The 58,207-nt window shown below is 35.3% G+C and overlaps 6 protein-coding genes across 6 annotated transcripts; 1 reads left to right on the top strand and 5 right to left on the bottom strand.

Annotated features, from left to right (window-relative positions):
- Nucleotides 1-6,561: 6,561 nt before the first annotated feature.
- Nucleotides 6,562-7,779, bottom strand: LOC130049594 (uncharacterized). The gene has a single exon (XM_056147430.1). It carries the CDS (start codon nucleotides 7,777-7,779, stop codon nucleotides 6,562-6,564), a length of 1,218 nt encoding a protein of 405 aa, XP_056003405.1.
- Nucleotides 7,780-29,574: 21,795 nt separating this feature from the next.
- On the top strand, nucleotides 29,575-30,927 carry LOC125661099 (uncharacterized). The gene has a single exon (XM_048892989.2). The coding sequence runs from the start codon at nucleotides 29,575-29,577 to the stop codon at nucleotides 30,925-30,927; it is 1,353 nt and encodes a 450-aa protein (XP_048748946.2).
- Nucleotides 30,928-32,616: 1,689 nt separating this feature from the next.
- On the bottom strand, nucleotides 32,617-33,573 carry LOC125662085 (uncharacterized). Its single transcript, XM_056147429.1, has one exon. It carries the CDS (start codon nucleotides 33,571-33,573, stop codon nucleotides 32,617-32,619), a length of 957 nt encoding a protein of 318 aa, XP_056003404.1.
- A 167-nt stretch (nucleotides 33,574-33,740) lies between these two features.
- On the bottom strand, nucleotides 33,741-34,478 carry LOC130049593 (E3 ubiquitin-protein ligase Midline-1-like). The gene has a single exon (XM_056147428.1). The coding sequence runs from the start codon at nucleotides 34,476-34,478 to the stop codon at nucleotides 33,741-33,743; it is 738 nt and encodes a 245-aa protein (XP_056003403.1).
- A 10,944-nt stretch (nucleotides 34,479-45,422) lies between these two features.
- LOC125661054 (tripartite motif-containing protein 45-like) lies at nucleotides 45,423-47,294 on the bottom strand. Its single transcript, XM_056147427.1, has one exon. The coding sequence runs from the start codon at nucleotides 47,292-47,294 to the stop codon at nucleotides 45,423-45,425; it is 1,872 nt and encodes a 623-aa protein (XP_056003402.1).
- An 8,684-nt stretch (nucleotides 47,295-55,978) lies between these two features.
- LOC130049592 (uncharacterized) lies at nucleotides 55,979-57,412 on the bottom strand. The gene has a single exon (XM_056147426.1). The coding sequence runs from the start codon at nucleotides 57,410-57,412 to the stop codon at nucleotides 55,979-55,981; it is 1,434 nt and encodes a 477-aa protein (XP_056003401.1).
- Nucleotides 57,413-58,207: the final 795 nt, after the last annotated feature.

The following is a 58,207-nucleotide window of genomic DNA, read 5'->3' as shown; positions in this document are numbered from 1 at the left end:
AATGACTACATCCAATGTTTTGTGATTATCTCCCCTTTGAAAGGGACAGTGGTGCCTTTTACCAAGTTTGATTGAAATTGGTTCACTAGTTCTGGAGAACATTAAAATTTGAAAGTGCATCTTCATTATCATATCTCCTTGGAAAAGAGTATTTTTCCTCATTTCAACCAACTGGAATCCCCTTCACCCGAGGGTGTTTTGTATGAAATTTAGTTGAAATTGGCCTGGCGGTTTGGAAAAAGATGAAAATGTGAAAAGTTTACAACAGCAGACAATGAAAAGTTTTGATCAGAAAAGCTCACATATCCCTTTGTCTCAGATAAGCTAAAATACCAATTCCGATCAAAATTGATAGAATATACTAAATCAAATTGTTGTTAATGTTATGCCCTTTTCATGAAGATATTTTGATAAATTCATTTCAATTGTCAGTCTTTTTATATCAAGGGCATGTAGTTTTCTGATTACCATATTCTTTATGACAACTTTTAAAATAATTCCTATGGGGATTGGTTTAAATTTGAAAATCGGATTATTTTTAAATTTTGGCTATTTGAAATAAATAATTGACGATGCAACTTGACACAAACCTTAACCTTGGCCACAACTTCTTACCAAATCAAAGTAAGTCCATTATATCGATTTTGAATCCATTTGATTTTTCAGTGGTTTGGAAAATGTGTAACCTTGTCGATGTCCCTCCTAATCAGGGGTGGATCTTGGAGTTCTGGTTGGGGGGGGGGCGTGGAATTTGTTTCCGGAGGCAGGGGATCGAGGGTCGCCCTAAAGCCCCTAGTTGGTCCAAGGCAAAGCTCTGGTGGGGCCCCGGGATCGAATCCCTCTGGAGCTCCTGAATGTTAGTAATTTCAAGAGTAAAATTCAACCATGTAATTAGCCGTCACAGGTAAAGTTACACCCCCTCTTACAAACACACCTTTATCACTACTCAAATGAGGCAAAATTTATCATCCGTTGATTTTTTTGTCTAATCAAACTTATTTGCTCGACATTGAGCTGTGATTTTAGTCCATCTGTTTGTATTTCTTGGAATTGAATCCCCCCTACTCACACCTCATAGGTAGATCCAGGAATTTGTGAAGGTGGCGGGGGATCTAGTACTTGATCGATCTTTTAGCTATTTTTCACAATGTCCAACCCACTCAATTACACCTTTTTTGCTTATGTACATAACATTTTAGGGAGATCTTCGGACAGTTTATACATCTATTTGCTTTCGTTTTACTATTTGTTTCTCGCATTCGAGTCATTTTTATCCATATATTCAGATTTTATATAAAATCTTTAAAAAAAAAAGTGATTCAAAGGTTACTCTCAATAGGCTCTGCGGTAAGTGGTGTAAAATCCTGCATTCTGAGGATTTCCTGGACTTCTTTTTCACTTTTCAATTTTCTGCTTCTTAAGGAGGTTCTCTACATCATCACAATGGCTGACGTCCTTTTAAAACATGGATAAAAATATAAATATCAGCAATATTTGTCTATTCATTTAAAATATTCTTGCCTAACTGAGTAGCTCAGTAGGTTCGCACATCGACTGTTGAATGGTAGATTGCGTGTTCGAGTCCAACAGGGTTTTGAATTTTTCTCAGAGTACTTTCAACTAAAATTGTATTGTTTGACTAAATAAAGTAAATTTGAAAGTTTTCAATTTCAAAATATTGTTGTACATATCCAACACTTTTATCCATATCAAATTTCCCTGGTGAAGCATACCTCCTTGAAGGAAACTTTTATGTCGCATATACTGTTTAAGAATTTTATGGGGTAGATGTACTTGTATCTAACGAAAATATCATAAATGTAAAACTTATACGTTACGAATTTTGATGCAACAGATGTGCACTCGACAAATAATGTCTCTTCAGTGATGCTCAACCCAAATGTTTGAAATCCGAAATAAAAATGAACTTTTAGAGTTATTTTAGGGGGGAATATAAATCTAAATATATAGGAGTATTTCGTATTATTCATCGGGGAATTAAATGATATACTGGTGTTGATAAATTTGAATGCTGCTATCACATGCAAATATCCACCATTCATATCATTTTGACGCGAAGTCTCCTTAAAATTGAATAACTTTACTTTTTTTCCGCAAAGGGGGAGGGGACCCATCGACTGGAGCCCTATCTTCTGGATCCACCCTTACATCTTTTCCTAACATGTTACGTCTCTTGCCTCAAAATATGTTTCTCGTTTTTAAAATAAAAAGTAAATTTGGAAAAAAAATTAATAATAGCCAATAAAAAAATAATGCATTATTTCGGGGAGGGGGGGGGCTGCAAAATATTAAACTATGGTATATATAAACAACTCTCGAGAAACGCATATTAGTATTTCTATTGAAAATATATATATAATCAACTCGGAATCTTTATACAGTTATTCATTTATGTGTGTACATTTCTTCTACTTATGTAAAATATGGATTTATAGACTTTGTGTATTTTGACGTTCACCTTTTAGAATCAATTATTATAGATATGATTTGATTTTACTTCTTTTTATAGTATGCAGTGATTTGTAACATACTTTGAAAATTGTAGGGGGGTCAATAATTCCGCCAGTGCTAATCAGTCCTAGCCTCATGGCAACCTATGTAACTTTACTGGTGCCCCTTCTGGCCTGCCATAGCCTTGTGGCAACCTTTTTGGCTTTTGAACACTTGTCAAACATACAAATCAACCTTCGTAAATGTGAATGTCTTAATATGTACAGGCAAATTTGTCTAGATAAATAAATCTTCTAATCTATTACCGATAAACAGATCACAAACTAGTCCAAATCAAAAATAAAAATAAAATGAAAACAGCATCACAGGTGTTGATATAGATACACTAAAATAACCAATAAGATCCAGGATCACATGTGTTGATATAGATACACTAAAATAACCAATAAAAACCAGCATCACACGTATTGACATAGATACACTAAAATAACCAATAAAAACCAGCATCACACGTATTGACATAGATACACTAAAATAACCAATAAGATCCAGCATCACATGTGTTGATATATACACACTAAAATAACCAATAAGATCCAGCATCACACGTGTTGACATAGATACACTAAAATAACCAATACGATCCAGCATCACATGTGTTGATATAGATAAACTAAAATAACCAATACGATCCAGCATCACATGTGTTGATATATGTACACTATAATAACCATTAAGACAACATATTTATTTTTTTAAGATTTAGAATCGACCGGTAATGTTTGCATTTATAATAAATTGGTAGATTCGCTTTTTCGCATCTATTCACTTCCGTTCCATGTTAATTGTAATTGTAATTGTAATGAAACGATTTATATAGCGCCCTATCAACATTAGTTCTCTTTACAAATGTGAAAGAAAATTTGCACATACATGTGAATAAAATATTCATAGTGTCAGAATTAAAATGCATAATTATTATATTAATATATAGCGCCTAATGTAATGATATGATTACTCTAATAACATATGAAACAATTTAAAACAAGCCATAGTAATAATTAAATACATAGAAAGTACATAAGTGTAATAACAAACGACAAAGGATTTTTGTATGTAAGGGCACTAAGTATATCAAAATAATCACAAATTAAAAGCTAATCTAAAATAGATGCGTTTTGAGGTCCACTTTAAAACTAGACAGCGAAGGACATTGTCTGAGTTTAAAAGACAGCGAGTTCCAGATACTCGATGCAGCCTTGTCTAACCGTCAATTCCCAAATGTTTTCGTACGTGTCCGAGGTACCTCGAAAAGATGCAGAGATTCGGATCTTAGTGATTTTGTGGGATTGTAAACTGCAAGGATATCCTTTATGTAAACTGGAGAAATTTGAAAGTATGAAGAGGTATCTTATATTCAATTCTGTATTCAACTGGGAACCACTAAAGATCTATTAGAACAGGAGTAATATGGTCGAATTATTTTTGAGCGTGTTATTAATATTACAGCTGTTTTTGTGCCCTCTGAAATGTGCTGGTGTGTTGAGAATGAACATCATAATTCAATGCATTTCCGTAATCTAATCTGGATGTAACTAGCGAGTTTACTAGAGTTTTACATGCTTCATCATTGATAAATAAACGCTATTTAAATGAACGAATAATCGACCAGTAATTTTTACATTTATAATCAATTGGTATATTTGCTCTTTCGCATCTATTCACTTCCGTTCCATGTTAATATTCCTACGTAGCTTTCACACAACAAAAACAGTACTACATCAACAATACACAATACAAATAAAGAATATATGGGTGAAATAGCACTGACGACTTCTTCGTTTCATTCATATCAGACAGTGATTGAGATATAAACCTTGTTTCAAACAGTAAACTATTACCATTGCAAAATCCGAACATACAGACTAACAGTTTATATATGAATTTAATGTTTTATCCTGTCTGGGACTACGAGGCAGTACTATGACATTATCTCTTGGGTTTTCTCACTTTGTACATATAACTGTCAATAGTATACATACAAACATTGACATGATGTATGTCACGTTAAATTTTATTCTTATGTTCATTTTTAGTTCACTTTTGTTTTGTCAAACCAAACGTAGCTTTATCCTGCTTGGGGCCTCTTTTAAATTGTAAATACCCCTTTATTAAACCCCAATCTATCGGAGCATAAAACCACCTGTCCGTGCTCTCAGTAGGAATCGAACTGTCATGCAAGATTGATGCATTCATCTGAGCACATTTTCACCAGAATGTTATGACAGCAATTACAAAATAACTATTGCAGACACTTTGACTTTGTTGTAAATGTTGCCCATTTTCAGCTTGTTCGGAGGAGATTTTTATGTAATGATCTTTATATAGTATTTCCTTTGTTAAAAAGGTCCTAAAGCTTCCAACGATCTTTATTTAGTTATGTGTTTTGTGGTTGTTTCGATACCAGTTTTATTTTTCATAAAAGTGTTCGCTACATAGTCCTGTTTGTAAAGTTACGGCGTGTAGTACTGGCCATAATTGTTTCGTTGTAAGAAACGTATCGTGTAACTCATGCATAGAATTGCTAGAGTTTGGTGTATCTTGTTATAATATGAAGTAACTAATATGTATAACGGTGTATGCTGGGATTTATCCATGGATAATGTAAAGTAAGGTTTCAACCTGAATACCTGTGTGTATGTGTACGTTTATATGACTTTATTGTCGTAGATGCTACCTTGTAGTGTGTACTAAGTACACGTGTACCAAGTACAACAGTATGAAAACCAAACAATGGGGAGCATCGATATATGTGTTGTGTCTACGTATGACAGCAGTCATAAGCATAGTGGATCTGAGTTTAAGCCAGACGCCTTTGAGGAAGCGTATGCTCAACGCCATAAAACGGGATCAGAAACTTAAATTTTAGTTGTATGCCAAATAAATATGTAATTTGTTTATGTGATTTTATCATTTATCCCATTCTAGTTATCCGTGAAAACGTAATACATGCAACATTAAATTATTCCTAAGACATTAAAGCAGAAAGAATGACCAATTGTATTGATTTAGAATATTATGTAGAATGAAAATGTCAACAGGTTCTGTCCCACATGAAGAAATATTCAAATTATCATCACACATCCATTCCGGTCAGTATGTTGTCCACGATTAAATACTTACATTTATCAGATGTTTACTCCTGTATCTAATGGATATGCCACTACATAGACTATTATTTCCTACACTGTTTGTGACGTCACAAATAAACGTCAATTTTACATGTCAAGAAGTAAAATTATCAACGCTACAGTAACGTAAATGAATAGCCTTAGGGGTTAACATGTGATAAAAAAAAAACATCTTATGATTTGTGTCTCAGGGATAGAAAACACACAACTCGTTGAATATAAATCGTATCAAATCACGAACCATGTGAGATCCCATATATCTTGCATTGTATCCATAGTTTAAAGCATTGACACAGGAGCAAATCTTCACATTAACTTCAATAACAGAACTAATTGGACAATTAGATAGACCAGACCAAAAATTGTTTATGCTAAAAAAAAAATCCAAAATCTGTGATCCCCTACATATGAAAATAAAGATGGATTATAATTGGGTGCCTACTGTCGTCTGTACCATTATTTTGGATAGCAGTGGTGAAAGAGAAAAATAAAAGTGTAAAAGTTATGAATTAAACCGATGAGTTCCACCCCTTTAAGAAATCGGAGTTTAGGCAAATTTATTTAGACAATTTTTAGTTTATGAATTTTAAGTCTCAAAATTCCACCTTCACTTCTCCGTACCACTCACGGTATTTATTATGTTGAAAGTTAAGAAGGAATTTTCCATTCCTCATCAAGAATTTTAGGCTAGCCTTTGCTTTTATCTGAAAAACGGTGTAATGTGCCTGTAATTTAAGCCAGAAAAAATTACAGCTGATACTCATTAGTATTCTTGTGAGATAACAAAGTTTACTAGAATGAAGGTAATACTAGCAATGTATATGGATAAGACAATTTTCATATAAACATTAATGTTGATTTTTTTCTGAATATTTTATTACGACAAAATTAACAAATTCTACAATTTATACACTTTCATGATTCTACGATTGCTACACACACAACATATACTCCTCTCTTCCATTAGTTTAATAAACATTGGCTGTGGAATATCCTCGATAATCCTAACGAGACAGCCAGCGCCAGACAACACGTGGATATTGTCACTTCCTCTAGCGGCAACAAAGATATTACCGACAAAGTCTACATCAAGTCCACGGGGTACTCTCATTTTGATATGTTTATACTGCCACACGGTGTCTCCCTGGTCCGTGATGGCGGTTACTCTATTCAGGGAACAGTTACTGTACACAATATGTCCATCTTTTGTTGTACTTATGTGAATATTGTAATTGCCTTCGACTTTATATTCTCTAAGTTTTTTACCAGACAGATTGAATTTTATAATCTTATTTCCACATGCTACATAACAAATTCCATTGTGTTGTGTTATTCCATACATTGTTTCGTTGATTTTGATACTTCGCAGTTTCTGTAAATCAGACAAAGAAAAAACTTCTATAGACTTCGTTCCATCACACGTCACCAGTAGTTCTTCTCCAGCTTGTATTGCTTCAAAAGGGTAACTCAGTCCATCAATGACTTCCGTGGGTTTCCAGTCTTTGTTATAAATAAAACAACGTCCATCAGGTATGTAATCTGCAAATACAAAGTTACCATTGGACAGAAAATCCCCAGTCCACACAATCGGATTTTCTCCATCAATGCTGAATTCATTAACTAAAGATAACGCAATGTCATTTACATCGTACGTGATGCGACGATCAGACTCAGCATATTCAACATCTCCAAAAGATTCCATATTTCTCATTTCTTTCAAAACTTGTGACTTTTTTTCAGATATCGTTATCTGTTTCTTCGTGCATTTAAACCGTTTCAGCTGTAAGAGCCTCTCTTTCACTCTGTAATACGTCATCACCATTTCAGCGTCATTCTCCGTCTCTTTAACTCTTTCAATATTCCGGCAGCAGTAATTTGTACACTGTATACCATTAGTAAGTACATTTGTACATTCACTTAACTTCCCCCTTCCTTTCTTCAGCGCATCTGCTACCTCATCTAAATGTTTGTTCTTCAGTATGTCTAGGTGATCAACAAGTTCCTTGAATTCCCTTTCTGTTTTCTCTATGATTTCGTCCACTGAATTCTCTATTTCTGCTACATATATCTCTTGTTCGCTCTTTGCTTTTGTCAGTTTCTTTTCCACGTTCTTCATATCACCTAAAAGAACATCCAGTTGGCGATTTTGTTTTATATTTTTTGCTGCATCTTCAACAGTATCAATACTTTCGCATTTTCTGTGACTTATTCCTATACACACTGAACAACAGGACTGCTGGTGATCATTACAGAAGAATTTGACAGTTTCCCTTTTATGTTTTGGGCAGCTATGGATATTCCCTGATTCGGGAAATATGTTGCCAGATTTCATCTCGTTTAGTTGACATATGGTATGATCTCTTGAGAGCAATTGCCTTTTGTGATATTTGGTACACACCTTGCATAAATATTCAGTACAAGACAAGCAAAACCCGATAGCATTTTCACTTTCGTTTTCTCGTAAACAGGCATCACACAATTTCCCATCAGGTTTCTTAACGATTGTCTCTAAAACTTCATTCAACGGAAATAGCCCCGCCCACGCATCTGGCGTATCGAATGCACCAGGACAGGGTATGTACTCGCGGCATAATGGACAATTAAATCCCAAACGAAACTCTGTAGATTTACACACATTAACAATGTAGGAAGATAAACAACCGTGACAGAAGGAATGTGTACACGGTAAAAACCTCGGGGACTTGAACTTTTCGAAACATATAGAACACAATGTAACATCCTTCATCGAAGACCTGTCTAAGGATGTTGCCATGTTTATAAATGACAAATCAACTTTCGTTTTCATTTCAAATCCGGCGAATCGGCGTCTAAATTTTCGAAAACAAATGGAACACACCGTAATGTCTATAAATGAACTATTGTCAAGCACATACCAAACTAATAATTTCACTGTCCTTCCTGTGGAAAGAGATTATGGGAGAAAACTTTCATTCACACTGTACCACGGGTCACGGGACAAGACTGTGGCGTAGACCCTTAATAGAAAGCATAGTGTCATGAACATGGAAGCCTATGTGAGGCAAGAGTAAATGAAATAAAAACAGTCTCTGCTTCAATCTATCGATACGTGAGTGAAAGTTAAGGTGTTCTTCTTCTGAGATCAGAAATATTAACGTTTGATCAACATGCAGGTTTCGAAATATCGGCGCTTTCTAATAGTAAACGGTGGCGAATGTAGATATAATTTAAATATCCAGGCCTCAACAGTAATTATTGAAGTTTTGCGAGGAGGACTGACTCGTACATTCAACGGCTGACTTGGACATTTAAATCTGCGTATTGTATTGAAGCAGAAAATCGTTAAACATATTCAATGTCGAATGGTTGGTATAGTATTGTGGTAGGCCCGTTACGTTTTAAACCATTTGAAACTATTTGATTTGCCTGAGTTAAAATAAACCCACAAGGCCATTAATTCAGTTGTTTGTTGTTGTTTTTTTGCATGCATACATATATGGAAAATATATCACGATTAATGTTTTAGTTTTCCAACGTCAATGCATTATTATGAATCGAATATAAGTTTATAGTTTAGGGATTTTTTGACAGTAAATGTTGTTGATAAAAAAAACAAAAACAACAGTTGCTGTTTATCTCAAAAAATGAAATGTTGACCATTTCATTTTTTGGTTTGATTACTTATTATTCAAAGTATTTTGTATATTGTTGCAAATGTAAAACGTATATGTTACCAATTTTAATGCACCAGATACGCATTTCGACAAATAATGTCTCTTCAGTGATACTTAACCGAAATGTTTGAAATCCGAAATAACGATAAATTGCTAGAGCTATTTTAGCTATTTTAATGTAGATTCAATCCGCATTTGTTGAAAAACTTTGTTAACACTTGCACAACTGTGTACAACGTAGAAAGGCAGTTAGCATTTAAAAATGATTATGTTGATGTTTTTGAGAAGAAATGGAATGCGTGACATGGATTTATAGTTTTATATGATGTAGGAGATATATGTAATTGTATACATTAGCATTGGTGTATTTAAGGTATTATCAATGTGATAACAGTACATTTGATATACATGTACACTTGACAACCTATCAGATTAACATTAATCTGTACATATCATAAGCCAGAGAAACTTCATTCTTTTCTATCCCTTTTCCTCTTTTTTATCTTTGAATGAATGCACATTAGAGTAGATGTGTGAGTAAATGGTAGATAAAATACCCGTACTGTCGAGTTAGGTGGGTTTGTAAAGGCATGATGATAAACCCTGACTGTCATTATATGAATAAATGTTGTGTGAAGAAATTCTTTGTGGTTTGCTTATTACAAAATGTATAAATTTGTCATACAGCTTTATTCGGTCATCCACACATATACAACACAAAACATTCTAAACGTACAAGAAGTTCGGAATCACATACATGTATATATCTATTTAGCTTCAGATATGTAGCTCTCTGGGAAATAACCCCTTATAAAATCCTTCAATTCACAGCTCGCGATCGAGGCCTTATATCGCTGTATTTTGTCATCGCCATATCATAATATAAAAAAAATATTTCTAACATTTTTCCCACTACACTTGTGTCCAAACATTCACGAATTTTATGTCCAGTGTTTGAGTTTATTATAAATGAACACCGAATATATACATATTGGATACAATGGATAAATACAAAGATCAGTAGAGTTCTAATTGACTGCTGACTAACATGGTAACGTCTACAAACGAAATGCTTTGAAGGTATGGCGTGTGTTCGGTTGACAACATACTTTAATGAATGTTTGGAGGTGAGTTTGGACACAAATTCATCGAGGAAACACGTAAGAAGTTAGTTCTTTGAGACGGCGATGCAAGAATATAGCGATTTTCCCGATTCAACTGTTAGTGTAATTTTCTGTGAAGTGCATGAACGGTTTTTCTGAAAGGTAGCTCTCGTCCGCCTCCGTGTTATGTTGAAGAGCTAAAGATAAGAAGCTACACATATATATTTTGGAAAAAAAATAATTATAATATTCGTGTTACCAGACTTAACAAAACTGGATATGTCAAAGGCGTAACACAGTGAATCCATGTGCATACACTGAGAACTACCCGTCTACCAATTGGAAAAATCATTTACAAAATTCAAAATGTTAACCTAAATTTGAAAAAGGAAAAATAAAGTTTTATGAAATGACTCAATTTCCCTTTTCCTAAAAACTACAATATCAAAGTTATTTTCTATACATTGAACAACACCAGAAAGACACTCGCAAACAAATATCAACTGTAAACCAGACAACTTACAGAGACTAGACGAATGTCACTAAAATGCTGAGGAAAAAACATCGTCAGGCCTTGAGAGTTCGGGGTTATGAGACAGAGTAGCTCGAGCAATAGCAGAGACCGACCTGAAATCCTGAAATCCACCCATCATTTACTACTTAGATATCCGTCGTTATACATAAAATGACTTTCCTAGTGTAATAATCCCCACATATCTAAAACACTTGACACTCATTACACACATTTAGTGCATTTGAAATACCCATCACATTCCGTGTACATTTCAAAATACATTATGGAACGCGCTGATTTACAAAATGTTGTTCACAAAAAGATAATTAGCCTGACGATTCAAAGGCTATCACAGAAAAAGCAGTAGGATATGTAAATACAAATGAATGTGTAGGTATATGCATCGATCACATGGATACAACCCTAGATTAAACGTATAGATGCACGAAATCAGCGTAGTTAAAGCTTGAATGTATACACTCCTACATTCTCCAGCATTTAAAATTGATATTTCATTTGTTCATGATGCATCAGTTACCTAGCTACACTTTATATCTGAGCATGTGCTAAAGGGGCATTAACTTTACAGGACTAATTTTCGCGAGTTTTGTCCTTCAATGTTTCACGATGGTTTGAATGTCGCGGATTAACACCTTCGAATAGTTCGTCTTTACTCCCTAATCAATGTTTACTAGGATTACCTCCCGTGTTTTGTATAAAACATACTACATACGTTTTTACTTTCGGATAAGTTTTCACTATTGCTGGTAATGAGTTTTCGCTTCAGCTATTAAGATAAAAATTGTCACTTGTAATTTGGAGTTTGTTCACTAGTATTTTCGAATCCAAGAGGTCGTTTACATCTGTTCATTGATGTCGCTTCTACATTTGTTAAGAAAGAACAATCCCCAAGGGTTAGTGCTCCCCCATTGTCAATTCTACCTTGTTCCCCGCAAGATAGACGACCCTGAAGATGCAGGAATCACAGACGTGCACAATGACTCTGTGGAAAAAAAGTTTTCAATATTCTGTTGAGAAAACGTAACTAGGGATTATATGATACACATTCACCTGAGACACGTTAAAGAATAACTAAATATGCATTGATAATGAACCATCAAAAGTTACACATCATTTTGCAAATAAATATAAACAAGATTACAGTTAGGAGTATTCTCCCCATCGACGTCCCTTGCATTTGGGGAAATACGATGATTTCAGACATGTGCGTCTGAAAGTGTTGTCAATACAAAATTTTAATGACAGGTGTAGGGGGTTTTATGTATAAAAAATAAGAACATTTTGTCTGAATTACCATTAATAGTGATATAATAAAATCATCACTCTCCAGAATGAGTTTTAGAAAGCGGAAGGCCACCAAAGGCATGAATACGTTGCGAACTGACGTTGAACGAATTTACTCTAAAGCCAAAAACATAACATTTCTGGCTCACTTGTAATTAATTGGAACCAGACTGGTGTCAGCATCATTCCATTTGGGTAATGGACAATAGAGCGAGCAGGTAAAATCTTGTTTCAACAATAACTGCGGAGTTACCGTTTAGCGGTTTTTTTCGCGGGTTTGAAATTTACCGATTACTGGTTCAAAGGTATGCTAATACTAATACTTTTACCATAATAAATTTTGGCGGATAAGGAAGTTCTATCGCTGTTGCAAATACTGAAGTCGCAATTGAGTCCATATTTGACGAGTGAAATTTTGGCGGAAAGCTATTTAACCGCTAAAACAAGCTAAATTTATCACCCCGCGGAAAACCCCCGCTATGCGGTATCTTTTTTTTGTTTTGATTTTATCATTATAACATCTACTAATCAAATAATGTAAGAAATGTTAAATGAGAAATAGTTGTGTACTTTTCTTAAAGTCTTGAATTAGTAAATGACAAATATATTAAAAATTAAAGCATTTTACAGGTTCAAAACAAATCCAGATTAAAGGATATGACGACAAACACCAGATATCAACTTTACTATCAGTTCTTTTTTACCAAGGAACTACTAAAAATAATTTCCTGACTGAATGAAATTGATTTGAGAACGTCCTAAATTGAGTCGATATGTAGAAAAAAATATTTTGCCGAGTGTGACAGCTCCTTGAATAAAATAGCACTTTGCAATTTTGATCTTTTTAAAGGGCGATGGGAGAAAGACTTTTTAAACTTCTTGATGAAAAGGTCATTATAGTTGTTTTGTACCGAAACATGCACTGACCGCCTCCAACCTCTTTATGTACAAATGAATAATTATTTTAATTATTTGCTCAAAACAATTTCAAAATCATTACGCAAGTCAAGTCGAACGAAATCTTATATTGAAGTTGTAGAAATTGACATGCAATTATCTTTGATTAAACCTCTTCAAGCTAAGTGGTCTATGCAGGCTGTCGAAATTCTATCAAAAGAAAATGATCTGATCAAAGGTGCATTTGTATTTGTTGGCATTTAAATCTGTCTGTGTGCTGAGGGTGTAACTACACATACTATTATTGACTCCTAATAGTGATTAAATGCTACTTTGTACATATTTTATAGTTTCGTGTTTGAAAAACGAGATAACAAAATTGTTTCTAAATGTACTTAATATCTGATGAATGCATATGTAAGGTGAAGATAACGAACAGCGACCAATCTCATAATTCCTACAAGCAATACAAAATAGACAATTGGGCAAACACGGACCCCTGGACACACCAGAGGTGGGATCAGGTGCCTAGGAGGAGTAAGCATCCCCTGTTGACCGATCACACCCGCCGTGAACCCCATATCCTGATCAGGTAAACGGAGTTATCCGCAGTGAAGATTAATTTGTCCATACCTCTATAGTTTAAATAATAAACTTCAACAAGTATTTTTATATATTCAATATCATTGTTTATATTTGATTTTTTGTAGAATCGCATTTATTGATATAATTTAAATATTTTCCTTTCGATTTCACTGAGCATATATTTCACTTTCCTGGTAATATAGGTTTTCGGAGATTGCTATCTCTACACATTCTCAACAAGACATGGTGCGTATTGCCACCATAATAAGTTGTTTTAGATAAAAGTTCAAAGGAGTTCGTAATCCTACTGGATTCGTGTCCGAATACTTTAGGTTGATCGGATTAATTAATTCTGACTCGCTGATTAAGAACAACGATATCTAAACACAACATAGACAGACACGTTAAGTATCCAACCCGAGAAAGAAAACACGAAATGCTTCATTTTAAAGAAAACATTCGGGAATGGGAAATACAACAAAGGCAAAGTCTCCTTGCTGCACAGGACTAAATACCTACTTTTATCACGTTTCCTCCTTTATCCAATGGATATCACCCATTACATAAAATATAATTCTTACACTGTTTACATTGTGAACTGAAAACGTTTATGACGACATACCGTACTGCACAGTCAATATGATTAATAGCAAATGTTACTTCCTTTCGAATTGTTGAGTTTCATAATTCAAAAGAATATTGAAGCAGAATGCAATGTCTTCTATTGAGATCTAAATGTGTATTTGTGGAGATTGTATTTGCTAAATTCATATTGCAATTGGTGGAGTGCAACATTGATTTCAAGAATGAATTTATCATTTTTTCGTTTGATGGAGGTATACGAGAAAAAGGACGGAAAAAGTTTTCCGTCTTTCTTTCGTGATATACATCCATCCAACGACAAAATAATCAGTATATTCAAATGGACGTAGTAATTTGTGAATATACAAATTGAAAACCTTTAACTAAAACCGTTAATTTTTAATGGCGGCTTCCACGAACTATTGCTTACTGTTGAGCAAACGGGTTTCTTGTGGAGAGCAGTTTTAAAAGGATGAGTTAGAGATAAGTCCTGTTGAGAGAAAATTGTTGAAATTGTGTTGAGTGGGACTAAAATTAAGGTTCAATGTCTGTACTAACGTGCATGATCATGATTCTCTTGAGGGTTGTCACGGTGAACAAGTGAGTGTTACAGAGTTTTCTCTCTCTCGAGTTTTATCAGTGAATTCCTAAGGCGTCAAAGATCTCGTAACGTCTTACGGACGCCTCGTCTCGATGCCCACTCATCAACATTTTATACCGGAGTTCGAAACAATAGGAGTCAAGGGTTACGGTATTGCAGTATATCTGAGGCAGTGTGCGGTGTATCTGGTATTTGGGTTTGTGACAGTTGTCGCAAGGTAAAAATTAGACATATTTCCTGAAAGTCATGTTGGTAAAACTTTTAAATAGCAAACAAGTTCAACATAACATCGATTTGCACAATCAATGCAATCCTTTACAAACGTTCTCATGCAACTGAAATAACCGATAGGAAAACTATACGGACGTAGCTTTTGTTGGAAAATTTACAAGTCATTCAAATGAACTCGATATATATCCTGTCAAATTTTTGTTTATCTGTTTGCTAGTGGAATAATCAAAATGAAAGTTAGATATGTATTTGATGACTGTAACTTCAAAGAATAGATATGGCGTGTATACATTTGTAAACAATAACATGCTTCCTAAGAGAAGAGCAGGAAAAATGTGTCTTCACGGAATCCTTCTAGAGATCAATAAAAAGTACACGTGTAGTTATTAGTTATCGGATGATTGGTTAAATAATGTGACCGACTTTCATTTTTGAATAGGATAACTGATAAAACAATACCGATCACATTATTTCTCTCGTATCTAGTACATATATTTTCGGAATCGTTATTACACAATCACTAATGAGTGTGGATGGATAAAAGTAAACTAATGGCAAATTGTTAATTTCATACCCATTTACAAAATCTGAATAGGCACTTTTCACATCATTTCACTGTGATAAAGTTTCCTTTCATTATATGGCGGAGGGTAAGTTGTGAGATTCATAATACTCAAGAAAATTGTAGTGAATTATTCTTCATTAACGGCAAACTGACAACTCAACTGTATGACAAACGGGATGATTTCAGCTTCTCCATCGTCAACTTCCCATATTTGTGTAGCAATATTCCATTATTACCTGCATATGGTGTTTATATATCTCAACTGATTCGATATGCAAGAGTCTGTTCTGGGTATAGTCAGTTTTTAAATCGAGGTAAGCTACTGACAAACAAGTTGATGGTACAGGGATTTCAACAGTCGCGATTGAAGTCAGCATTTCGCAAATTCTATGGTCGTTATAACGATCTAGTTCGTCAATACAACCTCGCATTGGGTCAAATGCTGTCTGACGTGTTTCATATCGATTGTTAAGCCGTTCTTGGCACACTGATTTTGACTGCGGATAAATCCGTTAGCATGATCAGGATATAGGGCTCACGGCGTGTGTGACCGTCCAACAGGGGATGCTTATTCCTCCTAGGCACCCGATCCCACCTTTGGTGTGTCCAGGGGTCCGTGTTTGCTCAACTATCTATTTTATATTGCTTATAGGAGTTATGAGATTGATCAGAGTTCGTTATCTTCACCTTGCATTCTGTAGTGCATTGGAGAACAGTCGTCCTAAATTGGATGCCTACTAAACGAGGTTAATTACGTCACATCGTCTCGTGAAAATAAAGACAACCGACTACATACAATCTGATCAAATTTTGCTGAATAAACAAGTGAAGGTTAGAAAATGGACTGATTATGTGAAATATCAATACCTATTAGAGTAAGTGACAAATTGCAAGTCAATGCATCGAAGTCATGCAAACTAAAATGCCGTGGACACAGAATGAATTGCAATCAATATTTGTCAGTATACCGTATACCGTATTCATCAACAACGTAGATATTCTCTATGTATGACTTTGCACTGTATTGTTGATCAAGTATTTTATAATGACACTGCATGACAATGACTATTCAGTGATGTCTAGACTTATTTACAGGACCGTATACACCTTCTGAAACAGACTACTCTGTATGCTATTAATGGATTGTTCTTAGCTCACCTGATCGCCTGTTACCTGTCATTTGTCCGTCTCTGTCTGTCCGTCCGTCTGTAAACTTTTTACATTTTCGACTTCTTCCCCAGAACAACAGGGCCAATTTCAACCAAACTTGGTCAAGAGCATCCTTGGGTGAAGGGCGTTCAAGTTTGTTCAAATGAAGGGCCATGTTCCTTTCAAAGAGGGAGATAATCACCAAAATGCAAAAATAGGGTAGGGTTATTTAATATAAGAATCTGTTTAAGAACCACTGGGCCAGAAAAGCTGAAAAATACAAGAAAGCTTTCTGACATTGTGCAGATTCAAGTTTATTCAAATCATAGTCCCGGAGGTTGGATGGGGTCACAATAGGGGATCAAAGTATTACATACAAATATATAGGAAAAATCTTTAAAAATCTTCTTCTCAAGAACCACTGAACCAGAAAAGCTGATATTTATGTGAAAGCTTTCTGACATAGTGCAGATTCAAGTTTATAAAAATCATGGCCCCCAGGGGTAGGATTGGGCCTGAAGCGGGATCAAAATTTTGCATACAAATATAGGGACAATCTTTAAAAATCTTCTCAAAAACTATTAGGCCAAGAAAGTGGAAATTTACATGAAAGTTTTCTAACATAGTGCAGATTGAAATTTGTTCAAATCATGGCCCCCGGGGATAGGATGGGCCATAATAGTTTTATACAGTTTCATAATAGATCAAAGTTTTACATACAAATATATATGGAAAATCTTCTCAAAAACTACCAGGAAAATTGAAATTTACATGAAAGCTTTCTGACATAGTGTAGATTCAATTTTATGGAAATCATGGCCCCCGGAGGGTAAGATGAGGCGACAATAGGGGATGAAACTTTTACATACAAATGTATAGGGAAAATCATTACAAATCTTGTTCTGAAAAATCACTCGACCAGAAATGTTTACTTTCACATGAAAGCTTCCTGATATACTGTGAAACTTCTCCAAACCGGCCGGCTCTCGGACCGGAAAAAACGGCCGGTTTAGAGGGATGGCCGGTATACCGAGAATTTAGCAATGATAGACGTTTTATCTCAATATTCACAAACTAGGTACTGTTCACTTTGATCTGGTGATCTATGATCAATTATCGGTGGAGATTAAATTAGTCCGCTTGTACTTAAAGGTAATTATGAATTACAAAAAATATTCTCGCTGAAATCATCTTTCAAACTGAAAATTTATAACAGGATACATAAAGAAAACACAGAGACCTATTATTGGAATCCCTCTTACCTATAAAAACTCTGTTTACATTCATCGCTTATGTCATTAACAATTTTGTTTTGACGTTTTTAAAAAGTACAGTAGTAAATATGAAATTGTAATTTGAATATTTATTTGGAATTTTAAGTCTATGGAAACCAAGAAAATTTAATATATCTTTTAATAATTATCATTAACAGTCATGGGTTTGTTCTTTATTAACTACCGCTTATATCCATACGACAGTATGGTGATACAATATGACGTTCGATTCCGTATTCATTTAATATGTTCCTAACTGTTTTTTACATTTTGTACAGAATTTGGAAGGGTCTCTTGGATTAGCTAAGTGTCAATTAACACCCTTGACAGCACAGGTAAACAATAGAAATTAAAGAGGCCACTAGTGTGTTTCACACCTCCGGTCGATAATTTCCCACCTGGCCGGTCAGTCAGTCAATTTGCACACCTGGACGATCAACCTCTGACCAAAATTTTCTTGTCTTCAAAACGTGGCCGGTATGTTAAGGGTAAATTACACATGTTTGTTAACAAATGTACTTTAAAAAAGTGGCCGATGTCCGGTTTTCAGGGGTGGCCGGTTTTGTAAGACTTTCTTTGTAAGGAAATGTTAAGATTTCTGCCGGGACTTTGAAAATCGGCCGATATTCAGGGAGAACCGGTTTTCTGAGGGGCCGGTTTGGAGAAGTTTCACTGTAGTTCACATTCGAATTTTGAAAAAAATCATGACCCCCTGGAGTAGGTCGGGCCACAATAGGGATCTCAGTTCTACATGCAAACATACAGGGGAAATCTTTACATATGAGCCAAGGTGACTCAGGTGAGCGATGTGGCCCACGGGCCTCTTGTTTCGTGTAAATCTACTGGTGATAAATGACAGAAACAGAGAGAGGATAATTTTTTGTATGTATTAGGTTTCATAAATTCATCGTATCTCTCATCACCATTCTTCAGAGCATGGATACGGTTTCAATACAGAGGACCTTAAATAAAATCTCAAGACAGAGGGCCGTAATAAAATCTCAAGACGGAGGACCTTAAATAAAATCTTAAGACAGAGAACCTTATATAAAATCTCAAGACGGAGAACTTATATAACATCTCAGGACATTCAAGGCAGAGGACCTCGAATAAGAGACTTTAGATAAGAGATCAAGATGTAAGACCTTAAATAAAACTCAAGATGGAGGATCATGAACAAGCTATTTTATATATGATGAAAATCCACATTTGTTTTGCGAATATTACTTCCAAACATTCAGTGTACACACACATATCTGTCCACAAAGCATGTACTGCATTTAGTGGGAGTCCCCTCCGTGGAGTGTATATATCTCTTTGTCTACACAGCATGTACAGTATTTAAAGGGAGTCCCCTCCGTGGAGTGTATATATATATATATATATATATATATATATATATATATATATATATATCCATGTCTACACAGCATGTACTGTATTTAGTGGGAGTCTCCTCCGTGGAGTGTATATATATATATATCCCCCTGTCTACACAGCATGTACTGTATTTAGTGGGGGTCCCCTCTGTGGAGTATATATATATATATTCCCCTGTCTACACAGCATGTACTGTATTTAGTGGGGGTCCCCTCTGTGGAGTATATATATATATTCCCCTGTCTACACAGCATGTACTGTATTTAGCAGGAGTTCCCTCCGTGGTGGGTACATATACCCCGTCTGCTGTGCATGCTATGTGTTCTGTGGAGTGATTTGCTTTCATACAGGGCGATGTTTACTAACAGTGTATGCTATGTGTGTTGGTTATCAACAGTTTGGATTTAATATAAAACTTCTTAACAGCTGATATACCTGTAGAAACCCAGTTTAGAAAAGGTCCTTAGTTTCCCTTGCTTGTCATAAGAGGTAACTAAATAGGGTGGTCTTTCCAATGAGATAGCAAAAGCCTAGACCCCGTGTCACAACAGATGTGGCAATATAAAGATCCCTCCTTGCTCAAAAGCTGTAAGTTCAGAGCATAAGTGTAAATTTTGCAGCCTTTCACTGACAATGGTGACGACTCCATATGAGTGAAATGTTTTCAAGCGGAACATCAAACAATATACACCATAGTAGCCATTAACATTGTGTCATTGACAGTTGGCCTAAACTGAATTTGTAGCATGCATTTAAATTCAAGTTAGATTGCCAGCTAATGATATGTTTTTGTCTATCCTTAAACAGCTGTTTAAATAACCAACACTACTTTGTGACAAATCGAAACTTGCTGTTTTAGTGACCACAGTTTCAGGATGCTGGTATTTTAGTCGTTATGTGATGATATGATAGGATTGATTTAGCTAGAATTGTGAGTAAGCTTTCAGATCTAGAAACATGTAGTCATGCAGTATCCATCATTTCCATGACATCATCATGTCAAAAATTCTATGTCTGGAATTATGAAATTATCCAATGCCATTTTGATTTCTTTACTACAAACTTAACATTATTGGTAATCTCTATTCACTGGCAGACTTAATTTCCATGCTCTTCCATGTTAATGATCTCTATTCACTGGCAGCTTTAATTCCCATGCTCTTCCATGTTAATGATTTAGATTTGTTTTCAAATGATCACATATTGTTTACTAGATGTTTTCCATTTTCATTTCAGTTGCGAAAAGCTTACTTTAAACAGTTAGAAGAAATCACTAGCCTAAAAGAGCAGATATCGTTAAAAGACAAACGGATACGGCAGCTAGAGGAAGAAATCTCAATGTTAAAAATCCCGGTCACTCGGGACGACGTCGGACCGGATCACAGTGACTGCTGAAGTGCCAACTCTCAAGTCCCCAATGTGCTAGTCCTTGTTCTCGCATTAACCATTCCAGCCAGTCCAAATGTAGGTGTGCATTTTCTTGACCAGTAGAAGTACAAGTCGACAGAGACCGGTCTTGCGTTCAATACACCTTTGAACTTTTAAACTTTGTTTCCACATTGCATTGCGTCCTGTTTTGGAGGTAATAGAGCTATAGCATGATTTCAAGAGACAATGATCTGGATGCAAAATTGAACATTTGAACTTTGCTTCTGAGTTGTAATGTGTTCCTGTTTTGGAGGTAATAGATCTATAGCAAGATATCATGTGACATTGATCTGGATGTAATCTATTTATAGCAATATATCACGTGACATTGATCAGGATGTAATCTATTTATAGCATGATATCACGTGATAATGATCTGGATGTAATCTATTTATAGCAAGATATCACGTGACATTGATCTGGATGTAATCTATTTATAGCATGATATCACGTGACAATGATCTGGATTTGATCAGCCATGCGATGTGCCAGACAGTGAGTCCCTCTGTAAGTTTATGATTTTAGACACTCTAGAGTCTATTACAGTACAATAATATCAACACACAACATCACAAGACCTTTGCTAGTTTTGTGCTTGTGCTGTCAAAATGAGGGACGTGAATTTGGTGCGACTTTTAAACGGGAGATGAGTGACGAGAGGTTGATGTGACTTTATTGGGATATGGAAGGTGTCTTTTACCTGTATGCATTGTGGTATTATTATCTGAGATGAGTGACATTGTGAATGTATGTATATGGGTTTTTAAAGAATGAGATACATTCCACGTTCACTAATCATCTGACTTTGATCAACCTCGTTTTTAATCGAATGTTTTGTGTAATTTAGAAATGCATTAGCTGTGTATGTACTTATTGTAGGACCTAGATTATGGACAATTGTACCATGTTCATGACCATTTTTATTTTTAGCTCAGACCTACAGAAGAATATAGATACCTATGATGCATGCTTCCATATTAAATCTTATGTATAGTGATTTATTCATCAGTATAGTGTAACACGGTTATAGCAAACCTCCAGGGCTTGTGAAGAGTTGGGTCATTCTCCACTCATAGGCAAATTATCATTCCACAGTAAGTGTAAATTCATTATAACTGTGTTCATTATAAGCTTGTTGCACTGTACATACAGCTTTGTCACAGTTGCAGGAGACTTCCAAAGATCAATTCTATGAGTTACTGTAAAAAAATCACGGTCATGATTTACATTTACTACAAGATTTGATAACTGTTAACAAAGATTGTCGTAACCAATGAGTGATTTTACAAACTGTGTTTTATTTATACAGGTACAGCAGTGTTGTTTTTTTGTGATTTTTATGTGATATTCAATGTGTACAGTAATCTCTATTCTTTGTTTGTTGACGTGTTCAGGGGTGGATCCAGGATATTTCAAGGTGGGGTTATAATTCACGATGTTAGAAACCAATTTTGTACTTGCAATTTTATTTAGTAGTCACAAACTCCTACTGTCAGATAGGATTCACTGTCAGATTGGATTCATTGTCAGATGGGATTTGATGGGATTCACTGTCAGATGCGAACCAATATTAGGGAGGAACCACTGTTAGATAGGAAATCCACTGTCATTATTGGGAAATCTACTGCTGGGGAATGAATTTTCATTACTAAAGAGCTAAGCATCAACATGACTGAAATGGGTACAACACTTGTGGACATCCCTGGTATGTGAATAAAATTTGGTTTTAACATGGAAGTTTTAATATCCCTTTACAATTTTATCATAGAAACATAGAGTTCCCAAGTGCCTGACTTCCTGTAGTATACTTCCTCCCAGATAGATCCGCCTATGCTTACTGGTAATGCTTATTTAACACTGATTCATTATTTAGATTGTTCTAGACTACACTTGTTTCGTAGTTGTGTTTCATCTCAGAAATTGAGGGTTTTTTATTTTTGTATGTTTGTGTGCCAGATAATTAGTACATCTTCAGAGACATGCTTGTGAATGGTGAATCCATAATGTTATTAAAGAGGGAGGAAGTTCTTTGTTTGATATTTGCATGGACAGAGTTTAATAATTTTCGGAAAATTCCATCCTTAGATTTTTGGAGCTTTGGTGGGCGTTTCACAATGTTCTCATTTTTGTAACATTGAAAACACTGTAGACATATGACTTCTGATACTAATGTGACAGGATTAAATTGATCGTAGATAAAACAAATTATTTCTAATACAGTTAAACATACTTATAGTGAAGTGCTAAGGTGAACAATTACAGTAAAACATGCTTATAATAGTGAAGTGCTAGGGCGAACACTTTTATAGTAAAACATACTTGTAATTAATTACTGGGGATGAACAATTTCAATTCATTATAAACGTGATTTGTTATACCTCAGAAATTTATAGCACAATTTAAAAATTACGGGAAATAAAAGTCACTTCGCTGTAAACGTGAATTCATTATAAGAGTGTTTGATGTAATTGTGCTTTACTGTAAGTTTGAAATTATTATAAAGGTGTTTTTATTGTATATTTACATTTTCTAAACTGGAAGGAAATTTTGTTTGATTTTTTAAGGAAGCTACCTACTTGTAGAATATTAAAGTATACCTCTAATTAGACAGAAACTACCAGACACAAATTGATAATTGTTCATATTGGTGATTATATATTGGGCATTAAACTCATTTTGCTCAAATAGAACTGGAATACAGATACACTTAAAGTGTTTGGTAATGTAGACAATGTTCAGTTTGTCGTAATTTGATTTTAGTTAAGTTTTATGTTTTATGATGTAACAACTTGTGTATTCTGATTTCAGAATTACCCCAACCACAAAAAATATGCAACATGTCCAAATGTTCTTGTCAAAAGAAAATTAAATCAAATATTTGACCATGGTCGACATCTTTAATTTTTACAATTGTAGCACCAGCTTCCTAGAATCCCTTCCTGTACGTGTTCTATACAAAACTAAAAACACTGATATTCACATATTTTAACACATTGCATCTACATCACGCTATCATTGACAAGTATAAGTTGTTTTTATACAGAAGAGGACTGCATGTTTTATGAAAATAAGTCGTTATGATTTTATTTATGAAAATAAGTAATTCTGTGTTTTCATCTAAACTTGTAGCTCTGTTTCTTTTTATCAAAGCAGGTGATTCAGATTTTCTTTTAGCAGATAATGATAAGGTTATTTTTAGCAGATAATGATAAGGTTATTTTTAGCAGATAATGATAAGGTTTATTTTTAAAAAGTAGAACTGATTGTTTTTTTAATAAAACAAATGAGTTGGATAATATTTTTATCTTTACGAATAATTTTTATTGTTGGTCACATTTTTGATCACGGCAAGTAGAGCTAAGTTATGGTATAGACAAATTTAACTTATAATGTACATATTAACTTTACATACATTCCGGGAACTTGCTGTACTTTAGATAGGAGCTAGTCTGTATTTCTAGTGCTGTAGGAATATCGGGATACATGGCTTACATTATGAATAGAATATATGTCAGCTATATAATATGATTATCTTAAACATGTACAAGCGATATTGAAGATAAAAGCATGTTAAACGTTGGATTTTTTCGGATGTCCATCCTACTGATTTTAAATTCAGATCTTAACGTTGGACATTATATCACTGTAAGTAGTACAGACAATCTCTTGTTATACAGTAAAAGACAGTTATAGCGAACCTCCAGCGCCATTAAAACAGCACTACAGACAAAGTCTAGTTATACAGTAAAAGACAGTTATAGCGAACCTCCTGCGTCATTAAAACAGCACTACAGACAAAGTCTAGTTATACAATAGAAGACAGTTATAACGAACCTCCTGCGCCATTAAAACAGTACTACAAAGTCTAGTTTTACAGTAGAAGACAGTTATAGCGAACCTCCAGGTCCATCAGAAACAGTTTCTTTTAACCAAACTTCGTTATATCCAATATTGTTAAGGAGAATAAATATGACTTCGCAATAAGCTTGATAAGCTTGAATTTGTTATAAACGTGAATTCGCAAGAAGCGTGAGTTCTCCATGAGAGTGAATTCGTTATAACTGCGAATTCGTTATAACCGTGAATTCGTAATAATATTGCTTTACTATGTTGCTGCTAAATCATTCCAAATAAGTGTCCAAAAATTATGGTATCGAGTTAATTCAGCCATAGCTTAACTTTCATAGAGTAGCAATAATTCAAAGTAAACTAATGTGTAGTTAACAAATGTACCATAGAATCTCTGTTCAAAATAAAATACGTGTGTCTTTCTTTACACAATCACAGATCTGTCTCATTCATCAGGAGATAAAAAACAAACCCAATATCAATCCATATTCTATCAACAATGTTTGTTAAAATGTTATCCATCTATTAAAACTACCACACGGAAGACCGCCAGCGTGTATGTAGGATTAGTATTGTGTGAGCAAAGAAATGAATGACAGCTTTTTATATATTTACTTGTATAATCAAAATGTAATACAGGAAGTATTGCTGCTATTCCGATGAACTGTATTTAGTATATACCGTTTGTCTATAACAGGCATATATTTTTATGTCTTTTGTTTGTCTATAACAGGTATATACTTTTTTAATGTATTTTATTTGTCTATAAGATGTATAGAATTCCATGTCTACACATGTACGCATTATTGTAAATGAAAAGAAATAAAACGTTTTTGTATTTATTTGCATTTTTTATTTTGGACGCTGCAGATCTTCAACACTTTCGCTTGCATTAACTTACAAAGATTTCCTTTGAACAGTTTTGTTAATTGAAAGAATACACATGTTAAATATAGATAAATTAATTCTATACACTCTTTAGAATTTTAGATAATGTTATTATTTCTTATGTAAAATATAAACTTCTTTTTGTTTTGATTGATTGTTTTGATGTTTTCCGCCACACTCAACAATTTTTCAGTTATATGGTGGCGCCCAGTTTTTATTGGTGGAAGAGAGAACCCAGATACAATGTACCTGGGGAGAGACCACCGACCTTTCGAAAGTAAAATGGGAAACTTTCTCGCTTACCGGCACGAGCGGGATTCGAACCCGCGCCGAAAGAGGTGAGAGGCCGTGTGATTTTCAGCGCAATACTGTAACCACTCGGCCACGGAACAAATTCTTTAGTAAATGCAACGTATTTAAAAAAAAAAGCATTGATTAATGTAAAAAAAAAAAAAACCCAACCTTTTTATGTTTCATTGTAATTCTAAATAATGTATGAATGTGTTGGCTCATTACTTGTGATTAAAAATATAGTTCTTGACACACTGATTTTGACTACTGATAAATCCATTAACCTGATCAAGATATAGGGCTTAAGGTGGATGTAAGCGGTCGACAGGGGATACTCTCTCCTCATAGGCACCTAATTCCACCTCTGGCATGTCTAACGGCCTGTGTTTGCCCTGCACTTAATTTCGTATTCTTAGGTTGATCATTGTTTCTTATCTTCACATTTTTAGGATGGGTCAAAGCTGTGTACCCAAGTAACTCCGGATTGCTGTGGCGACACTCTCATAATATCGGCCAAATGTTGAACCAAGTTACACACTTACCCCACTAACTCGGACATATAATCTCGACATTCTCACAATATCGGCCAAATGTTGAACCAAGGTGCACACTTACCCGACTAACTCGGACATATTATCTCGACATTCTCACAATATCGGCTAAATGTCGAGTCAAGTTGCACACTTATCCCACTAACTCGGACATATAATCTCGACATTCTCACAATATCGACTAAATGTTGAGTCAAGTTACATACTAACCCAACTAACTCGGACATATAATCTCGACATTCTCAAAAAACATTGGCCCAATATTTGTCCAGCGTTTTGTTCTCATCTAACCTCGGTGCCCTAGGATGATTATTATAGTGTTGTGACGATACAATCTGATTGAAATCAGATCCTCTCTCACCGATACACTGGAGAGGGATCTAACAACACTAAGTGTGAGCTCATGCCAACTATCTACATTGTATTGCTTATAGGAGTTATGAGATTGATCACTGTTCGTTATATTCACCTTTCTATCAAATGAAGGCTCTCGTCAACGTGAAAGTTTCCTGTTATATCGGAACATACTTGGTATTTATCATGCGCATGTCGATAATTACCGAGAAACACGGGATAATAATCGAAGAAGGTGGTGGCGGCCATGATCGATGTTAGAATACCACAGAAAATATATTTAACGATAATGGATGTATAATATATACGATCGTCATTTGTTCTTCCTTTAACGCTGATATTTGGAGTTCGTTTGAACACTTCATGGATCGATGCCAATTTTTGTGTACACTTCAGTAAAACGATTCCTGATTAGTCCTTCATTATTTGTCAAGTTATTGTTATTGGTCGAATCTTTATTGAATTATTCATGAGACGGTGGTCAATAACACGACCTCAAATGCAATGCTGTCAGATCTGTCTCCAGTGTAACGGTTAGAGAAGACCTGATCTTGATACGCAACTTCCGAGATATCAGCTCTTTTGTGATGGAGGTACGTTCTGTATTCTGTTGAACGCTTTGGTGGGTACAAGATGTATAAATACAGTATAGACTGGCTATCTAAATAAGGATGAAAGTTCTGAAAGCGTAAAGAACAAGGTACAATTGTGTACATAAAAAGGCCCAAAAAATTTCTCTTGATTTAAATGTGTCTTGAATCAAGCTTGATCTGTGTTTTGAATAAGTTAAATACATGCCAAGTAAACAATCTCAACTTAAATCGAAGTTATTTCTAATTTTATAGCATTATTACGTCATGAATAAGAGTTTTTCCCGCCATTTTTCAAAAAGAGTTTGATAACTGTTAAATTTGATCCAGATTATTGCTTAGGAAAAGGTGTCCCCATCCGTCGAGCAAAATGCAATTAATATATATTGTGTATTAAGAGAAGGCGAAAAATGTATTTGAATATGAATTTGCTCGACACATGGGCTGTATGTTTTCTGAAGGGAAAACACCCTGAATTTATGAAATTTTTCATTCATTTTGGCATTTTTGGCAATTTTATGCCAACTTCACGCTCCTGTCACACAACACAAAGTAATTTCGGATCAAATTAAACGTAGTTTTGATTTGCTTATATATTCCTTATTTGAATGTCAGATTTTGGGACCCCTGCTGAATTCATCTATTTCCTGGGCCAGATGACAGTAGAAACTGTACCTACTTCTTTTCTTTTTATCAACCGTTGGTATACATTATACTGACAATATCAAGAATATTTTGTTTGAATTACGCCATTGCATTAAATATGAACTTATTGTTTATTTCCTCTGCTATGCAAGTGATACTTTTATAAAAGAAAGATGGTGATTATCAATTTTTGTTTGAGCTATTTTATTATCAAATACTCATAAACTTACTAAATGTGTGTGTTCCAGCAGTTCGGGTTGCTGCATGACGCCTGATAATCACCCTTTAGACAATATATGAACACAACGATCAGCATTTGTACCCACCGCGTGAGTACAAAAACATTTTGCGCCTCACCGTCCGTAAGAGGTCAAAAAGGGAAATAACTCTTGGGCAGCTCGGTAATTGTGTATTAGATTGCGTCTTGCGTATCATTATATTGTGTGGAATATAAAGTATATGATAATAGATAGCTCCGGAATTTTTAAGACTGCATGTGCGTCTAAATTTAGACTTTTTTTAAATCCTGGAATATCAAGAGATTAATTGTCACATTGAATTTAAACCTTTAATCTCCTATCTAAATTACTTATGTCCGACATAGGCTTCCATGTTCCCGAATACTATACTTCCGGGCAGAGATCTACGTAACATACTTGTTTTATAACTCGTTGCACTTTTATCAGTGTGAATGCACGTTTTGTCCAATGATTCTCATGGGAAGGACGGTGCATTAGACTCTTAATATACAAGGGCAGTGAATTTATGGTTTATTTTCTTGTCAGCAATGACAACGTCTACAATCGATACTTCATTTACAGACATCACGGGGTGTTCCATTTGTTTCGGAAAATTTATAACGCCGAGGCTAAAACGGGTACGCTGAATTCGAACTGAAAGCGAAAGTTGAATTGTGATAGAAAAATGGCAACTTCACTAGACAGCTCTACAACGGAGGATGTTACATTTTGTTCGATATGTATCGAAAAGTTCAAGTCGCCGAGGTTTTTACCGTGTACACATTCCTTCTGTCACAAGTGTTTATCTTCCTACATTGATAATGTGTGTAAATCTACGGAGCCTCGTTTGGGATTTAATTGTCCATTATGCCGTGAGTACATTCCCATTGATAATGCCTTGGGTGAGCCAGAGAAGTGGGCAGAACTTTTCCCTGAAAACGAAGTATTAGGAAAACTTTTACAGGAATCAGAACAAACACAATGCGAGGCTTGCTTACGACAGAGCGAAGTAGAGTATGCAACCGATTTTTGTTTCTTTTGCATGGAATATTTGTGCAAATTGTGTACAAAATATCATAAAAGAAGTCTAACAACACTTGACCATAAGACAGTACCAGTGAATAAAATGAAAGGAATGAATATTACACCGAGAATTGGTAGAGAAAATATGTGTTCAACACATCAGGATAGAAAACTAGAGCTATTTTGCAACGATCACGAAGAGCCATGCTGCGCAATGTGTGTCAGTACGGAACACAGAAAATGTGAAAGTGTTGATGCTATAAAGAAAACTGCTGAGACTCTCAGAGAGATTCTTAGTCATAATTTCGACAGCCTGTCTGAAGACATACATATTCTTGAAAACAAATTAGTAGATGCAAAGAAGGAACAAGAAAGGTTCGTTACAGAAATGGATGATAAAGCAGACCAGATTACAGAGAATACCACGAGAGAATTTCGGGTTGCTATCGATCACTTGCAGCATCTGCAAAATGAGTATCTAACAAAAATGGCTACCGCTGTAAAGAGAAATAAAGAAAAATACGAAAAATGCATAGACACGCTATCAGATGGAATTCAATGCACAGATTACTGTTACAGAAATATTGAGGATTGTAGAAAAAGTCAGGATGACATCGATATGGTTGTGAAGTACTATAAAAGCAGAAAAATATTTGAACAACTCAAAAATTACGAATTTACACAAATACGCATAGGGCTTAAGGAAGGAAAGGATCCTATTTTGGAAGATATCATGGATCTTGAAAGTTTTCCTGATGCAGTATTTTCAGAGTCCCTATTTGATGTCAAGTCTGATCTGAGAAGAGTTGAGTTATCTTTATTAAATCATTTTAGCATTGATGCAGGCTGCGTACGTGATGGTACGTTTTTATCAAATGGAGAGTTCGTTCTATCATGGCTGTCGACAAAAAGGCGGGGTTGTAAAAGGAGCAACAATGGTAAATGCTTCTTTTATAACAAAGTGTTTGCGTGCACAAGATCCATTGACTTGTCTTCAGAACCTTTCGGTCTGTGTGAAAAGGCACGAGAATTATTAGTGGCATGCCACGGTTCAAGATCCATTGAAAGGGTATCACTTTACTCTTATTCCAAATCATCAAATATGATATTCACCAGTCTTCACAAAAACTTTGGAATAGCAAAGAAGGATGCTTACTTATACTGTGCATGCAATGACAAAATCGTGAAGATAAACGAGTATGAAAGATTAATGAAAGAGTACAGTGTAGAGACTGGCGTGAAGCACATCGTCGCCACGAAAAACCACATTATATACAGTAACAGAAAAAAACACGTCGTAACAGCGATTACAGATGGAGGTCAAACCGCGTGGACATACGACAGTCCACATCTTAAATCTCCGTGTGGCCTTGATACGGACTCTGATGGTAATATCTATGTCGCTGGTAAATCCAGTGACAATGTCCATGTGTTGTCCGGTGAAGGCAAATTAATTCGACTTTTTGAGGACATTCCGAGACCAGACTTTATGAAAATAAACAAAGCGAGAAATACATGTTGCGTGTGTAGCAATCGAAAACACATCAAAGTGTACCAATTCAAATAATCCCATCGCTCCTCTCTCAGTGTTGTGATGACAGTGAAGTTTATGCAGAACATTAGAATAGTATTTTTTTTCTATATCTTCAAATGTTGGATATAAAGAACAAATATGAAACTTTGATTCTCTGTAGTATTGTAGTTGTTAATTAATTGTAGTTGTTAATTAATTGTAGTTGTTAATTAATTGTAGTTGTTAATTAAAAAGAATGAACAAATGGAGATAACGAACATCTGATTTACACTTGTATGGCGTGCGTTTTGTTCTGATGTGATATTTCAACTCTAACACGGTATGAACGGACAAGAGTCATGGGCTTGATGGTATTTTTCATAGCAAGCAGTGTCACTTTTCGTCTATATGATTGTTCTATCGTATATTTCCGACTGAGCAAAACTAAGTATATACACGAGTGATAAAACTTGCATTCTTAGTCCGGGCTTAAACATAATGCAGGGACAAATTTCGTAAATGGCTAACTACGAATTGTTAATATTTCGGCGAAAAATAGATACCAAGAAATAGTGACGACTAATTTCATAAAATTACCTTTGAATGTTAAATGACATACAGTCAAGATATACTTTATTCACTTTAATTACATATTTTACAGGTTAGGGAAGGGCCTGATAATCATTCTGAAAAGGTTAAATCGGGAAAAAAGATTAATATCAAATTCACATGTTTTTATTTCTATCAATATCAACTTTGATTCGCTATGTCCTGAGTGTTTTTGATGAGCAACGAATGTTTTAAATAGATTGTTTGACATTTTATATGCTGCAATAATCTAATCCTCTCCTTTTTTATTCAGACGTTTTCAGGATAGGGGTAGAAGTCCACGAGATCTTCGTAATGATGCCAATATTTTTTTAATGAATAACCTTTAATAAAATCCTTGTATTTGTATCCAATGCTGTTGTTTACACACTAAATACTACCGACTTTGTGCTTGGGCATGTTTGAATGATTGATTGATTATTGTTTGAGAAAGGTGTTTTTAATGAAATATATTTACAACATTCAAGATTCTTGGTTTGCTATGCCATTCTTATTATCGCGAGATCTCGTCAGTAAATCTACTGAAAAACCTCAACATTGACAATCAGCGCGAAAATGTAGTTACTTGAGTCATTCCGACAAAAAAGGACAAATCATGTGGTGGCCGAAAAACGTACACTCTGCTGTTGATTTTTAACTTGATATTTTAATACCGACGAAATCGCTTTCACCTCCGTGCTCGTCCATTGATGTAAACACTACCTTATATGGCATATGCAAATAATTTGACAACTGGAAGTTGAAACTTCAGTACATCAAAGATGGCACACAAATATGAATCAAGAAATTGGAATACATCGAAAAGTTGCAGGTTGTAAATTCATATATCGACTAAGAAATAGAGAATATAATTTCAATTACGTAAAGGAAGTCAGCAAATGTTTAAAATGATCAAAAATGTTGCGGGAGTGAATCACTCTCGCATTTGCACCATTACGGAAATCCTAAGGAGTTGTAGCCCCCTCAAAAAGAAAGAAAGAAAGAATCGGAGAGGGCTGCATTAGCGCAGCTAACATTTTATAGGAAAGGTGAAGATAACAAACAGCGATCAATCTCGTAACTCCTATAAGGAATACAATATACAATAGGACTGTTGTTGTTCAGAATCAATGTAATGTCATGTTCCTGGGAAACTTAAACTTCAAACACTCTTATGCGTTTTGATATATCAAAAGCACATATAATGCCCCTCTCTTCAATTAATTTAAAGAAGGTCGGGCTCGGGATGTCTTCGAACACCCTAATAAGTTCCCCGGTTCCAGACAACACGTGGACGTTGTTGCTATCTCTTCCTGTAACGTATATGTTACCGACAGAGTCTTGATCGATTCCAGATGGACATTTCAGGTTACGATTTTTATACTTCCAGACAATGTCTCCCTGATCGGTTATCGCTGTCACTTTTTCTATTTTCCAATCACTGTACACAATAAGTCCAGTGTTTGTTGCAAGTATATTTACATTATTTGCCCCTTCTACATCGTATATTTTCAATATCCTACCCACGCTATCGATTTTAATGATTTTCTTTCCACACGCAACATATATGTCACCCCTCCGGTGTGTTATTCCAGAAACTGATTCAGTCATGGGAATACTTCGAAGTTTCTGTAAATCTGATGAAGAAAATACTTCAATACTTTTTGAGCCGCTACAAGTCACAAGAACTTCTTCATCGTTTTCTATCAAACCAAATGGTTTCTTAAGACTTTCACCAAATATACTGGGGACCCAATGTTTGTCAAAAAACATGCATTTCCCATCATCTCTGTAATCCGCTATCACAAAAGTGCCATTAGACAGAAATATACCATCGCACACGACATCCCCATCAATGCTAAATTCCTTTATCAAAGACATTTCTACAGTTCGAACATCAAAATAAAGTTGACGAGAGGATTCAGTATGGTGAACGTCAGAAAGAGCTGTCATATCCACGATTTCCGTCAAAATAGGATCTTTTTTTGGGGAAATCATGATGCGCTTTCGTGAAAAATTCACGTGTTTTAAATGTTCGTACGTTATTTTTGACGTATGAAACTTCATCATGAAGTCCGTTTCATTTTCACTGATTCTGGCTTGCTCAAACATTTTGCTGCAATACTCTGCACATTGTATTCCGTCCGTTAAGGTGCCTATGCATGTTTACAATTTTTCCTTGCTTTTCTTCAGAGAACTGGATATTTCTTCTATATGTTCCTGTTGCAATTTCTGCAAGTGGTCAAGGAGAGTTTTAAAATCCTCTTCCGATCTTGCTATCATTTCATCAACCGAATTTTCGTTATGTTCTTCTCTTCTTCGTTTTTGGCATTTTCTAATTTACTTTTACACTTGTTTACATCATCCATAATGGAGTCAACCTTGCCGCTTTCCTTAAAAACACGTACAACATTTTCAATAGTATCAAACTGCTCACATTTCCTATGTTCCATGCCACCACACATTGCGCAACAGGACTGTTCGTTATCAAAGCAATATAACCTAACTTTTTCATCCTTATGCGTGGCACAGCTGTTTGAGATATCAACAATGGATCTTCTGTTCGCCGATTTCAGTTCATTCAATGGAGATACTTTGTGGTCTCGTGACGACAAATTCTTCCTGTGGTACTTCGTACACATTTTGCATAAATGTTCTAAACATGAAAAGCAGTAGTCCGAGGCCTCCTCTTCTTCTTTTTCTCTCAAGCATGGCTCACAAAGCAATTGGTCTGATTTGTCTAAAATTTTCCTCAACATTGCATTCACAGGAAAAAGCCCCGCCCACTCGTCTGGCTCATCGAAGGCGCCAGGACTGGGCGTATACTCACGGCATAATGGACAATTAAATCCTAAACGAGTCTCCGTAGATTTACACAAGCTCACGATGTAGGACGATAAACACCCGTGACAGAAAGAATGTGTACACGGTAAAAACCTCGGCGACTTGAACTTTTCGAAACATATAGAACACAATGTAACATCCTCCATCGAAGAGCTGTCTAGTGATGTTGCCATCTTTATATTACAAATCAACTTTCGGTTTCATTTCAAATTCGACGAATTTGTCGTAACCTCGCAGTTCAACTTCTTTTTCGAAACAAATGGAACACATTATGTTTGCATCTGTAAATGAAGAGTCGATGGTCGACGTTGTCATGCCAAAAAGCACATAAATCATAAATTTCACTGTCCGTGTAGATATAGAGAATACAATGTCCGCAACATCGACGTGCAGAAAACACACACTGAAAATGTCTTCAGAAACGGGACAAAACTGTGACGTAGGCAGAATATTCAGAGACATGGAAAGCTATGTGGGACATAAATATGCCTAATCCTTTTTTGGGGCGGGGTGCTGGTTAAGGTTTGGTTTCTATTTATATAAAGAATGATTTAACACGGTGATACGTGGGTGCCAGTTGATTAATGTATTGATACTCCAAAATTAGAAACACTAGATTTATTCGCAAACTATTCAATTTCAATTATGATTTTTTTTTTAGATGGAGGAGTTCGCTTCCTGAAATTGATTTTTACTAGATCCGTGCCTAAATGCTTTAAGTTTATAAAATTATCTGACTGTGACCCTGTGGTTAAGGAGAAACATACATGTACATAACAGGCACACATAGATTAGATAAGTGTTCGGCTGAATAAGAACTCATCTCGAACCGGAGAACGAAATGACAAATTCCTTCATTTTAAAGACAGAATGTGGGTGTACAAAATTGCATTGAGGTGGAGCTTCCCTATTGCACAAAAACAAATACTTCCACTTCTAACATTAACCCAGGAGCAAATATTCATATTGATTTAAATAGCAAGATCAATTAGACTGATTGATTGATTAAATATTGTTTAACGTCCTCTCGAGAATATTTCACTCATATGGAGACGTCACCACTGCCGGTGAAGTGTTGCAAAATTTAGGTTTATGCTCGGCGATTACAGTTTTTGCGCAGGGAGGGATCTTTATTGTGCCATACCTGCTGTGACACGGCGCCTCGGTTTTTGCGGTCTCATCCGAAGGACCGCCCCATTTAGTCGCCTCTTACGACAAGCAAGGGATAATGGGGATCTATTCTACAGTTAGAAAGAGCACAATCAAAATTGTTTATTTTTAAAGTATAAATTGAAATTTCAAATCTTATTCCCCTACATAGGAAATAAAGATGTATTGGGACTGCTACCTCTAGTCTCCAAATTCCATATTTTGATGGCAGTAGTGAATGATAATATGTGCTGGAAAGTTATGAATTTAACCCATGTAGCGAAGTCTGAGTACCCCCAACCCCTTCGCCACTGATTTGAGGATTTGAAGTTTATATAATAACGTTTATTCTCTTGTTATGATATTTATGAATTTTCTGTATTCTGGGTATTCTTTATAATTAGAGGGTCTTAGGTCAGTGGAATTAATACAAGTTCAGTCTCCCTTTATGGATTATAAACTAAATAAATTCCTTTAGCGATAACCACTGAACCAATCTCAATTCGAATGCGAAAAGTCTAACCCGTTAACTTTGATGTATAGCGTCCTCAGCACCTAAAAACAGCAAGACTTCGTCAGAATTTAGCCAAGGAATTCTGACGACTGTTCGCCTTGCGCGCGTTTTTATTCCACCTATTATTATTCTTAAATAACGCTTATCCTAATATGGGAATTCAGCATCCTCATCTCCCTGACTCTATGTGAGAAGCTACTTATTTCTGAACTGACCCCGGTGGTCAGTTAGTGCATCCTTACCCACTGACCACGTACACAAGTTATTTCTAACATCTGTGCATTATCTATCGAGCAACCTGCAAGTGTCCGTAATTACTGTCGGCTTGTCGTGTTTACTCAATAATGCTTATCGCTCCATTATTTTTGTTTATCAGCAAAATGCAAAGATAATTAAGCTATATCATTTTCTTTTAGAAAATGTATAATTTCATTTACACTGAAATAGTATGATATTCAGGTAAAATTTTAGCTGTTTTAGTTCATGAAGTCTTCAAATCCCCTTTATTTCCCCATCCCATGCGCCCACAATTTAAGATTTCGAAACTCGGCCATTTTTAATTGTTTATAAGGAATTTTAAGCAGGCCAAGTTTCCGACTTCCCCATTCCCCACTCTCCTTTGAAGCACGATTTTATGTGTCTCCAGTTTAAAACAGAAGGTATTATGACTCTTATAATGAATATAATTATATTCTACATGTAGTTGTAAACTTCCAGAGTTTTTCAAAGAGATTGATGTAATTATTAATGGCCTTGAGCTGACCACTCTTATCATTTTTGAAAGAAGAATTTTGGAAAATGGAGATAATTTTATTTGATTCAGCCATATGAAAAATGATAATGCAAAAGATTGACAAGTTATACAGCACATATTTCATATTTTGAGTCGCGAGTAGGACGAACAACTTTGGTGCAGGACCGGTAACTCTACCTGGTGACCGGTCCTGTTAACCAGTGTCCGAGTTAAAATGCAAAACTGAGAACACTGTAGCCATGTTATAAACAGTCTTTCTTATGAAATGTACTGTTTGTGTATATTACAAAAAAGAAATTAATAAATAAATACAACCCACTAATAGCTTTATTACCTGTCCAGGCATCATCAGACATCCACACGTTCATTTATTTGTTTGTGTCAAGTCCTGCTGAAAATATTTAACGTATAATAAGCATAAAGCATAATCAATTAAATTAAATAGGGCCGTGTCATTCTAAATAATGGAGCTGTGGAATTTGAATATAACAGTGACATTTAGATAGAGATGCGGGATTTAGATTGTGAAAATTAAATAGAACTGTGGGATTCAAATAGAAATCCAGAATTTGAATAGAGAAAATTAAATAGAGTTGTGGAGTTTAGATAGGGACGCGAAATTTAAATAGTGAAAATTAAATAGAGCTGTGGATTTTCCGAAGGTGAAGCATAAATACAATGAATAAAGTTAATTTCTGTGTTACATTATTAATTCACAGTTATCAGAGTTAAAAATTTTTTTTTATCACAATACATGAATGACAATACAATTATCCAATAAACTCAGGCGTGAAACAGTTATCTAATGGCAAATCTGATTAACAATAACGCACCTCGGAAAATGGCTGATGCCATGCGATTTAAGAAGAAATTATTATTGTTAAAGTTTTTAAATGAAAAGGTGTAGATAACGAACATTGATTAATCTCATCACTCTTATAAGGAATACAAACACGGACCCCTGGACACACCACGTAAATTATATGGCAGCCGTCCCTTAATTTACACATGCCGACTGTCTATTTAAAAACACCTTCGTACTACTAAGTTGTTAGTTTTGTAAGAGTAGAAAATAGTCCACAGCCTCGTAGCATGAGTTATTAAAGTGTTGGAACAGCCGGAGGAGAATTTGTCTTCTAGAATTGCTAACAAAGCAGAACTAAAATATCAAAATCTCTCTTTTGTCCAAGCTTTATACTCCTAAATTGTCAGCTCCCTTGGTCTTTCAATTCATCAGTTCAGTCAAGGTTAAATATTTAACTTTCATTAGTACCATCAAATGAATGGAGTGATGGCTAACTCCACCATTTTTCTTATTTTACCTGTAAAAATAACATAATTTGCATGTAAAATAACGAAAAAATAAACGTTGCCAATGGTTGAGGACGGCCCTTTTGTTCCACGTACACAATACGTTAGTCCATAAAGTACACAGTAAGATTTTTTCGTGCGCGAAAATATTTGTCGACATTTGATATCAAGAGCATTCATATAACTTTGTGAACTAACAACACAATCGGTTACAGTAGTTGATCCCCTTTTATTTTTGGAGAGAGAGAGAAAGAGAGAGAGAGAGAGAGAGAGAGAGAGAGAGAGAGAGAGAGAGAGAGAGAGAGGTCATATTATGATTATCAGTATCATAATAACTAAAGAATATTAATTTAATCACCGACACTCGTCTGGTAGATTAAGTAGCGGTCGCCATATGAATTAAGTATTGACCGCAAGATTAATGTACATTAACTATATGCCCTGGCACCCACCGGCTTTCACGCATATAAAGACACTGCTAACTTCGGGACATCTTCGAAATTAAAGGGATATTGATTCTTTACCTCACACTAACCCTTTAACATCAGTGCTTATCAAAAAGTTGGGGTTGTTCTGATTGTTTCCACACAAGAGTGGGAACCAATGAGAAAGCGGTTCTATTTATAACAACGCGAAGGAGAGATTCAAATAAAAACTTGCGTATTGATATGGCTATTGATACGGCTATTCGAATCGTTTTAAGCAATATTATCTTATGCGCAAATATTTTAAAACTTGATGTACAATCAATAAACATAATTAGTGGTGTAAATATTACAATCAATACAGCAGTATGAGATTGCGTCATTTGTATCCATGTACACCATAACAAGATGCAATGATTTCATTGGATGTTCTATCTATAGTAGGTTGTGTAATGATCTAAATGAGCCGAACTTTTATATAGCGACTGATGTCAAGTGTTAGTGCGAAGCATAGAGGCTAAGCCCGTTTTGGGCCCAAACTCTTGTGATATCATTTATTGCATTCGGGCCCAAATCGGGCTAAGCCCCTGTGGTGCGATGTAACGAATCAATAACCGTTGACTTGTGAAGATGACTTCGGTAATATACAAGATATCCATGACAGTAGGGGCGAGTCGCCTTCATCTTACTAATGTCTACTGTGACACCCTTGAGGAGGTCATTATGTCTTAAACACTGGCAATAACTTTAGGATGAACAAAAAGTAGTGTTATAATTCGTTCTTAAACACAGGTGGAAAGGTCCGTGATATACTTCAATATTTACATTGATGTTGATGCAGTAAATTAGTTCAATCCCTTCTCAAAATCGATTCGGACACCTGTAACGGACACACATTAGGCATTGTCTCCCCTATTATTGTTAGCCCCCATCAACTCATCTTGATTTGGTGTTCAAGTGTGTGTAATATACTTATATTTGTAATACGTTCCCTTTGTTGGGATTAGATATGATTACTTGTACAACACCTAGACTTCATATGGCTTCATATCCGATTCTGAATTCTCATTTCGTAGAACCCTCTAAATACACATTGGCAATAAGACATACAATAATTCTGAAAAAATCCTATTGCAAACGTTATCGTACATTCATCGTTATCAATCAAATTTGTCACCGAATTTCAGAAACCGGTACCTGTGCACTTCACGTGTCACGGGTGGGTCTACAGTGTTCAAGTCGCTGATTCAAACTCGTCTTTCTCTGTCATTTCATGGCTTTGCCTACTTCATTTGTTTGGTAGATAGTAACTATTTCCCGAAAGCATGCTTTTTGATAAATACACCTAGTCCTTTATATCACCTTTCACATGTAATTCGTACACAATTTTATCAATTTCAACACTCTAGACCCACTTGTGAAACGCGAACGAAGTATGAGACGGAAGCACGGGTTTTCTGAATTTCCCGACGAATTTGATTGATCAATATATATCTAAGACATTCTATGTAATATAGTTTTTAAAGCAATATTGTGTATCTTATGAGAAAATCGATTTGATACTGGTCGCAGTAGCTCAGTGGTAGAGCTTTCACTTCGTAACCGGGAAGTCAATCCCAAGACGTAAACATAGATGATGCCTGCTCTTTCCCAAAACATTCTGCATTAAGAAGGACCACGGATCTCTCCGACATGACCTTAAAACGGAGGTCCGTGTCACGGCAGGCGTTGCACGTTACACATATAAATTTATATATCCATACGATAGATTCACTACTCTGTGCTACGTTTTCCAAATCAACTTACGGCAAAGTCGCAAGTCTTAAATTGTATTACACATTTATTACTTTAAGTGAATGAAGTAAAACTTTTCTGAGGCTTAATTTAACATTTTAAAAAAAATTGCAGTTGGAGTGACCTGACAATAAACCTGAAAATTCCAGTATGTAAAGTTTTGTCGTAAGTCGTAAGTTCTTTTGTAAAAAGCGCGTAGATTGTTTTCTATGAATTCATACATCAAGGCATGTAAAATGTACCAATGTCGTGAATACTGTGCAGCCACAAGATGAGTCAATCAACATGGACACAAGAATGAATATTTCAGAACAAACATGTGAATTATTATAGGACTGCACTGTATTTCGACACAACATCCCCTCATTTGTTCTTCATTACATCACCCAAACTGATAGTCCTTGGTCCAAAAATGCATTATTTCATTTCCAAATAAAGACATACACGGACTCCTTTAAAAGTTATATCTTATTAGTTCAATCCGCCGCCTCGTTCCTGGACGCTTTATAAATAGTTTTCGTCTTATCAACTTGTACACCTACGTATATTCTGATAGCTCTTGATTCAAAGATGTTAAAATTTTGAAAACGAATATTGTATATCACTGCAGATATTGACTCTTTAACATTTTACTACTGCAATACGGCACTATGGCGGCGTTTAGTGCTGCCCATAATATTTGGAGAGAAGAAAAATGTTCCTGGCGCCTTTTTACAGCTTTGTGATATTGAAAAGTTTGTGAACAGAAAAATACTATTTTAACACCGCATCGTCAACGTGCAAGCAACGCAATACAGTGAGATGATAACCAGTTTTTGTATTTCCATTCTCCTTGAATGCTGATTTACATGCTTGTTTTTGTATCAATCAAAACCTGGCGATTTAACGTAGGTCGCGGGTTTAGACCTTTTTTACCCACTCGAAAACCCCACCTGAAAATTGGACCGATGTATCTTGACAATGTATATGCAATTCTGTGAAAATTGTTTTTCATTAAAAAGCACAGTTTTTTTTTTTAGTAATTAGGTTTTCAACATACCATTGTTTTAACGGCAGTGACACTGTTTTCCATTGAATTATATAGAACATAACAATTATTGACATTGTGTGATTCAAATTTTAAATAGACAGAATTTGGGTACTGTTAATTTTGTTAATATTAGTATCAAAGCGAAACAAAAACAATTTGATTTTTTTCCTGCTTTTTTTCGGGGAGGGGGGGGGGGGTATCGAGTTCGTTTTATAAAGACAGAAATATCAATGTTTGATTTTAAAAAGAGAAGGAATTCATCAAAGCAGAACATTTTAACAAACAACGTTACAATTAAATAATCGCGACGTCATTCAACGACGTCATTCGTTTACTTTTCATGAGTCACTTCAAAAAGAACTCAAAACAACGTTATTGACTCTTGGTTTTAAGGGGAAATCAAATTTGTATGGACAATATAATTAATTATTTACAAAATACATATTGCAAAATTTCTTAACTTATATGAATGTGTACATATATTGACCTATATATCTTATTCGTTTTGCAAGGCTAATAATTGAAATTATTTTCTTCTTTTGCCATCGCGTGATCGCAGTAGCAAGGAATTAACTAATATTATAGTATAATTTCAATTATGAATCCCACTAAGGTTGAATGTTTAGTTTCACATATTTTAATCAGGTTTTGATATTCTAACCAGAAATGGAACCAAAGTTGTACCTATCTTACACTATATTCATGTTTATCCACCCCCCTCCCCCTACAAACATATGGAAAGGCTCACTTTCCAAACCAAACAACGGGTACCTGTAAAGTGCGAAACGAAAGGAAATCTACCGAAACGAAACAAAATCCACCGAAACGAAACGAAACAGGTTGCATAACCGAGCTCTTTTAATTGTAATAATAAAAAATGGTTACAGTTTGGGGAAACACACTAAACGAGGGGTGGGGTCGCCGACATTGGATCCGCCTTTTGACATATATACATTGTTTGAAGAAGCTGGTGTTTGAGAAAATTGGAATCAGGAAGAGCTCTTAACCTCTTATTTCATTTCTAACTGCTGAGGTGCGAGTACTTACAGTAATGGAAAAAATTAAATAGTATAACATATATGAATGCAATTCGGTAAGATATATATATATATATATATATGTATTATTAAAAATTATTATTGATATATAAAGAGTCTAAAAATTCTATTCATTTGGGTTGTTGCTAAGACGTGGAATTGAAAACGGACGGAGAACGGAAATTTTTGTCATGCAATAATATCAGGAGGAGGTCAGCATTTTGTAAAATCAAAAGGCTTATGAACAAGAGAAGCAGAAATTACAAAGAGAACGGGAGGACATACTAAAAATCCACCGTTTGATATACTACATACAAATACAGAATATCCGCATGTATATATATTTGTCTGTAGAGCAAAAAATACTGAAACATGTATGTATGTCCAAAGGTGGATCCAACGCCGGCGACTCCACCCGGCGGTAAGTGTGTTTCTCCGGACCTCTGAGATTGTAACGCTCCGTTCTGAAATTTATGGATCTGAAACTAATTGCACATGGAATTTAATCAACTTCGGATGTGTACTTTGTACTTACTCACCTTCCCTTTCCAACTTTTGAAACTTTGTATCAGTCAAGCCGAAAGCCTACACCAAAGGGGAGGCGAATCTTATTTATACGTGGTAACTTTCACAGGAGCCTAAGATACCATTTTTAAATATTATAATTAAAAGAGTTCGGTTATACTATCTATTTCGTTTCGTTTCGGTGGGTTTCGTTTCGTTTCTATTTCGTTTCACACTTTACAGGTACCCACCAAACAACCCCTTGAAAACATGAACGCGTTTTAAAACTATGCTTATTTTTAACTTGTATTACAGATTCACTTGAAACGTCTGTTACTTTTTCTAATTAACTTCACTCTCTTGTTATTATAGAATTTAGAGTTTTCAGCCCGTTGTAGTGTTTGAAATAACCGTGCACCCGACCGTCCGAGATGCATGAATTTTACCACGGGCGAATAAATTTCTTGGTATAGACACCCGATCGGACGTGAAAAAATTTCCGCTAAATGAAATTATTGTACCTGTAACAAAAAGGACAGATCTCATCAATTTAGTATATTTTACTGCATATTCAACTGTATATCAAATTTCAATAAAAATAATGAACTAGAAACGAATTAGGTCCGTCGTACTCCATTAGAAGATGTATACTTGTAGTAATACATGTAAAAGTAAGTTTTAAATATGCAGTTATTTTCTCAGGGTTAGTAGGTCTTTGGCTGGGCGAACAACTTCACAAGCAATCAGCCCTGCATGTCTAGCTAATTTTACAGCGAATTTCAAATACTCTTTGATGTGGGCAGTTGTTAGTTCAGCTTTGCGAGAATACCTGTATTGTATACTCGCTGTTCCCCAATTATACCGGCATTCATTGTGTAAATATGATCGATTCTCTCTCTCTCTCTCTCTCTCTCTCTCTCTCTCTCTCTCTCTCTCTCTCTCTCTCTCTCTCTCATCACCAACCCACCACTCAAATGTTTATTTATTAAATGAATATTTAAAACAATAGGTAGATCTTCTTAAAGGTAAGGTATTAGAACAGAGAACTTTGCATCTTCCCCAACTCAATCGAGTCATTTACATTATGTTTTTTGATATTATGACTTATAAGTATATCATAAACTCATAGTACATGTGATGAATTACAATAGCTACCGTTATGGCCACATAAACAATTAGAATAACCAATAACAACGAGACTATAATGACCAAACAATTTTCAATCGACAAGCATTGCCCGGTCTTAACCAGTATTGACCACCGGCCCGGTCAATACTCATATTGACCACATTTCTGCCAACACTGATTATAATAAAATTCAGCCCGTATGTATTACAATATAAATAATGTGTACATGTAATAAATAGGCATTCATACTTGATATAAGAAATCTTATCGAAGGTAGAGTTAGCAACCGCGAATTCGTTAGTTAGAGCTCCTCTGGTGTCATGGCTAACACTCAAATACATGTAGGGATTGCTCTTTTGCAAATTGCTCCATGGTTACAAGTGAGAGTCCCGAATCTTTTGGATATGGAGACGACGCGATAGGCATTGCCCGGCGTTAAAGAACCCTCACTGCTACGGTCGTAACCGATGAACATTGCTCTAAATTTGTGTTACTTCCCCTACAACTGATGAGTCACAATATACGGGACGTATAACAAGAATATGAAATGCAGGCAAGTTATAAACTTACACCTATTTCAATGGAAATAAATGTACAATGTACAATACTGGTTAAGACCGGTCAATGCTTGTCGATTGAGAATTGTTTGGTCATTATAGTCAAATACAATTGTACAATGATTTTGACTGCGGATAACTCCGTTTACCTGATCAGGATATAGGGCTCACGGCGGGTGTGACCGGTCGATAAGGGATGCTTACTCCTCCTAGGCACCAGATCGCACCTCTGGTGTGTACAGGGGCCATGCTTGCCAATCTATCTTTTTTGTATTGCTTGTGGGAGTTATGAGAATGATCACTGTTCGTCATCTTCACCTTTCATACAGTAAATATAAAATATTACCCTTAGTATATATTTTACATATTGTTGATTGTTTTAGAATAACGAATACATAATCCGTATTTTATATCATTTTTATTTACTGAGACAGACAACTGCAGATTATGTACAGAGACAATTTATTCGCTTCTTCTGACAAACCACCGAATCAACAACAACAAAAAAAATAGTAGAGTTTCCTACATACTTGATGTACAGAAATACAAATACATGTAAATGAAATATTGTATGTGACGAAAACATTCTAAGGTATTTATAACCTCATTTTAGCTTTAAGGTTATACATATTGATTCACTATCAATGTATTCAGTCTTAGGTTTGACGAGGTACTGGAATCAAAAATAGAGCCAAGGACCTCCCTTGAGTGAAACCATTCAACTACAGCAACCTGCTCCAAGACCAGTGGGTTGATACTGAAGACTTTTGTTAAGTTAAAATACGGTGACTCATCCAACGAAATCATATTTTATATTTGATTTTCAATTAGAATTGAATTTATCAAATCGTCCAACAGCTTGTGTTTAGGCATATTTTATCTCATGGAATATTTTAAAACAAATCTACGAAAATCTACAGTTTATACACTTTCATGATTTTGTAATTGCTGCACACACAACACACACTCCTCTCCTCCATTAGTTTAATAAACACTGGCTGTAAAATATCCTCAATAATCCTAATGAGACTGCCAACACCAGACAACACGTGGATAGTGTCACTTCCTCTAGCGGCAACAAAGATATTACCGACAGAGTCTATATCAAGTCCACGGGGTTCTTTCATTTTGATATGTTTATACTGCCAGACGATGTCTCCCTGATCGGTGATTGCGGTTACTGTATTAAGGGAATGGTTACAGTACACAAGGTGTCCATGTTTTGTTGTACTTATGTTAATAGTACCCCATTCAACTTTATATTCTTTCAGTTTTTTACCAGACATATCAATTTTTATAATCTTATCTACACATGCTACATAACACGCTCCATTGTGTTGTGTTATTCCATACACTGTTTCGTTTATATTGATACTTCTCAGTTTATGTAAATCAGACGCAGAAAAAACTTCAATAGAGCTCGTTCCATTACACGTCACCAGTAGTTCCTCTCCAGCTTGTATTGCTTCAAAAGGGTTAGCTAATCCATCAATGACTTCCGTGAATTTCCAGTCTTTGTTATAAATAAAACACGTGCCATTAGTTTTGAAATCTGCAACAACAAAGTTACCATTTGACAGAATATTCCCGGTGAACACATTCGGATGTCCTCCAGCAATACTGAATTCTGAAACTAAAGATAACGCAATGTCATTTACATCGTACGTGATGTGACGATCAGATTCAGCATATTCAATATCTCCAAAAGATTCCATATTCCTCACTTCTTTCAAAACTTGTGATTTCGTTTCCGATATCGTTATCTGTTTCTTTGTGAATTTAAACTGTTGAAGCTGTAAGAGCCTCTCTTTCACTCTGTAATACGTCATCACCATTTCAGCATCATTCTCCGTCTCTTTAGCGCTTTCAATGTTCCGGCAGCAGTAATCTGTACACTGTATACCATCAGTAAGAGTATTTGTACAATTACATAACTTCCCCCTTCCTTTCTTCAGGGCACCCGCTACTTCCTCTAAATGTTTGTTCTTCAGTATTTCTAGGTGATCAACAAGTTCTTTGAATTCCCTTTCTGTTTTCTCTATGATTTCGTCCACTGAATTCTCTATTTCTGCTACATTCTTCTCTTGTTCGTTCTTTGCTTCTGTCAGTTTTTTTTCCAGGTTCTTCACATCGCCCATAAGTACATCCAGTTGTCCATTTTGTTTTATATGTTTTGCCATATCTTCCATAGTATCAACACTTTCACATTTCCTGTGCTTCGTTCCTATACACACTGAACAACATGGCTGCTCATGATCGTTACAGAAGAATTTTATAGTTTCTTTTTTATGTTCTAGACAGCTATGGATATTTCCTGATTCAGGAAATATGTCCCCGGATTTCATCTTGTTCAGTTGACACACGGTATGGTCTTTTGAGGGCAAATGTTTTCTGTGATGTTTGGTACATACTACGCATAAATATTCAGTGCAAGAAAAACAGAACCCGGTAGCATTTTCATTTTCGTTGTCTCGTAAGCAAGGATCGCACAGTTTCTTATCACGCTTATGAACGATTGTCTCTAAAACTTCATTTAAAGGGAAAATCCCCACCCACTCGTCTGGCTTATCGAAGGCTCCAGGACTGGGAATGTACTTTCGGCACAATGGACAATTAAATCCCAAACGAGGCTCCGTAGATTTACACACATTAACGATGTAGGAAGATAAACAACCGTGACAGAAGGAATGTGTACACGGTAAAAACCTTGGCGACTTGAACATTTCGAAACATATAGAACACAATGTAACATCCTCCATTGAAGAGCTGTCTAGTGATGTTGCCATCTTTATAAATTACAAATCAACTTTCGGTTTCATTTTAAAGTCGGCGAACCCGTTGTAACATCGGCGTTCTAATTTTTACCAAATACCGGAACACACCGTGATGTCTGTAGATGAAGTGTCGATTGCCAACAAGCACACAAGGCTTTAAATTTCACTGTCCTCATTGTAGATCTATAGTCTAAAATATCAAATATTCGCAGCCAACCCCTGCGTGTAGAAATAGGACAAGATTGCGACGTAGTTTCGTAGGGATATGGAAACCTATATGGGACAAAAATAAGCCTAATCTGATTTTGTTAAGATTTAAATTCTATCAAATATAAAGACTAGAATAACAATAATGACACGTGGTTGACAGTAAATGTATCGATATTAAAATATTACAAATACTGAATTTAGAAGTACACGCTGTTTTCAAAATCTGGGAGCTTCCTAATAATTTCCTACAGAGCTATACAGCTCTCTGAAACAAATATTGAGAAACATCAGAGAGCTACAGATTAAACCCTTCGAATTACCAAGCGAAAAAAATGCACATGGTTGATGCTTTATATCGCTGGGTTTTTTTTTTTGCTCTGTTGTCTCATAGATTTAATATAAAAATCTGAACATATTATTCTGCTATACTTGAGTCCAACCATATCTTCAAATGTTAAATAAAGTCCCATGTAACCTGACAACTCACAGCTTCAAAGGATTTCATTTGTTGATATAGCCAGGTCTGATCTGTTTAAATATTTTAGAGTGCTTCAGATCTGCAGCTACCCGATAATAAACGGGGGATAATTTACATGTATACATTTCATATTTAGAATGGCTCCTATAGGTATTTCGTGTAAAGCCTGATTTCACCATTGGTAAAGCAAGACTCTCAATTAACGTATATGCTTACTCCTTGGCACCTGATCACACATCTGGTATATTCAGGAATAAGTGTTTGCCCAACTCTCTATAGTGTATTGCTTATACAAAATGAGAATGATCATTGTTCGTTATCTTCACATCTCATACACCAATACAACCATGTACTTTTATACGATTTCATTTTTGTTTATGTTTTCCATTGGATTTTAAAATACAGGGTTGTGAACAATGCAAAAATTAAGGAGGTTCCATGGGATTATTGTATGATAGATATGTTTTTTATAATTATAAAACATTTATATATAGGTATATAAAATTTAGTAAGAAATTATTTTAAGGTATCATATTTCCTTAAAGTAATGTTCTTGAACTTTCAAATTGAAAACAATCTCAACATAACGTCGATTGGAGCAAACAATGCAACCATTAACAAATACTTACACGAGACTGAAATAACCTAGATGAACTGATACGCGCACTATACAGACGTGGCTTTTGTTGGAATATTTACAAATCATTCAAATGACCTCGATATATATCCTGTCAATTTTTGTTTACCTTATTTTCTAGTGGAATAATCAAAATGAAAGTTAGATATCTTTAGAAAATGACGATAACTTTTAAACAATTGTTCCTATCAGCAATCTATGGCGTGTATACGTTTGTAAACACGAGCATGTTTCCTGGCGGAAGAGCAGGGACAGCGTTTCTTCGTGGAATCCTTCTAGAAATTATTAACAAACAATACACGTGTAGTTACTAGATTGCGTGCATAATGTGAACGACTTTCGTTTTTGTATAGGACAATTCTTAAAACTATACTCACACAATCACCAATGAGCGTTGATGGATAAAAGTAAACTAATGAAAAATCATTGGTTTTATATCCATTTTCAAAATCTACACAGACAATTTTCACATCCAATTTTATTGTACTAAAATTGCCTGTCATTATCTGGTGGTATGTAGGTAGTAAGATTGGTAATACTGAAGAAACTTATTAAAATGAAAATTGTAGTCAATTATTCTGTAGTACATTGGAGAACAGCGTCCTAAATTGGACGCCTACTAAACGAGGCTGGCTACGTCACATCACCTCTTGACCTTTTTTGCTAATGGAATAATCAAAATGAAAGTTAGAAATCTTTGGAAAATGATGGTAACTGTAAAAAAAAAAAGTGTTATCGTCCGCGATCTCTGACATGTATACGTTTGTAAACACTATCATGTTTCCTGAGAGAAGAGTAGGGACAGCGTTTCTTCATGGAATCCTTCTAGATATCATTAATAAAACAATACACGTGCAGCTACTAGATTACCTACATAATACGAACGACTTTCGTTCTTGTATAGGACAATTCTTAAAGTAATACTGATGAAATTACTTCTTTCTTATCTAGAAAACATATATTGTAGGAAGAAATCGTCATCACACAACCACCAATGAGCGTGGATGGATAAAAGTAAACAAATGAAAAATCATTAATTTTGTACCCATTTTCAAAAATCTAAACAGACAATTTTCACATCCAATTTCACTGTAATAAAATTGTCTGTCATTATCTGGTGGTATGTAAGTTGTAAGACGCGTTATAATCAAGAAAATTATTAAAATGAAAATTGTAGTCAATTATTCTGTAGTACATTTGAGAACAGCGTCCTAAATTGGACGCCTACTAAACGAGGTTGACAACATCACATCGTCTCGTGAAAATGAAGATAATCGAGTACATACAATCTTATCAAATATTGCTGAATAAACAAACCGAGGAAAGGATAAGAGTATTGACTGATCACGTGATTATCTAAATTCTGTGATATATCTATTGCGTATACTAATTCGAGTAAGTGTATTATAACAAATCAATGCATCGAAATGGTGCATACTGAATTGCCTTTGACACAAAATAGCTTACAATCAAGATCGAACAAGACTTTAATTTCATACAATAAATCAGAGCGTTTGATGCCATCGAAATTCCAGGTAATCCAAAGAAATTCACGCTAATAACTAATCGGTGTCCATGGCAAAAATCCAAATGGGGACTGTTTTACCTTGTTATATCTGTGTTGTACAGCGAGAAGAGAGATTACGACCTTTTTTATTTTATCTACTGTACATTATAATTTGGTGCAGCCGGCTAGAATAATTTAAAAACTCCATGGGAAGTGGCGGATCCAGAAAATCTGAAGTAATGAAATATTTCTGAACATTCGTACATTTTCATGATCAATACATGACTCATTCAATCCCGTCCTAGGATCTGAATTGGTGACCCAGGATAAAACTTTTTTGATTTTTTGCAGAACAAACATGATATCGAATTTAAACCAGTTATTTGACACCTACTTCAATGGAAATAGATGGAAAATGTATACAAATTGAATAGGAAATAGTGTGGTATATATTTCGTCTATTGATATAATTTCAGTATGAGGAATACAAAGTCTATTTACTGAGACAGGCAGCTAAATATCCTCGATATGTACGGTGACATATTATTCACTTTTTGGAATAGGCTAGCTAGTGTTTTACTTAGACAGAAAAAGGGCACACAATTTGTCCCTAAAGTAGGCATATGCTGCCTCGATTTTAAAATTTTGAGGGTACCCTGATTTTGAACATAACATGAAGTTAAAACCATTATTTATTTTGTTTGGATGTAACCACTGGAATTATCTTGGAGAAAAAATAATCCAGTAAACAACATGTAACAATTCCTATTCAGAAAACATAAAATTGTAAAATATTTTCAGCATCACATCATCGTTGAAGCCGCTGCTTTGACCAGGCGAACACAATTTCTCAGGAGCATATGACAACGATGTAGGTGGCTGAGGTAAAAGAAGTTCTGGTGTAAATGGCAAATTCAGCGGTGCATGACGATGGATGTGATTCATGAGATTCATCTCTAGGATCTACACTCAAAACCAAAATATCTTATAAGAACCTTGAAAACAAACAACTCTACTTTGATTTATCCTCACTTTGATACCCATCATCTATTATCCCATTACCGAATCTTAAACCCTAATCCCTCCTGTAGAAAATCATTATTAAATGTTGAAACCTTTTATAAATTGATGGATCCAGGCATGCAATGAACACGATCATATAGATTTAAAATGCAGACTTCACGTGAATATAAATCACAATGTCCAACCTGTTTAATAGTCATACACAATATCGAATTATAAACGCTGAAATATCTACAATAATACTTTAATTCTAAAAGAAGGAAATAGACAGGAAACAGAGTACATAATTTTTAAACACGACCAGCCGCTTGTTAATCCATTGACAGCGGGTCCAAAAAATGGTGTGGAATATGCCGATATGAATTGCATCCATGCATGTCTTTATAAAGATGTATATTATCTAGGCACATATTTCCTCGTGTTACCATGTAGTAATAAAGGTTTACTATTTTGCATTTGTGTCCCAAATCAACTCATCGGTGACCTACCTCAGTTTCGTTACACCGATTTTAGATGAACACGTTAAACGTAGGTAGCGGGTTTACAAAATGTTTTTCTCACTCGAAAACCATACCTGAAAATTTCACCCCTCTATCTTGACAATGTATATCCTATTCTGTATTGTTTTTCATTCAACAGCACGTTTTTGCACTAATTACGTCTTTGACATACCATTGTTTCAACGGTAGTGACACTGTTTTCTATTGAATTATATAGAATATGATAGTGAATGACTTTATTCATTGCATAGTTCAACTTAAAATGCGTATCAAAGCAAAGGAAAAAAAAATAAAATTTTAGAAATATTTATGAAAAAAAAATCATGGGGTAATCGAGTTCGTGATTTAAAGAAAAGGAAGTCAACGTTTGATAAAAACCTTCAAAGCAACAATTTAACAATTTAAATAACGTTACAACTATCCGCGACGTCATTCAACAACGTTATTCATATACTTTCCATGCATCACCTCAAAAAGAAGTAAAAACAAAGTTATTGATTCCTGCATTTGAAGGGGATATCAACTATGTATGGACAAAATAATCAATTATTAACAAAATACATATCGCAAAATGCCTTAATGTATATAAATATGTACATATATTGCGCTATATATCTTAATTGGGTTGCGAGGCTAATAATTGACATTTTTTTCTTCTTTTGCAGTCGCATGATTGCAGTAACAGTAAACTAATATAAGAGTATAATTTATTTTTGAATCCCATTAGGGTGAAATGTTAAGTTTTATATAGTTTTTCATGTATTAATATTCTAACCAGAAATACAACTAAAGTTGTTTCTATTTTAAAATATATTTATTTTTATTTAACATCCCCCTCACAAACATATATAAATACCCACTTTCTCAAGCCAAACAACCCCTCCAAAACATGAACGCGATTTAAAACTATAATTATTTCTAATTTGTATTGCATATTCACTTCAAACGTCAGCTACTTTTTCATATTTTCGACCAACTTGTACTGTTTACTTTAAGAGTCTTAAGCCCGTTACAGTATTTGAAATAACCGTGCGTCCGACCTCCCAAGACGTTTAAATTTTACCACGGGCGAATATATTTCCTGGTATAGACGGCCAATCGGACGTGATAAAAGTCCCGCTAAACAAAATTTTGATGAATTAACTTCATTATTGTACCTGTAACAAAATGGACAGACCTAATCAATTTAGTACATTTTACAGCATATTCTACCGCATATCAAGTGTTCAATAAAATATGATGTACTAGAAACGAATTAGGTCCACCGTACTTCATTAGAGTATAGATACATGTAGTGATACATGTAAATGTAATTTCTAAAAATGAAGTTATTTTCTCCGGGCTAGTAGGACTTTGACAGGGCTAACAACTGTAAAAAGCAGTCAGCCCTACATGTCCAGCTAATTTTACAGCGAGTTGCAAACACTCCTTGTGGTGGAAAGTTGTAAGGTTCAGCTTTGCTCGAATACAAGCACTGTTTACTTGCTGTTCCCCAAAACCGGCATTCATTTGTAAATATGATCGAATATCTCTCTCTCTCTACCAAATACACATCAAATTGGAGGGGGGGGGGGTAAAGTATCTGGGTAACTCCTGCTCAGTTTTTTCCAGGGGTTCTGCAAATGGTTTCAGAAACATTTGCAGCAGGACACATTGAATCATGTTTATATGATATCCCTGCATTTGATTATTCAATGTTGTCCGATCTTCACAAAATTTGTATGATGAGGTAGGAATATTATTAGGAACTCGCTATTTTCAGATGTCCGCCATAAACGCTTCAAATCTCTGAACAAAACTTTCATTAACTGGCAAACTCCCGTTCAATTTTCTCCCGGGTGCTAAAAATGCTTATAAAAGCATTCCCAAGATTGCCAGCTGTCTCGCTTCCAAAAGTTGTCCACAACTAAACTTTACACAGTAAGAGGTTAAAACATATTACTAGCCGAAATTGTGCACCGGAAACGAAAGGGAGACTTAACAAAATCAAACGAAGCATGTTCTACTTCGATAATAACTGTTGGTATATATATGATATCGTGAAATATTACGTTCTTTGTATTCAGTCAATGACCAATGCATACTTTATTCAATCAACTGTTACTTTACAATTGAATGTGCACGTAAAAAGACGTTGAGTCGTAGGATTTGCGTACCCGAAAACGATGACGTAAGCAAACACGCGACCTACGTTAAATCCTGCTAACCTGTTGAAAATGATGCCATCATCTTGGAAGATTGGGTTTGCATCTTGATCTTAGTGTTGTGTTTCCGCTTCAAATGCTTAGCAGTCGGCATTTTGTATTTGGTACCGTATAAGTTTTACATTACAATTGAATTCAAGGTGGAGGAGGAGTTTTTACATCTCCAAGGATACCCGGTTATAATACTTGGATAGGTGAAGTTTTATGATTATTATTTGTTTTTTTTTTGGAAATGAAAACATGGCACTATAATGTCGTTTTAAGAGCAAAATCGATATTTGTGAAGAGAAAGGGGGCTCATGGCGCTGGAAAAAGGACACAATGCCGAGAAAAGGACACAGCGCTGGGGGAAAAGGGCATGGAGATGCGCCAAGATAAAATACTACCAGTGAAACAACCAGGCTTTAATAAACACAGGAGAGTGTACAGTTTTCTAAAGACTTGATATCGCACAGAAAAATAGCGAAGAATGCATGCAAAAACAAATCATAGGTATTCCTAAGCTCATGGCAGCTTTTATGTATGCAAAGGCCTCGTGACCTTCACATCTGATGTCGTTAATGTCAGATTCTCAGGGAAGGGGCAGCCACCACCGATGTACAAATTCTGAAGTTTATCAGTGTACCGGGACTGAAAATGGAACATGCGAACTCTCTTTTGGAAAACAAACTTCAAAAGCCTGTTTAGTAAGTTCAGTGGGTTGACATTTTGACTTCGTTCAGTAAAATGTTAAGCTCGAATCATTCTACCATATTATTGTTTATATTTGATTTTTTATTAGAATTGCATTTATACACATAAAAAAGAAAATTAAAATATTTTTCTTCCGATTTCACTGAACATATATTTCACTTTCATGGTAGTATAGGTTTTCGGAGTGTATTACTTCTGCACATTCTCAAGAAGATAAGGTACAAATCACCACTATAATTATTTTAGATAAACGTACGAAGGAGCCCGCCACCTAAAGATAAATCCTACTGGACCAGTACCCGAATGCTTTAAGTTGATTAAATTATTTGACTGTGGCAAACTGGTTAAGGACAACCAGATATGAACATCCATGGACAAGTTAAGCTTCCAACCCGAAAAAAACCCCATAAATCCTTCATTTCAAAGAAAGAATGTGGGGTGGGAAATTTCATTAACTTTGACTTCCCTTATTGCACACGACTAAATACTTACATTTTTCACATGTTTATATCTTTGTCCAGTGTATACAAGTTAACCCATTACATACATTCTAGTTATTACACTATGTTTTCCTACACCGTTTGTGACGTCACAAAAAACGTAAATTGTACGTAGTTTTTAAGAAAATTTCAGAAATTAAAATTTCCAACAATACAATGACCTAGATAAATAGCATTAGGGGGTTAACATGTGATAAAAAGAATATATCATGGTTTGTGGCTCATGGACGAAAAACACAAAATTCGTTGAATATAAATCATTAAAACACGAAGCATGGGAGATTCTATGTTCTAGCATTTTATTCATAGTTTAGAGCATTGATACGGGAACAAATTTTATATCTAAATCATAAAACTTATTCACATTAACTTCAATACCAAAACTTATTGGGCAGTCAAATAGATCAGACCTAAAATTGTTTATGTTAAACATAAATGAATGTGTTTGAAAATTCCGAATGTGCGACCCCCTACAGATGCAGATAAAGATATATTGAGTGACTACTGACCCCCCCCCCCCTCGCTAGGTTGGATAGTAGTAGTGAAGGAAAGAATGAAGTTTAGAATTAAACTGATAGTGCTGCAAACCCCATCCCCCGTTTTTAAAAAATCGAAGTTCCTGCAAACTAATTTAGGTGATTTTAGAAATTCCACCGTCACTTCACCCAACCGCCCACGATGTATTATCTTAAAAGTAAAAATCGTCTATTGCTGGTCAAGAATATTCGACTACCCTCCGACGGCAACATTTCTTTATTTGAAAAAACGATGCTGTGCCTGTTATTTAAGACAGAAAAAAACTTTACAGCTGATATACGTGATCATATTTGTGGAGTAACAATGTTTCCTTGAATGAAGGCAATACTTCTAATGTATGTATAAGAGCACTTGCGTGAACACTACATTTTATTTTTCTTATTTTATTAAGACAAAGGTACAAAAATCTACAGTCTATACACTTTCATGATTTTGTAATTGCTACACACACAACACATACTCCTCTCCTCCATTAGTTTAATAAACACTGGCTGTGGAATATCCTCAATAATCCTAATGAGACTGCCAGCACCAGACAACACGTGGATATTGTCACTTCCTGTAGCAGCAACAAAGATATTACCGACAGAGTCTACATCAAGTCCACGGGGATTTTTCATTTTGAGATGTTTATACTGCCAGACGGTGTCTCCCTGGTCCGTGATGGCGGTCACTGTATAACAGACCCAGTTACTGTACACAAGATGTCCATCATCTGTTGCACTTAAATAAATATTATTATTGCCTTCAGCTTTATATTCTCTTAGCTTTTTACCAGACATATCCATTTTTATGATTTTAGATCCACATGCTGCATAACACGCTTCGTTGAGTTTTGTTATTCCATACACTGTTTCGTTTATATTGATACTTCGCAGTTTCTGTAAATCATGCACAGAATAAACTTCTATATATTTCGTTCCTGGAGAGGTCACCAGTAATTCTTCTCCAGCTTGTATTGCTTCAAAAGGGGAACACAGTCCATCAATGACTTCCGTGGATTTCCAGTCTTTGTTATAAATAGAACAACGGCCATCAGGTATGTAGTCTGCAAATACAAAGTTACCATTGGACAGAAAATTCCCAGTCCACACATTCGGATTTTTTCCAGCAATGCTGAATTCAGAAACTAAAGATAACGCAATGTCATTTACATCGTACGTGATGCGAAGATCAGACTCAGCATATTCAATATCTCCAAAAGATTCCATATTTCTCACTTCTTTCAAAACGTGTGACTTCTTTTCAGATATCGGTATCTGTTTCTTCGTGAATTTAAACTGTTTTAGCTGTAAGAGCCTCTCTTTCACTCTGTAATAAGTCGTCACCATTTCAGCGTCACTCTCCGTCTCTTTAGCTCTTTCAATATTCCGGCAGCAGTAATTTGTACACTGTATACCATCAGTAAGTACATTTGTACAATCACTTAACTTCCCCATTCCTTTCTTCAGTGCACCTGCTACTTCATCTAAATGTTTGTTCTTCAGTATTTCTAGATGATCAACAAGTTCCTTGAATTCCCTTTCTGTTTTCTCTATGATTTGGTCCACTGAGTTCTCTATTTCTGCTACATTCTTCTCTTGTTCGCTCTTTGCTTCTGTCAATTTCTTTTCCAGGTTTTTCACATCACCCAAAAGTACATCAAATAGGCCATTTTCTTTTATATTTTTTGCCACATCTTCGACAGTATCAACACTTTCGCATTTTCTGTGTTTTGTTCCTATACACATTGAACAACATGACTGTTGGTGATCGTTACAGAAGAATTTGACAGTTTCCTTTTTATGTTCTGGACAACTATGGATGTCTCTCAATGCCGGAAATATGTTGACGGATTTCATCTCATTCAATTGACATATGATATGCTCGTTTGAGAGCAAATGTCTTTTGTGATATTTGGTACACATCTTGCATAAGTATTCCGTACATGACAAACAAAACCCGGTAGCATTTTCATTTTCGTTTCCTCGTAAACATGAATTGCACAATTTCTCATCAGCCGCATGAACGATTGTCTCTAAAACTTCATTCAAAGGGAAAATTCCTGTCCACTCGTCTGGTTTATCGAAGGCACCAGGACTGGGAATGAACTCCCGGCATAATGGACAATTAAATCCCAAACGAGGCTCCGTAGACTTACACACATTAACAATGTAGGAAGATAAACAAGCGTGACAGAAGGAATGTGTGCACGGTAAAAACCTCGGCGACCTGAACTTTTCGAAACATATCGAACACAATGTAACATCCTCCATCGAAGAGCTGTCTAGTGATGTTGCCATCTATATATTGCAAAACAACTTTCGGTTTCATTTCAAATTCGGCGAACCCGTTGTAACCTCGGCGTTCTATTTTATTTTTAAACAATGGAATATTACACTGTGATGTTTGTAGATGAAGTGTCGATTATCCACGTTGTCATTGCCAACAAGCACATAAAGCATACGTTCCACTGTCCTCCTTGTAGATCTGGATTTTAAAATATCAAAATATCCGAAGTCAACCTCGGCGGGTAGAAACGGGACAAGATCTAGGAACATGGAAACATATGCGGAACATAAATAAATGTAATTTGATTTTGTTAAGGTTTGAATTCTATCGAATATGCAAACATATATATTTTTCAATGCTTATCT

This window comes from Ostrea edulis, chromosome 8, assembly GCF_947568905.1.
Source record: "Ostrea edulis chromosome 8, xbOstEdul1.1, whole genome shotgun sequence".
In the NCBI taxonomy this organism is placed as follows: domain Eukaryota; kingdom Metazoa; phylum Mollusca; class Bivalvia; order Ostreida; family Ostreidae; genus Ostrea; species Ostrea edulis.
The sequence above is the reverse complement of the archived record's forward strand: the minus strand, read 5'-3'. Positions and strand labels throughout refer to the sequence as shown.

Excerpts from the sequence above, each read along its gene's own strand:
- LOC130049594 (XM_056147430.1), bottom strand. The coding sequence starts at position 7,779 with ATGAAGAACGTGGAAAAGAAACTGACAAAAGCAAAGAGCGAACAAGAG.
- LOC125661099 (XM_048892989.2), top strand. The coding sequence starts at position 29,575 with ATGTGTGTCAGTACGGAACACAGAAAATGTGAAAGTGTTGATGCTATA.
- LOC125662085 (XM_056147429.1), bottom strand. The coding sequence starts at position 33,573 with ATGTTTGAGCAAGCCAGAATCAGTGAAAATGAAACGGACTTCATGATG.
- LOC130049593 (XM_056147428.1), bottom strand. The coding sequence starts at position 34,478 with ATGGCAACATCACTAGACAGCTCTTCGATGGAGGATGTTACATTGTGT.
- LOC125661054 (XM_056147427.1), bottom strand. The coding sequence starts at position 47,294 with ATGGCAACATCACTAGACAGCTCTTCAATGGAGGATGTTACATTGTGT.
- LOC130049592 (XM_056147426.1), bottom strand. The coding sequence starts at position 57,412 with ATGAAATCCGTCAACATATTTCCGGCATTGAGAGACATCCATAGTTGT.